Below are 61,698 nucleotides of genomic sequence, written 5' to 3' on the forward strand. Positions count from 1 at the left end.
TGGTCACATGCTTAAATCCCATGACCTCATAGGAAGGTCATGTGCAAAAACTCATAAACTAATCATAATGCAATAAACAAGTCATATAATTCCAAGTGGTCACATGCGTAAAATCTATGATCTCATAATGAGGTCATGTATAAAACATAAATCATACTTGCAAGGCATACTTACTAGGCATACTTGCTAGGCATACTCCCCAGGTGCATGTTCTATGACTCATAATCAAGTCATATGTGAAATATAACAAATCATAACATAATAAGTCATATGACCTAAATCAGTCATATGTGGAAAACAATAACATACCTATGACTCATAATTATAAGTCACGTGAAAGCCTTTTCCATGCCAAGCTATCTTTGTAATAGGAGCCTACCTTCAGTTTGTCTACTTCTATTACCATACAATTTGGCAATAAGGCCCTGGGGTGAATTGCTTGGGTAGGAGGGGAGGGGCATTGCCAGTAGGATAATAGGGTGGTAAATAAGCGATATCTGATGTCAGTTAATTTTTGCACATAATATTATACTAAGTCATCTACGCACATCCAGCTTGAGGTCTTTGGTATACCTATATCTACATTTTCTACACACTTTATTGAAGTATCTTTTAATTTATAGCAATGTCATCAGAAGATACCAGTATCCATCCGATTCGTCCAGGAAGAAAACCAGCTACAGTTCAAGACCAACCACGATTACAGATCAATACAGCTAGCATGTTCCAAGCCAGAGCAGTATTGGAGGAAGGAGGCAGAGGTGGCGTTGGGAGAGAGGTGGGAGAGAGTGAGAAGGAGGGTGAGGTAGGGAGTACCAAGGAAGGTAGTAGTACAACTATGGGAATAAGTGAAGATGGAAGGAGGATCAGGGGAGGAAGCTATGCTTTAGATATTAGTGAAGCTAAACAATATATGGAATGGAAACGGCAGCAGGTTAGTAGACAATAGTTGATTGTATTCTATAAATATTATTAATAGAAATTTCATATCTAGGTAATTGCAGCTCAGCGAAATCGAGATTTTGAAGGACTCGGTAGTAATGTGAATTTGGACAATAAAAGTACAGGGAAACTGACACAAAACAAGCATAAACGATCATATATATGCGAGTTTTAGTTGCAGGTAGTGTCAGCAGTAAAGAGTGGGATTCCCAAAAGACAAAGTGATAGGCAAGAAAAGTTAGTACTGATATCAGTACACCAGGCAGCAAAACAGTTTAAAATTGATCGAAAGCGAGTTCGAGAGTGGTGCGCAGAGGAGAAAAAAATTCTGGATTCCAGGAAAGGCCAACGTCATAATGGTCCTGGAGGAAGGCCATATTATCCATCAATGGAGGAGAGATTGTATGGTTTGTTTCTGGAACGAAGAAGTCAGGGTTTAGAGGTTGATCGTCAACGGTTTGAATGTCATGCCCATAATATCTTCGAGGAGGAATATCCAGAATTGCTCAGTACCCATGATGCTGGAGCAAGGCAATCTCCATTTCAGTAAGTAAAGTTAGGTGTTAAAGTAGAATAATATTAATAAGTTTATAGGTTTTCAAGTGGGTAGTTCTACGGGTTCAAAAAGCGATACCGTATCTCTTGGAGAGCAAAAACAAGCATAGCTCAAAAAATGCCCAAAAATCATCGGCAGGAAATCCTTGTCTTTCTTCAGTTCATACGCCGTAATTCAGTACCCCGAACACAAGAGCCATTACGGGAGATTGGAAGATACCAAAGAAGTCATATTTTCAACATCGATTAGATGCCTCTACTATTTGAACTACATTGGAACCACACATGCACCCCAAAACTCAAATTCAGTTCGTATTAAGACTGTACAGAAGGGGTGGAGTACTCGGCAAGCTACCTTAATGCTTTGCATCTCAGCAGATGGAAATATCTGCTGTCTTCCATTAATCATTTTTATGGGAAATGGCGAGTCAAGACTTATAAGAGCAGAAGCAAAGAAGTACCATCCTGGTATTATGGTCATGTGGAATCAAACAGCATGGGCTAATACCAACATAATGTGACGGTGGATTGAGGTTGCCTTTCAATTTGCTACTCCAACACCTGATCATGATCCCAGACTCGTTATATTGGATACATTTAAAGGCCAATGTAATTTGGAAGTTATTTGGGCTCTGAGTAACTTGAACTCTGTTGTCACATTTATTCCTGAGGATTGTACAGGACTAATTCAACCCTTAGATGTTGCTATCAATGCATCTCTCAAAAACGACCTACATACGATGAGTGATATTGAAGTAGAGAGGTATTTAGCGCACTGGTATAATACAACAGAGTTTAAAAAAGGTACCATTACAAGTGAGCGGAGAATATTACTCACTCACAGTGTTGCGAAGGTATAATCTCTAATGAATACTAATTGAATTTACTAACACTAGTTCTACTACCTTAAGCTTGTGAGAAATTTCGTTTGGAAAAGAGTCAACTCATTATACGTGCATTTGAGCGGACTGGATTGGCACTACCTCCAGATGGCTCACGAGATCATGTGATCAAGATTGAGGACTTGGATGGAATTGCCGAAGAAATTGGAGAATTAAAGAAAGGTAGATTGAATTGTAATTTAAGCCAGGGATGGAAAACGGGACCCAGAATACTGGAGGAGAATAACTAGTCCCTACTGCTTCGGAAGCTTGATCATGCCCATTACCTTGCAACACCAGAGCCTGATCAACAAGTTATGACAGAAAAGGATTCCGGGGTGGTAGCCGGCAGTTATGGGTCATCATATATGGCAAAGGGGGAAACTTGAGGTTGGTTAGGAAGTTTATTTACATGTACTGTAAAACCATTCAATCTATTAGGCCCAGACCTCGCTTAACCATCTTCAGTTCGGCTCTGGGTGAAGAGGCGCTATTGTCTAGGGGGGCGCTATTTGGGGGGGGGGGCGCTATTTAGAGGGGAGGCGCTATTTGAGGGGGGCGTTATTGCAAAATTGTATGGTACACTTACTGCCCTCCCTTTCTGTCTTGTTTGTTGGGGGGTGCCTCTTACCTGATGTTTGGTATCTGCCTCTTGCAGACCCGGCAGACTGTCATCGGATAGTCCTACCTCACTCTTTCCCAGCTTGATTGGACTTTCAGTTCAGGTAGGTGGAATAGTATAGCTAGTCCCAGTACCTTCCAGTATTGGTACTGCCTCCTTTGTGACTCCCAGCTATGCCTGGTAGGCACCCTTAATGAGAGTGCTATCAGGAGTTAGGACTCTGTTGGTGTGGTCAAGACCAGTAGGTACCAGATACGGTTAGATACAGGCTGTCCTGTGGCTTTCAGATGGTTGACCTGTCTGAGGGGCTGAGGGGGCTGAATGGACTCCGTGGTGTTGGATGTGTTGGGCTTGGGTGGCTGACAGGAGAGGGAGAGGTACCTGCAAGTACCAGTTAGGCTTGCATCAAGTTGGGCAGGGTCTAATTAAGCGTTTCTGGCCTGCCTGGACTGTTAACATTAAGCTGCTGAGTGCAGTACACCTTCCTAACAGACTAGCAGATTGATGACTACCTGTGCAAATAGTGTGTTGTAACCAACTGGTTGGACTTATTTGGGTCTCGTGTGCTAGATTTTGTGAGGTTTGTATAATTTCTTTGGTTCAGTTACAGGTACGGTAGGAGGGGGCAGGATACCAGGGGTATGAGATAGGTTTTACTATCCATTAAGGTCTGTCACCACTCCTATTACTTTTTTTTATTTGTGGTGTTTATTTGAGATATAGGTAGCAGGTACAAATCCTCCTCACTGGTACACTCTACAGAGGCAACTGGAAAAGTAGGTTCATATAGTCAATAGCCTAGCATGCAGGTGCAAGTGGTAGACATGTTGGGAGCCTCCTCCCTGCCATTGCGTCACCTATAGTGATTAGATTGTTTTGCATTTTCTTTTGTAGTGGGTATGGGTTGTAGGACGGTATTTAAATAGAGCGGTAGTATTTCATATTTTATGGACGAGGAACTTAGTCATGTAGATCTTTTGTTCGGCTTTGGCTAAGCTTAATGCTGGTTGACCTCATACCAGAGAGGCTATAAACTCAGATAGGAGAGGACACTGGGTTGTTTGATGGTTTTGTAATTAGTTTCCCGTGGGCATGACTCGGGTACAGTAGGTACGGGACTATTAACTTAGTTAACTTGCAATTAGTGGTATATTGATTAGCAGTATCTCTATGCTGGTAGGGGCTTATCATATGCCAGGGTTAGTAGTATGAGTTTAAATAAAATTAGATTTACTTCTAAGTAATTTCCTTACTTATTACTTTATATGAATAAAATATCTTTATACTCTTTATCCTCTACATTTTCATGAGCCTTAGGCTGATATCTCTATAGTTATAATGATAGGTGTTACCCAAGTGAGTATTAGTAAAGTAGGTCAAAAAGGCTAGGAATCATGAGAGGAAAAAGAAGAAGATTTATACAAATAAGAAATGTATCACTACCTGTCACTGTATGTTAATAACAGCTTAGGAATGTTACAGGTAGACCATATTCTATCGCACACAGTGCATATGGCAATTGGGGATATATCAGGTGTAATCGGTACAGGTACTCAATTAAGAATTTTGCTTTTTTGTTTTGTTTCAAGTATCACTTTGATACTTGGTTTGTTTGAAGTATTGTTTAATACTTGATTGTTTTATGTTTTGTTTTAAGTATCATTTAATTCTTAGTGTTGTTTTATATTTTGTTTTAAGTATTATTTGATACTTAAGTTGTTTTACCAAAGAGTATTGCTTGATACCTTTGATTAGATTCATTCATGCCAGATATGAACAGATTTGTGTATTTAAGACCACCTGATTTCATGATGGAAAAGGCAGACTTTAATAAACTGTATTTCAATATACTTAGTTGAATGGATATTTCTTTAAGTTTTTCCAGTACACCTATGAAGCCTTCTTTAGTTTGCAGCTCTCGCCTCCTCTCTGGAACAGCAGACCACCTGTCAACTATCATACCCAATCTCAAAAATGACTAATACATAGCAAACACATTATATCTGAAGTAAAGGGACTTCATATGAGAGCTAGTTGGATTAAGACTATACAAATCTTATAGCATATTATGGGCAACCAAGGTACTAATTCTTTACTGGAGATAGAAGAAATTTTCATGTCGTAGAAACAAATGTGAGCCAACTGCCTACTCAAAATTCAGGATTTAATTCTGAAAAGTGTCTGTAATGCCATATAGAACAAGCTAAAATAGATTTACAGAGTGCAAGAAGACAGTTGTGAAAAATATGACAACAATTGGCAGGCCATAAAGGTAGAGCTTGTGAGTCAGGTATATAATTGGACATCAGAACAGCCTGTCCTACATTTCTTGAATCGGATCCTGTAGGCCCAAGTCATTCATGTAAGCTGACTCCAGATATTAGGAATACAAGAATCCGATACCTAAAAACCACTCTAAGTAGGATAACCCCTCTCAGAATCAGAATTCATAGTTTCCAACACCCCCCTCCAGCCCCCTTATGGGGCCCACATATCATCATACATATCAACCTCAGTTGCATCCTGTGACTATAATGATACAGAATTAAAGAAGTAAGAATAACACTGTCTATATCGCTACTATCTGTTCAACCAGATCTCATTCGTGCGGTATATGAGAGGGGACCTTCCAATACGTCTGGGAAGTAGAATCGAGTAAATCAGCCAACTACATAGGAGGTTACTAGGCTTTAAGAATGTGACATCATCAGGATAACCTGTAGGTAACGGGTCGTTTTCGCATGAAGAGATGGTATTGAATGATAAAGGATCTCAATGAGAAACCAATACATTCACACCCACTCTACAATAACTAGAACAATCTAGAGCTCTGAGGAACACTACTGTGGAAGCCAATGGACTTCATGGAGTATTACAACTAGGTTTTAGAACACATTGTAGCTGCAAGAATGACTCCCAATACTAGAATGACAATTGAAACCCTATTACCAAGAGCAACCAAGTATTGCTGAACAAGGGATTATCTATCAATCCAGTGGAATAGCCTCCCACGAATTAGTAGAAAGTTCTCTGAAAGATTTCTGTTGATTGGATAGGGAGTTATGAAGGTTGGAAGTCAGGTGACCTAGAAAGATTACAATTAGAACTACCTTCACAGATACAACCTACAGAAGAAATTGATCATTTCATCAATATTGGAGACAATTGGGGCCAACTTAGTTCAACTTGACAACTAGGCCATAAGTCTAAAGACTCTGATGATTGGATAATTACTATTGGGAATAGTATGATTTCCAGTTAGTTATATCGTTATTACCAAACAGGATGTGGTAATTTTCAGAGTTTCCAGGTGTTCACAACTTAGAAAAATACCCAAAGTTGCAAGTTAAAATCAGAGAGGTACAGTGCCTCGTCAGAAGTGTTCGTGATCTGAGACATGTTTAATTGCGGTTGCGCCATGAGACCGTCGGGTAGGGTTGTCAACAGCACTTGTACAACGCGAGTGTACGATCAACCCTCAACTACCACCTCTCAATGATCAATAGTTAATGATCAATTATCTGCTATATATATTTTAGAGTAAAATAATAATAAATAAGGCTAGCCAATACTTTGTATAACTTCCTCTTGCTTCCAATACTGCAGCTACTCTACCAGGCATTGATTTCCACAAATTTTCAAAAAACTCCTGAGAAATTGTCTCCCAAACCAAAGGTAATACTTGTGCAAGCCTCTTCTTAACAACTTCTTTTCCTCCTGGGATATCTCCAATTCTTGGATATTGCTGGTGTAATCGCATTTTAAGCTCAACCCATACATGCTCAATAGGATTCAAATCAGGAAAATATGGGGGGTGCTCCTCAACCTGAATACAATTTCTCTCAAGCTAATCCATGACACTATATACCTTATGAACAGGAGCATTATCCTGCTGAAAAAGAATATCTTCAAGTTACATACCAAAGGAAATTATTTGATGAATTACAGGAAAAAGATATCTTCTTAAGAGTTTAACATACCTGGTCTTGTTAATATTTTGGATAATAGGAACCAAAGGACCTTTTCTCTTATCCTAAAAGCACCCCCATACCATAAGCGAAATACCGTTATTCTTTTCCTTTGGGTAAATACAGTCTGCAAGCCACTGCTCCCCAGGTTCTCTGAAAACCCATTGCTGCCTTGGATCCCTGGATTTCTCCACACTGCACTCATCACTCCAGATGACTCTCTCAAAATCCTCAGCTGTCCAATTCCTATGAGCAGTAGCCCATCTTAGTCTCTTAGCTATATGGACAGCTTTGAGGTTGGATCTTGACTTGACTAGCCATTTCTTAATATTGGCATTTCTGAGTACTCTATCTACTATAAATTTGTTAGAGAATCATGTTCTATCACTCAGGCTCAGATGGGTACCAACCAGTAGAAAGAGAAACACCCGGCGCATATTTATCCCTGAAATCTGATCTGGTTATTTTCCGGTTGGATTTGGCAGCCCGGATGATTGCGCAATGCTGTCGCTAGCTGAGAACAGGTGTGCAATCAGGAAGAGGAATATTATCCAAGAACAAACACTCATATGCACGAGTGAGAAAGCTTTTAATAGTTGACTATGGCTGGCCAATAATTTGAGCAACCAGAGCAATATTCCAGAGGCAGTGGAAAAATCTGATGATTATGCCTTTTTCCACATTGGTCATTTCAGTTCGAGTGGTCTTTGAATTTCGCTTTTTTGGCTTTGATTTATATCTGGATCGGTTAACCATTAGAAATTCGGAGGAAATTAAAATTAAAGAATTATTCGAATAGAGGATCACTGTATCGTAGTGTGTAATATTGTATGGGGCAGGTATCATACGGTCGCGTGATCAGCAAGCTGGCATTTGGCGAGGTGGCATTTAGCAAGGTGGCATTTTTAATGAGGTTGCTTAGTAAGATGATCACGAACACTTTTGACAAGGCACTGTACATAGTTGTATAATAGATGGATGTAATCTGCTAACACTCAGACACAGAATATAAATATTGAAGTACCTCCCAGTCTTTTAAACATCATCAAGCAATGGAGAAGAGACCTTAACAATGTAATATTATTTTCACAACTCTATTCTACTTTACCTACTTTACTTTACTCTTAGCTATTATAAATAAAATGAGTGTGATCCAAGTTTTCCTAGACAATCTCCATCTACAGGAACAAATCTTGGTTGGCTTAAATAACTCTACAGTCTATCAGTTTGTCTCTGCCTAACATCAGACCTGATGACTAACTACCTCTTGAGTACTTCTTTATCTAATTACCTCTCACTCAGCCTTGAGGAGTCTCAGGAAGCCCATGTGGTATAGATGCAATCCTGTAATTGTCAACTAGATGGACTTTATAGGGTAGAAGCCACATAGGAGTGGAGGCACTGGGAAGGGATTGGAGTCATGTAAAGATAAACAATAATAGAATCAATTTTTCAAACTGTGACATGATGCGACAACTATTTGCATAAAGAAAAACTGTAGGAAATGTCAGGCATGAAAACAATAGAAGGTAGCATTGTCATAAAAACTACAAGCTGTAAATACTATCAGGAATTATTTATCACACCTGTAAGGATATCCTCAATACATCAAGACATGAGATACCAGCATCTGAATAACATAAGAAGATTGGAGCCAAAACAGGATATATCATGCAAATATCCCAGTAGAGAGAGTAGTGAGTAGGAGTAATCTGGATGAAGGAGGTGGACACCATAGGACAACTGGCTGACTGGGTAAGAGTTGTGCTATCCCAAGTGAATAGGATAGGATATGGCATTAATAGAATATGAGGAAAAAAGCCACTAGAAGTTAGGAAGTGGAAGGAAAAGGGGAGTAGCATAATGGAGGTAGGGCCTGGGATCAGATATCATGAAAAGACAGTGGTGAAGGATAGGACAGTATTAGGGTATGAGGCTGTAAGATCAGACATGGTGAAAACACATATGACATTGTAGCAGGCATCTATGATGGCATCACAATGTAGGAATCCAAATAACCTAAATCAGGATATTATGTACATGCAATGTCACATCCTGGTTAACAGTTAGCCTTTTAAGCATCCTGTGCATCAGACGGACAGAATGCACAAGATACAGGTAATAACTTTTACTGATGCTTATATACTACTTTAGACTTCAATATTGTATTACTCTATTAGCTTTAGTCCATTTTGCATAAATCCACCTAGAGGTTATTCTTCAAGTTTTCTTCTACTCCCTCATATATGTTGTAGACAGCTTCTAGTTGACTGGATAGTATGAGTGTATATAGTATTATAAGAAAGTCTCCACTTATAGACTTTAGCTAGACTTATAGCAACTCTCCAAGTTGTAGCCTATAATACTATTAGGAATACAGAGATCCGATATCTCAGAACCACACTAAGTAGGATAACCCCTCTCAGAATCGGGATCCATGGTCTCCAACACCCCTCTCCATGTCCCATCAGGGGCCTGTATATTACCATACATATTGATCTCGGTTACGTCCTGTGAATTTGATGCTACAGAAAAAAAGGTATAGGAATAATACTATATACGTCACCACTATCCATCCGTCTAGATCCTGTTCACAGAGTATGTGAGAGGGGACCTTCAGCTAGGTCTGAGAAGTAGAATGGAGTAAATCCATCAACTACTTAGGAAGTTACTAGGCTTCAATGATGTGATATTATTGGCATATGCTATAGGTAATGGGATGTTTTTGCATAAAGAAATGGTATCAAATAATAAAGGATCTCAACGGGAAACCAATACATTCGCACCCACCCTACAATGACTAGAAGAGTCTAGAACTCTGCGGAACTCTAATGCAAGAACCAATAGACTTCACAGAGTATTACAACTAGGTTTCAGAACACATTGTATCTGCAGGAATAAACTCTAATACTAGTACAATGATCGAAACCCTGCTACCTAGAGCAACCAAAAGTTGCCAACCATGGGATTATCTGTCAGTCTAGTAGAATAGCTCCCTGTAAATTAGCAGGAAGTCCTCCAGAAGATATCTGTCTGTTGAGTAGGGAGTTATGAAGGTTTGAAGTCAGGCGACCTAGAAAGGTGTAATGATAACTATCTTCGCAGATACAACCCGCAGATGAAACTGATCATTTTATCAATGATAGAGACAATTGGTGCCAACTCAGTTCAACTTGAGAACTTAGACCATAAGTCTAAAGGCACTAATAATCGGGTAATTACTATTGGGAACAGCATAGTTCCTAGATAGTTGTATCATAATTACCAAAGAGAGTGTGCTGAATTTCAGGATCTCCAGGTATTCACACCTTTGAAGAATACCCGAAGTTGCGAATTACAATCAGAGATGTATGTAGTTGTATAATAGATAGATGTAGTCCACGAATACTCAAACACAGAATATAAATATCGAAGTACCTCCCAAGCTTTTAGACATCATCAAGTAATGGAGAAGAAACCTTAACAATATAATATTGTTTTTATGATTCTATTTTACTTTACCTATTTTACTTCACTCTTAATAGTCATAAACGAAACAAGTGAATTCGTACCTTTCTAGACAATCTCTATCTACCAAAACGAATCTTGGTTGGCCTAGACAACTCTGATGTCTATCAGGTTGTCTCCATCTAACAAATACTAGAGACTTAAAACCATGTTAGAGGAGAGTGTTAGCCATTATACCTCCAAGTTACAACTTGTTTGGAGTTCAAGTCATGCAGGAATCATCTTCATAACCTGCAATTCAGGTAATCTACACAGTTTCACAGAACAAACAATCTAGTAACTTCATCTGAAGTCTCCATAAAAAGGTACTTCTAAGGTAGGGTAACTTGACTTCATAGTAGGGTAACCTGTAGCATAAGGTAGGGTAACTGTAATCTAAAGATAGGGTAATACTACCCCAATATATTACTAAATAATTCAGAGTAATCTCTAAATTGACTACTTAGATTACCCTATCTAGTAAGGTACTCATCCTTCCTTACCAGTACCTAAGTACCTTCTGGCAGGATGTAACATGTCCAACTAAGATACTCGACTAACAGTACCTCTGTTTTGTAAACTCTTGGCTTCTACTATTCCTATTGCCATTGTCTCTTAATACCAGTTTGGGTACTATAGGTTTAGCTGTCTGTAATAGTACTCTTTAGAGCATCATTATATTTTAATACCAGGTTCCTTCCTGAATACTTCAATATACAGGCTAACACTTTCTGACTTTGACCTACTTGATACCAGCTTTCCAATGGTGTAAATAATATCTTCCCAATACTATTATCTGTAGATTTACAGCTAGCTTTAAAAGTGGTCTTTCCTGTCACAATTTTGACTATTTGCCTGCCATGTTACTCAATTTTTGTATTATAGCTTGCAATGAGATAAATAAATTCTAAGATGCTTTTAAACTAAAAACTCGTCATCTTAAGCTATAACCTAAGTATAAGTTATGTTTTATATTAGTTGTGTCCTGTGAATTCTGTATTTTAATAGATATATTCTGATATCCATTACTATATCTGGCTAGATGCTGTGAATTCCATATTGTAGTAGATATATTCTGACTTTGATTATCATATCTGGTTGTATTCTGTTAATTCTGTATTTTAGTAGATGTATTCTGATATTAGTTACTATGTATAGTTGTATCCTGAGTTTAGCTGGTATGTTCTGTTATGTACTAAGCATGGCAAGTGCATCCTGTTGCATCTTGTTGCATCCTGAGTTTACCCCTTACATCCTGTTATATCCTGAGATTGGTTGTCACATCAATTTGCATACTGGTTAACAATTTGTATTTGAAACATCCAATGTGTTTAATGTACAGAACGCATAGGACATAACCATTAATTTTTGCTGATGTTCAAATATTAAGTACAATACTATACTTTTTCATATATGTTAATCCAATAATACTGATTTTCTCATCATCATAATATTATATAAATTGCCTGAAATCCCTTCCAAAAATTATCAATATACTTTGACTCCTGCTTCATACTAGTGTTTACAGCAGCACAAGAAATTACCAATAATACTTTCAACAAGAAAGTTCACCATTCCACTTATCCAATATCAGAAAGGGATAGATAGCTGTGTGCCTGTCACTCAATAATCCAGTAAAACAGAATCACTTATTTCTCTAGTCAGGTCGATGGTGATTGATAGTATCCAATATGCAATGCATCATGGACCCTCTCCTCCTGTATACCAGCTCTGGAGGATTCTGCGAGAAATGTGGTATTCCTCAACTACTTTTTACTTCTATACCACGATTCTTTTTTTCAATAGCATCTAATTTTAAACTAATCGTCCGCTTACGCATATTCATGCCATTGTGATGATGTGACCGACCGCGGGTAGGGAGTTCCGTTGTCATGGTGGTTTTCATGGTGACCGAAAATTCTGGGTGGCCGAAAACCCCGTTACTCGGACTTACCCATAGCATCGCAAGTCTGAAATCGACTGTCGTCGTGACCAAATCCAACACCGAACAGGCCGCAACAACAGCAACAGGATTTGGGTGTGTGGGGGGGGGGGCTGTATAGAACTACTTGAAATTGGTTCCTCTTTAACTCTATGAGCTCCATTTCTTGGTAAAATGAGCATTGGTTGAGAACGGTAAGAGGGGCATGCCGAAAAGAAAGAAAAAAAGTCAACGAACATACAAATTTAAGCCAAGGGGCTTCATTTTGTATGTATTGCTAGGCGAAGAAAGGAAAGTGAAGAAGAGTCCGGCGCTATACTCCAAAAAAGAACAATTAATTGAGACAGCACGAGTGATGCAACATGATCTATGATTTCTCCCATCCGGTCTGGAAAAAAGAATCAAAAAATTCTTCATCCACCTCTACACTGTCCACAGGCCTTTCCCTGCCACTAGTGGTCTCTCCTCTAAGAATCTCTACTTCGATGGTTTGTCTATCAGCACACTCGTAGAATACCAACTTCTCCAGCGCCGGTAAATCCGAAAAGGCCTTTGCTAAGTCATCAATTGCATCCCTGCGGACGACATAGGGCTCCCCCAAATTCGGCAGGAATGGTGTCTTAATTGCAAGTCGCCTCAGGAAGGGATGGCCGGCAAAGGAACGAGCCCAATCTACCTTGAGTTCAGTGTCAGCAACCCTGAAGGGAGTCTTAAAATGGGTAGGGTGAAATACAGCTTTGAGATCACCGTATCTCCCAATTTGACTAATTCCGAAGACTTCCACACAGGGCAAATATTCTTTGAATGCCCGGCCAAAATGTTCTAATGCAGTTCTGGCCATTTCCAGCTTGCTATCTGTAAGGGTCCGCCCGCTGATATGAGAGGGCATCGGAAGGGCGAGATTCTTAATACCCGGTCCGTCACGCTGGAGGTGCTTTACCAATTCAAGGAGCTCATCCTGTAACATCCCACAGACTACAACATCGCGCTGCAATTTGAAGGTATCCAGCCCTTCAAACTGATCCAGAAAGGAATAGTAATCGGCCGGGATCTCATCAATACATGAGATCAACTGGCGGATGCCAGAACGAGATTCGGAAGATATAGAGAGAACAGCGCCCGTTCCAGCAGGGAGGTTACGAAGTGCGAGACGGGATATGCTAGGATTTCTATCGATAAAGGATGACAAACCTGCTACTGTCAAGTCTATCACCCGGTAGATACTTTGGAGAGGCCCGATCTCCAAAGTATCTAAAGAGGGAAGTGCAACATCGGTAAGAATGGCGTGGAGTTCTTTGGTGCCACTAATTCGAAGAGCCCGCAGTGATGGGGAACTGGAAAGGAAATTATTGAAACGGGAGTGCATGATCTCGTCGGCAGAGTTATATTCTGCCCTAGTGGCCTGCCAAGCATCCCCAAAAGGGGTTGGCCCCGGAATCCGAAACAACTCCGAGAGGAATTGCACGTGTAGCTCTTTGATGTTTGAGTGCAGGCTTCCATCAAATGGAAGATAGCGAACAAACGACGATGCTATATGGAGAACCTCTATCTGTGGGAGAAGACCTTTCAACAAGATCTCTGCAAACTCGACATCTGGATTGAATAGACGCAATTGGGTAACCCTAGAAAATCCGTTGCGGTCGATTATCTCTTGTAACTGAACTCTCATAGTTATGAGAGCCATCTCCCAGAGCTGCCGTTGGAGAGAGTAGACATGGGCATCTGTAATATAGAACTGATGTCCAATTGAGCACACAAAAGAGCAGATAAATGGGTTACTACCACACAAGGAATTAGCAAGTGGGCAATATTGCTTGACAATGACATGTCAAGAAGATCGTATCTTACCCATGGAGCGCAGAAACCATACTACTCATTTGCGGTAAGCCCGCACGTTTCTGGACCCCACTTGTTGGTATTGTTCGAGTATCGTTGTGGTCGAGAAAGTCTTCAATCTCGATATCGCGGTATAAAATCGGCATCGCAGACCTGTGACAAGACCGACTGACCAGAGCCGCAGCAGCTAGGTCCTTTTTCTCGACAAGATTTGCCATTATCTGGTCCACAATCTCAACCGGGAGCCTCATGTTGGGTGCGGTACCGCCAAGAACCCGATTTTCGCTCCTAGATATTCAAAGGGAAAAAACTGGACAAGGAGCAGATCCGACCGCTATGAAGAACTACGAGTAAGTAGGATGTGCAAGGTTTATTATATATGGCAGCAGTTTAGTAACGACGCAGTCTCAGCCTTAACTATGCCTCACGGGGTCCGGGGCCCCCCCGGTGCCAGGTGCGTAGGCAAAATGGAATGGATACTGAAGTTTGCTCCGACGAAGAAGAAAAAACAACCTCCATGCCCAACTTTGTGATGCTAGGTGTTGTTTGCTGGTGTTTGCTAGGATTGCTTCTGGAGGTGCTAGACGTCCGTGCTCTCCTATCGACGAATGGGCAAATCCGTGCCATGATACCTGCGCCAGGTGAAGAGAGCGGGGGTGGGCTGGACAGCCGAAAGTAGGGTGTGATAGTGGCACAGCAGTGCAAGTGGTTAGGCTTCTGTTCCGCCCCGTAATATCTGTAATTAGAGTCAAATACTCCATACACTACCAATAAATCAGAGTCAATGAGCATGAAAAATAAGATTGAAAGAATAGATGGGGTATACGTATATTTCACCCCTCACTCCGCCCCGACACCATACGATTCCTACCACCATCATCAGCAGAATCAGCATCATCATTATCATCATCATCACTATCATCATCGTTCTTGTCACAATTGTCAGCAGGGTTAGCATTATCCTCGCGATAGAAACAACGATACTCGCGTTAACTCATCGAATCTAGATATAATATACCACAACTTAACCTGAAACCTCTCCACGTAACCTCTCCTTCTGTGCTTGTAGCTGACAGTATCAAAATGCAAACCAAGTACCCGCACTCAATTGGGTTACACTGATCTATCGCACCGGTAGCAGCTACAAGTACCTAAGCGCCCAATAATTTTTTCTCCCTTCGCTTTTTCCTTTTTCCCTCTGTTTGCTTCGTTGCTGCCGATTCCCCCTGTGGCCAAGGCTCGCTTAAAGGATTTCGAAAACGCCACACTTTGTCGGTGAGTTGATATCCCCGTCACTGGCTCCCCAGCACCACAAAAACGACCACTAAAACCATGTTCACCGCCTCACACAATCATTGTCGCTCACTCGCGGCGACTCTTGAGCCCTTTCGTATGCAGCCATGCGCCCACGCGAGCACCCTTCTCTCCCATGTGCAGTGCAGGATCACCAAACTTGCATCGACGTGTTCGGTGGGTGCCAGTGTCGGTGAAGAAATCACCTGACTCTGAGGGAAATATCTCTCCGCCAAAATTCCCGCAAAATTATTGGTCCCAATCTCCCGATGTCTGAATACGTGTTTATATAAAAACGCATACTCTTGATCTTCAAACTATTCGACAAAAGCGCGCCAATAAAGCACCTGCATAGCTTTGTTTCTCCCCCTCCTCTCCCCGTCGAACCCCCTGAGCAAGTAATTGCACCCACAACGAGGCGTTTCAACAGATGCGCTGAGTAGACCTTGTTACACCTACAACTTTCCCCACGCACCCGGCGACTACCGGTCTCGTGTGTATCAGAGCCCACCACCGATCACGCATACTCGCTAAAAAGAAAAAAAAAATCTTTCTCGGCACCATCAATTCATCCTGAGTCCAACGAAATGGATTACCGGGGTTTTGTATCAAATGTTGGTTGGATTACCCTCTGCGATAACTTAGCTTTAGAAATCCTCTCCCGGGAAGTTGGAAGCTTTTCCCGATAGCCATCCCCCAGATTTGGTGAGATTTCTCTCAGTTTCTCCCCAAAATTTGTTTGGGATCTCCCTCAAGACATGGCCACCACAGCCGACCGGCCGGCAGTTGGCCCTATATCAGATTGATCTCGCTCAGGCAATTGAGACTTTCGATGCCAACCTGACACATCAGTACCCGTTGTAATACAGGCGCTGAGGCCCTAGCCCGGAACGGGCGTTCTGAATGGAACAGTCTGAGTCTAGGATAAACAGGGCGCGGGGAAATCGACAGCTTTTGATACTCTCCTTGTGCCCAACACCACCAACGGAGAGTTCGTCTAAATCAGTAAGGCCATGCGAGCACCCGACGGGCAATTACTCGTACAGTGCGGTATTGTGGGTTTCTAAAACTGCCTCCGTTGTGGTGCAAAGACCTTAATAAGTATTGTTTGCGTGAGATCTTGTAAAGCGGTCATAGCAGAAGGGAGACCATAAGTATTAGTATTCCAGAATATTGATGGCACCACCAGATACCAGTATCATACCACGCAGTCGTGGATTACCGTAGACGGTCCTCCAACGACGGGATTGTGCTAGGGCTATGTTGGGGTTCTATGTATATATTAAGAAGTAAATTCCTACCGGAAATCGTTTCTGTCGACCGCCCCAGCAAATTTAGGTACCCCAGCCCTGTTTAGAACAAGGCTGGATAAACAAGAGGATGAGTTTCCGAGGTGACACGATGAGCCTCCGGTTGTTAACCCTACTATACAAATTTCCTCCATGTAATCTGCACAACAGTGGTGTGCTCGAGCATCGCTGCGGTAGAAAGCATAAATCGTTATGCTTCTTAGAAGGGGTGTAGTCCATAAGCAAAACGAGCGAAGGGAGCTCCCGGGAGCTCCACCGAACACGCGGCTCTCCGTGATACTAGAAATAGGGGATCTTAAAGGTTGTACAGACAAGTGTGCATTAAATTTATGAAATAACTGAGAGGCCCCTCAACCCCCTGAGGAGAAACCCTTGTGCCCCGATCCCTCAGCCAACCTCTCCTACCCACCCCACGGAGAACTTAATCATAGGCACTCACTCGACAACCGACGAAAAAGCAAAGAAGCACTCCAGAACAACACGGACACAGCAGAGGTCCACCACCAGGGTGAGATCTTGACCGTGTGCTGGGTGCCACTAGCCGGGGATGTGAACCCCATACGTGACACAAGGCACCGGGTTACCGATCCAGCGATCCAAACAAAATTGAAAGGCTTGGTTTCAATGGGCCCTATCACCCCCGGTCGCACAGCTCGCCAGGCCCGCAAAGCCAGATTGACGTTATATGATAGGTTATGAGCTGGCGGCCATAAGTGCAGGTACCACTAGGTAGACTCCCAAAGTCATATCATAATAGGGGGGGTTTGACTGGGCGGCGGTGACGATAATGGGGATGCAAGCGAACAACAGTGCATTGTTCCTTTAGATCCGTAGAACCCCTAAATTTAGGGCTCCCAAGGCGAGACTCGAGTCTCTCATCTGAATGCAAGCCCTCTTCTGGCGCGGATATTCTTCTCGTTTTGGCGATGAAATGATTTACCAAGGGAAGATGAATATGCCGTTAGCATGAGAGCAGAGATCAAAGGCTCGGAAGGTGTGGTATTGACGCGTGGCCACTACACTTCATCCCAACTATGATACATCAGGCGGGAAACCATTTGTGCAACCTGTTGGGTAGAGCCAACTCCCACTCCTGTGGACCGAATGTCTGCTCCGGTGTGTATGATACCCCATCTCCCTTCCCGAGTTCTGCTTCCCCCACTTTTATTGTTATCCTTCCCCTTACCCTATCCTTCGCATCAGCAACAAAAACACAACATGCACCTAATTTTACCAGCGAGGTGCGTGAGCAAAACACCACTCTGGGAGCATCCATACCCCTGAATTTCCCAGCGAGAGAACCTCTTCCCCGGAGCGCGCTACCCGAACCTACAAGTAGGGTGGCAGGCACGGAGCACACGAAAACAGGGATCAAAATTTGTACGGCAAATTATCTGTACAGAATACGGCGCCCTGTACAAAATTCGGACTCAAATGTATCATACAGATGCTTTATACTGGATACCTATACTGTAAGGGAACTCTGCGTACCACATTGTAAGTGAGCACCCTCCAGCGGTATCACAACATCCATGAAATGGAAGATATGATAATTATTATGATACCCGAAATCTATAGTAATCTTTAAGGGTTAGGTTTCGATTCCCAGGGCGTAACGTAGAAACATCGGCAAACTTCGAAGAGTCATCCGTTTTCGGTGCCCAGGCTGTTTGCGCTTTGGGCCAAGTACGGTACGGTAGCCGGCCAAAATCAATGATTGGATCACACCCAGATTGCCCTGGAGCCACCAGTATCTGAGCCTGAAATCCACAGAAGTGCTGTCCAAGAAACCACCTACGGGTATTAATAATATTTCCCAGTTTTGATTCGTACGAGACAAAACAGGATGCCCTGCTGTGGAGAGTTGCGCCAGCCGGAAGCAGTTATCAATATGACCTATCACTTTACCGGTACTCGAGTAGTCGGGTCCTATAGGATCAAATAAAACAAGAATGTAAGTGCACCTTAGCGCGGCTTCATCAATTAGCACTCGGTTAAAGGTCCGGCGAATTTATTGAACAAGGAGCAATTCCCCACTTTAACAATTCATCGCTCGAGCTACCCTCATACCTCCACGGTGCTTACTCTAGTTGTCGTTTTGTGTGATTTTTCTTTGGTTCTCTGGTCCGGCCCCGTATTCCCGTCCTTCATTCTTCTCGTACTCCCGGGAGCCATATCATCCCCGAGGAGTTAACTCAGCGGTGCCCAGGTTAGGCCATACCATGTTCGGATCTGCTTTCCTGCATTTGTCGTGGATTTTGGTGCACAATGGGGGCATTGAAGGCCACGGAGGTAAGGTACAAGTATGGAGATGAAGTGCGAGGCAGCTAGGGATCCTTGAACCGGAACACGGGATAACAAAAAAATTGTACTCCCGAAACAACACTACCTCCGGGCGCAAGTAAAATTAGGCTCCCTTGGGTAGATACTAGCACAAACCGTAAGGGGAGTGATATGTGAACATCATCTTACGCTATTAGGAAACTATCCCTGAGGAGAAAAACGACACAAGAGCATATTATCCACTCCGATCCCCACTGGTGATATCATACAATTAAGGGACCTTCTCGGCTCCCAATCACCTACTCAATGCATAACCCATGCTCCGAACCAGAAACGCAAGCAAAACAAAACTCAGTCAAGTTAGAAAACATACCCAACCGAGCGGTCCGTGAATCAGCTCAGTTGGGAACTTCAAAGTCCGCAACATCATACAGCCAGTTAAAGAGCACCAGCAGCGTTTTGCACGGTAAACCCAGTAACCTCCTAAAGTAGGGCCGTGGCACACAATTCCTCCTCTCACCGACACACATCGTGAGTTGGATCTACAGGCAGACACGTCAATCGATTATCACGCAACCCAGCGATAAGATATCGTAAGTCGTTCGTGGGGTACGGTTACAGAGATTCACTGCGCATGGCCCCTAAATATAGAGATAGAAGATGCATCGCATATCATATGAGGAACCAATAGGGAAAAGCGTTACGAAAGTGTCAGTCCCTTGGGGAGCCCTTTCTACCGGAGAGATGTGACCGCAGAGTTTAAACGCCGTATAATGGCAAGCAGAGATTCACAACCGAAACCCCCCCCCTCCCCTCCCCTCCCGACCAGGTGTAAAGCAAGCAATGCTTATGATACCACAATGCATGGGCAAGGGCTCCGAAGTACTGTATTATGTGATATCATACCCACTCTATGTTTTTTTTATATCATACAGGGTACGAAGATTCGGATTAGGCGGGATGGTAAGATAGATAAGATAAGTAGGATCCCCTCATTTGCGACCCCACCCCGCGCGGAGGGGGTGGTTGCTTTTCTTTTTTTTTTTTTTCGAGGGCTTAATTCACCTCACTTTCGCTTCCGCGATACCGAGCTTACGCTCCTGGCAGTTGTCGGAAGCGGGATCTTTCTTACTGGACTGTGCTGACAAAAGGCCGTGTGATAATAGCCCCCACTCTCCCTAGGTGTCATAGAGCGCGCCTGGTTCAAGCTGTGGTGGATAGCGCGGATCTGAAACGGTACCGGGGTACGACTCCGGCTGGATATCCAGCAAAGCAAGCAAGCAGTGGGGAGAGTGTATATATATACTCCGGGTGCTCCACTACCAGACTGTGATACAAGCTACCTTGGGAAGCAGGTACCTTATGATACCGTGCTGTACTGTACAAGGTGGCCTTCCGCATTCTTGAACTGCAGATATTCGAGTGTACGGCAAGTTACGTACTGAACAGCGCGTCATCATCCCCGGAGGTATAGATACGCCCCAAACGCCCGGTGCGTTTCACCCAGATATCACACCGAGCACTCGGCCTCACACGCCCTCCACCGGTAAACGTTCGCCAAGCGCCTAAGCAAGAAGCGTAGAATACCACAAAAGAGACCACCAACCACCAACCACCACCCCCATGCGACACACATAATTCATCAACATGAATCACCCACGCATATATCCCTCCCTTTTAAATAGTGACAAAAGCACCGTACAAGAAATTAAAAATCCAGTATTTAAAACCTCACATCCGAATATCATACTTAGGAACTCGGACTCCGCAGAAGCAACGATATATATCAAAAGCAAAAACAATCAATTATCATACCCACACCCCCATCCAGATCCAAGTTTCGTCAGTCATCCCTGAGAAATATTTCCGAGTATGACATATGGGTGAATAAAAAAAAAGAGTTCGGTGATAATAACAGATATTTTTTTGTAATTATTATTATTATTTCTTACCCCCTCTCTTCTCGGAATATAGCCATCACAGCCTAATCCACTGACGAGTAACCCCCCCCCATCCACCTCTTTTGCTACTCTCCTCCCAGAAATACTACTAGATCATGGAAGGGACGTTAAACGGCAGGCCACAGAGAAAGGGATCTTATCGGACAAGAAGTGAGAAAATGGATAAAAAGTCATTATCATACCCCCCTCTCGAGTGACGAAGGTGAATTGTGGTGGTCAACAAGCGATTATGAGGGAAGGCGGCCCCGAGCCTTTTCGCCATTGCCCCGTCAAGGGATTATCGAGATATCATGTACAGAGTGGTCGGTTGGTCGGCCAACTTAAGCCACCATCCATTCTCCCTCTCTCCCTCTCCTTCCCCCGTCCTATCCTCCCTCCCCAAAAACCTATTTCCCATTCTCCTCAGATTAAAAGGCACTTCTGCGGAAAGTCTGATTCTGGTCGAGTTCAATTTCAAAGGCTCGTCGGAGTGGGGTGAGAGAGAGAGAGGGGGGGGGGGTGACCGTGGGCCCCGAGGATTATTGCCGTTTCTATTATAATGACACTGGCTAGAAAGGTTGTCTGTTGTATAGTTATGGAGCCTAGGGAAATGGGAAATGTGGACTAGTAAATGGATGGATTGGTGGTAGTGGCTATTGGTAGATCAGGGCCGGATATCTAACGGACCTGTGGATGTGGTTGCGAGCGCGGTATGATATGATACTGCTTAACCGTGTGAATGGGATCAAAGATGGGGCTAAAGTTGACCGGTAGAGGCTGTCTCAAGAGATTCGTTTACATCTTCTGCGCATTTGTTTCAACTTTTTAGACCATCCTTTGCTTAAATTATACAGCGCCAGTCGAGCCAGCTAGTATGATATCATAATATGTAATGTAGAAATATTGAGACAATACAGCACCCCTACCAACCCCACCGCAGCCCCATAACCCCTGCCAACCAAGAATAAATCCCGGACCCCTCGAACGTAACTAGGACCCCCAAGCGCACCCTAATTTACACGTCCAACCACCACAAGCCGGGGTTCTGGCCAACACCCCCGTACAAGCCAAAAAGTATAAGAGACTATCCCGTCAGAAGCACGGTTTGTAATGAGTGACAAGCCTTATAAATTCCGGTGCACCAAGTACCTTTCCCTACCTACCACACCGCACGAACGTAAAAAGCAAAAGCACGCACGAGTGAGAACCTATGAATAAAAAAGATAAAAAGACAAAAACCGGATCGTAGTCATTACACAAGGATGGTGGGTATCATGGTAGACAGAAAAAACAAAAACAAAAAGATAATAACTGGCAAAAAGGAGGGGGGCAAATGGAGTAACTCCGAACACATGCTGAACCATTCCCTCGAAGAAGAATGAAAGGGATAGACACTATAAGTAGGAGGCTTGAGGAAAAATACGAAACGGAAACGGAAACTGAAAGGAAATTGAAAACTAAAAATTAAGAGCGATCACATACTACACTACACGAACGCGAGAAAGTGAGAAAGCGGCCGAAATCATGCAAGGAAAGGAAAACGGAAAACGGAAAACGAGTAGCGGGAGGAAGGGGAAGTAAATCGATCACTCCGGGTGTATGGATACACAAAACGACCAGCTCTTCACAGACAAAGCAAGTCATAGAAGGACAAAAAAAGCGAAGCAAAGCACAGCCACAGCACCTATCACCTACAACCCACTAGCCCTCCTCGAAAGCCTTGGCACAGGCGGTACACTCCCAACGTCAGGAACCGGGGGCGGCGGAGAATGGCGAGCGCCCTTAACGCCACCTACTCCACGACCAGCTGTCGCCGCCGAAGCACTATTACCACGACCACCACTCAAATTCCCCAACACGGGCGTAGAGGCCCTCTTCGGCAGCGTGCGCAATCCTGACCCAAGTGAATACGGCCGACGAGCATTCCTGGGGGTAGAAGTGTGATTGGCTTCGCCGAGACTCTCGATAATCGTCATCCCGGCCATGGCGGTGGCATTGAAGCTTCCGCCGAAACTAGTGTTCATGACTGGTGAGAGTGGGACCACTGAGAATCCCTCATCCACCTCGTTATCGTCCACTTCCGTTTCTTCGCCTTCAGCGATGTCGGACCGGTTTGTTGCTTCGTCGTTGCTTCGTCGGGGGTTTTGCTGTTGGGGTGTCTCGGGGTCGGTGGTGGCGACGGTCCTGACAGTGGAGTTTGTGATGCGTGCTGGTATTTGCGGGACAGGTGGGACATTGGCTCCCCGGGTGGCGATTTCGAGTTCTTGTCTGGCCCTTTCCAGTTGCTCCTCCAGGTTGCTGACTCTGTTCCTTAGTCGTTCTTGCTTTTTGAGTTCGCGCTTTGTTGGACCGCGTTCCCCCTTCGTTGCGCTGTCATCCTTCTTGTCGTCTTTTCCGATAATGGAGTTGACGAAGACTTTGCTCTTCTTCTTGACTAATGTCCCCACTCCGTTCAACTTGTTGGCGGCGCCCTCAGCAAGAGGGGGGGGAGAGAGCATTCTCGAGGACGTTCGGGAATGACGGGCATTCCGTCCACTGGTGCTACCGCTTCGGCGATCGGAAGCTCTAGGAAAAGTCAACGATGCGCGAGAATGATCCGACAGTGATGACCTCATAGAGTGATCCCCTCGAACCCCAGATTCACTCCGCTCACTGCCACTGTTGCGCTGCTCGACGGAAATAGCCATTCCACTTCTAACGGAATTAGTCACTCCTGATATCCCCTTCTCCTCACTAGCGCCAGCTGCATCATCTCCAACAGAAACCTCATCGCCTGAGTCCGTGCCCAGAGCCATCCCGATATCCTCATGATTGCCGTCCATTCCTGCCATCACATAATCTTCGTACCTAAACCTGATCTGATTCGCACCAGCAACAGCAGCAGCATTCCCAGTAAATCCCTGGGCTGCACCAAGTCTCTTCATTTCTTCATAGGCCTTCTCGCTCCTCTTTCTCCGATCGGCCAACATCCTCTTCTTCCGCTCATGAGCAATGTATTCAGCCTTCTGTTTTTCCCATATGTCCTTGATACGATGAGCGAATTTGAACGGATTCAGAGCACCTGCTGCAGTACCTATCGAACCAAGTAGACTTGGGCTTGCAGAATTCATAGCAGCACTGCCAGTGCTGTCGGTGCTCTGTCTCTGTGCCGGTTCATATGCGATCTCGCCCTCATGTCTGTTCGGGGAAGAGCTAGGGAGCAGCCCAATGATATCTTTAGGAGGAATTGCACTTGCACGATCTCTCATGCTTCCTTCAATAAACTTGCTAACAACCGTAGATCCCGTATCGGCAGAGTCGGAGGCCCGCATTCGCTGCTTCTTGGGGGGTGTTGGAAAGTGCTCATTTGCTCTTGCCTCCCCCGTAACCGTAGAAGCCAACCTCCGATTGGACATTTTCCTCTTAGCCCTCTTGGGAGTCCCTGTTTCCTCGTCATCAGATTCGCTGTCAGAAGACACAGGACGATAGGCGTGGTCGGCATCGGACTTTCTCTTCTTCCTATATGGTCTAGGAGTTAGGCGATCAGTTGACTTCTCGCTCCCTGCAACGCATTCGAGTCTACCGAGGACTGCATCCCCATTTTGTGTCTGTGCCTGGCTCGTGCTACCCAATTTTGCCGATGCCTCCTTTCTCCTAGCATAACTCTCTCGTCCCCTAATCCTCCTAATCTCTCTCTTCTCCTCCGTAAGAATACTCATCTGTCTACCCCGCTGCTCCTCCTCCGGATCGTCAGGTTCTGTAGCATTGTCTTCGTCATCATCGGGTTCAATATCCTCGTAAATATCTTTTCCCTCAGACACCTTATTCAGATCAAACGTAGAGGTGCTCATCCTAGCTCTCAAAGTTTCCCTCAACACCTAAACAGACTGGTCAGAAACACTAAAAATGAAATGAAAAGAAAGGCGAGAAACGCCAAACTCGGATGGGAAATTGGTTACCTTCTGAGGTGTCGAGAGCATGTTGTCACCCATCTATAGATGAATTGGTTTAATCGCGTAAAAGCGCAGCGCAGCCTCCCTTCGCGCACTCGAAGAATTTAGGAGAAAAGAGAAAAGAAAAAAAGGCGTGTTGTATCGTCAATGTGCAGCGATAGTGAGGTGAACACCCGGCGGCGGTGGCAGCGGATACCCACCTATTGGTGGACAGGGCTATGGAGAGGGGGGATGGTATCGCTGTGGAGGGGAAAGGAGAAGAAAAAGAAAGAGGGATGAAAGAAATAAAAATAAAAAAACGGGTTTGCGCCTGCGAGCGAGGACAAATTTCACACGTGATTTCGCTATTTTCCTCTGTTTAGGAAAACTACCGTTTCGAGACATAAGTTACGGAGAAAAAACAAAACACTGCAGCAGCCGCACATCACAAAAGCACGAAAGATGGAGGATGGAATCAACCTTAAGTATTCTCATTGATTTTTCTCTCTTTTAAACTTGAATACAGGATGAGGCAAAACAAAGGCAAAAATAAACCTAAAACAGGTACAAAAAGGTGGGTGCTTACTTGACAAGGCAAAATTACAAGAAAGTTCAGACAAGTAGAGTTGATAATACTAACGAAAAAATAACTAAATAATGAAACCTAAACCTCCTACAAATTTTCTAACATGGTTTCCCTCCAATGGAATCGAATAGCCGTTATTACAGACGAACCCATGAGACAATAATATCAAATCAAACAAAAGAAACAAAATGCCTTCATGGTATAGATTACGGGTCATGATTATCGAAACAGAGCCCTAAAAAGCAGATTCATAAAAGCAAAACTCCCCCCGCTCCCAAAACTTGAAAAGATCACGCAAACGAAACGGCGAGAAGAGATTTGGTAATGACAAGTTTAAAATGTTACTTGCTGCCCCATCCAATTTTCCTTTCCTTCCTCCCCAAGTAAACCCAGCTTAAAAAAGGCACAGAAATAAAAAGCAGATGGAAAAGAAAAATTCGAGGGAATTTTGTTCGCAAGGAAAAAAGTAGGTTAATAAGACAAATAGAGACTATAAGCATACCGTAGTCGTAATACGAACAATCTCCGAAAGAAGGAAATGATATATGAACTTGGAAAAAAAAAAAACCCCAGCCTCCTATGGACAGACGAAGAAAAAAGAAACAAGGTTCGCAAAGAAATATAGAGCGTAAGAATGATTGTAGTGTAGCTGACGATTTCGTAAAGGAGAATGTCAGATCCTGACTGAAGTTGTCCATAAGCCGAAATGAGATTCCCCCCATGATTCCAATGTACAGTTCCAGACTCAAACAGAGCAAATGGATACCAAGAAAAAGAAAAGGAAAAAAAGTCGAAGTCGCCAACCAGACAAATCAGGATATCATAAAAACACACATGCAAAAACAAGAATCTCCAGATCAGGCCAAAGCAATTCAGACCGGAACAAACACCAAATCCATTATAACGGGCTTAGATATCACTCGCTACTGTTTAATCTTCTCCCGGCAGCCTGTGAACAATCTCGACACCATCGGCACGGCGATAGCTCATCTTCAGCTTGCCAAAATCGTAGGCATCATCATCAACTTCAGGCTGTTGAGCATATGGTGGGGGGTCGCTTCCATAAGCAGCAGAGTTCGAAGAAGGTCTAGAACGGTTCTGCATTGGACCCTCAACATGGGCATTGTTGAACACTCGCCCCCAAGGCCTCTTAGTGCCTCTACCTTCTGACTCCTTCGCAGGCGCACTGCCGTTGGAGGATCCCCAAGAATCGTTGGATGGAGCCGGCGGTGTAGTATATTTTGGCTCGGGATAATAGGCAGGGAACTGGTTGGGATTTGGCGGTGGTGGAGGTTGAGACATCTGGGGCGGAGGGGGCCTTTGAGACGGCATAGGCGCATTTGTGTGAGGTGGATAAGCACCAGGCGAAGGTAGAGCAGCAGGAGGATTTGTAGAGTTGGGGGTAGTAGGTTGGCTGTTCCAAATTTTCGGCTCCAGCGCTGGCAAGCCCAATGCCGGCAACCGAATAGGAGGAAGCGAGTTGCCTGTAGATTGAGGTGGAGGCGGTGCGTGCTGTTGTGGCTGTTGTTGAGGCTGTTGATGGTGATACTGTTGCGGTGCAGGGGGACCAGGTTGGTAAGGCTGGTGTTGCTGCTGCTGCTGGTGGCCATAACCATTCTCCATCTGACCATAAGGAGACGCTACAGGCGTTCCAGGTCTATAATGTTGAGGAGGTTGTTGGCGGTAAGCCGGATCAGAATCCCTTCTTGCGCGGAATTCGCCAGAGTCACGTCTGACATGATGAGGTTCATGTCTGGGCTGTTGCTGAACCTGTTGGTTGGGCAACGAAATCGAGTTCTCACGCGAGTGGTATTGGGGTGCACCGTATGGGTGCTGCTGCGTGCGTGTAGACGAGGGCATATGAGGGGACGGATGGTGCACATTATTCTGTGCATGGGATGGCGGCGGAGGATAGCGAGATTGCATATCCTGTCCATAGAGTTCTTGTGGTGGGTGAACATGTGGTGCGGGTGGTGCGGGCGGTGCGGGGGCATGACCATTGCTTCCAAAGGATAGATGTTGATGCGCACTCTGGGATGGTGGCCCTGCGGGAGGTCCATATGGAGGATAGTTCTGGTTAGGAGTCGAATATCCATTTTCGTGTCTCGGAGCCTGTGGCATATCTCCCATGGCGGATATCATAGAGGCATCAGATCCACTTCTCTTCCTATTAATGGAATTAGAACGCTGCATTGGGTGAGGCGTAGACTGATGATATTGCGGCGTATGTTGCGCCCTAATTGAGTTCTCAATTTCATATTGGTCTGGTGTAGCTGCCCTCCTCGATGCCCTCAACATAGCAGTCTCATCCATATGACGGTCCTCACTATCCCTGCTAGGCCTATCGCTCCTCCTTCTCATCCTAACATCCCTCCTAATTCTCACACGGCAACCTTGTTCAGCCACGATCCTAGATAGAGCGGTATTCTCTGCCAATCCAGGAAACTTCTTGGCGGAAAAGACAGTGAACGCCCTAGACTTAACATCCAACCTGTGGGTACAATATTCCCTTGGCTCCAATGGGTCCTGTGGGGCGGGATATCCCTCCTCTTCCTTGGTCTCCTCGTAAAGGGCAAACCTAAGTCTGTATTTTCCCTCATGGCGAACAGAAAGATCTGGGAAGATGAAATACCCAGCCGGATTGGGGCGATCCAAGTATGCCATACCAGAAACCGGAACACCTGTCAAAACTGGCGCCGGAGCCGGAGCTGGCATTCCTCTTCCTTGAGCAATAGGACGTGCCTGTTCAAGTGTAGCGAAAAGGAAAAAGTTGGAGTTATGAGAAAAGGTTCTACCATCGCCATTAGCCAAGCTTGCACAAAAAAGTCATATATCCAACATACACGTCAGTCTTCTCATGTCCCTCGAATAATCTCAACTCCACAACCGGCGGAGGATCAACTGGTCTACGATCCGCATGTGCTATATCCAGTAAACTAATCAGTAAATTGTTCTTCGCTGCTAAATATAGAGGTACTAACACTTTGCACCTTGCCCACAGGCTCTCGCCCTTTCAGGTTGTTGGAGAACCTGCATACGATACTCAAGCTTGGTGCCATTTTGGAGGGTACGACTAACTGTCGCTACCGTCTCTGAAACATCGTGAATACTAATAGTCTTCGGGCCACTCATTTTGGCCAAATGTTCCCCAGTAGATTGCGAGAATCTACTGAACTTCTCCAATCCCACTAGTCAGCAACAAGTAAAATATTGCTCAAACCAAATCGAAAAAAGTTACTTTAAATTTTGATTTGGTGAATCGAAATAGCCAGATCCGTATGCAGGTTCGAGATACTCAGTATCGAATAAAAGGCACGAAAAATACTTGAACGAGAGTTGTATTTTTCTGTGAAGAGGCAGTTTATGTCAGCGGTCAAGTATTTAACCAAAGCCCCTTCGAGTTCAAATGTCAGGAAGACGGGAACAAAACACTAAATTGAGACGAGGGAGGAACAGATCTCAAAGCCGTCCATCCCCAGGAACTGCGCAAGACCCACGCCGAAGAAATAAGTTCACTCACTTTCGCCTTGATGTAAAGAAAAATTATAAAAATTCTGATCCAAGAAGCTTTCTTCTTATCTCCCTCCCTGGATCTTGATTTTTAAAATGTAAAAATCTGCAGAGACGCTTTTCGAAACTTCTCGTCTCTCAAAAAAACCGCCTTTCTCCTTTGGCGCCGGATTTATTTTTTCCGCGCGTCGCCGCACACCTTCACAATCCCTTTCTATCCCAGAGCCTGGCGATCAGTCACCCGGTATTCCTCGTGGCTTCGCAGCCGAAATTCTGAATTGAGTTCCGACGTGGAAATACTGATGGCTACTGCGAAGAATGATTGTGGATAGCCAGAGTTGAATAGCAGATGGGAGACAAAACAAAGATGTCTTTTAACACTGCCAGCTAGTTAATAATAACAAGTGAGCCACCGACACTTTCTCTCCACTGAACAGCGTTGGTCCAGGAGAAGAGCTGTGCGGCAGGAGGTGGTGATTATCCGAATTCGCGACTTACTCGACCCGTCGCATACCTCGGTGGTGGTGGGATGGAGAAGATAGGGAGGATCAAGAACAGAGGGTGGGAGAGGAAGGGAGTGAGTGAGGGCTCAGAAGAAGGGAAGGTGGTTGGAGTCGGGAGAGGACTGATGCAGACGGCAGCGGACGGACAGTACAGTAGGAGAGAAAAGAAGGGGGGTGTGTGGCAGTAAGAGGTGGGAGAGATGGGAGGCGAGGACCACTGAGAGACCTGGGAGTGTGGGAGTGTGGGTGAGTGAAGAGGCTTCATACTCATGTACCCTTTACCGTACCAAATCAAGTGTTAACTGCGGCTAACCCCTAGACCGTCCAGTCCAAATGTGCACTGGGCAGACTTGGTACGGTAATTATTCTTACATATTTTCTACACGGAAACAACAAGGGCGGATATTGCTCCACTCCTAACTGCCTTGATTCTGTTTTTGTCTCATTGCTTTCTTTGCTCCACAACAGTTGGCCACAGACGTGTGGAGTGTATGTATCTCGCCCCCCATCCCTCCCCTTCCTGCTCTGCCCGCTGCTGCTTATGATTCTGCTTCTGCTTCCCATGCCCGCAATGAAAAAATGAAAAAATGGAGAAAAAAATGAAAAAAATGAAAATTGGGGACAGAAGGTACAACAAGTACGTACGACGTACAAGCATGACAATTCCAGGTCCAGCTGCTCGAGTACGAGTACCGTAGCTACCGGCGCAAAGAACTAGGATTGAACCAGTTAACTGCTCATATCTCACACACCAAGTCTCGCTCCTCGCAAAACCACAGGCTCACTCTTCTTCCCTCTATCTACTGTACAAGTACTGTAACTTCCTCCCTTCCACCTCAACCGCCCCCAGACCGCACAACGGAGCTCGAAGAAGGATGAGAGATATTAAACAACTAGCGAGGTGCATGAGAAACCGGCAAGAACAAGACTCCTACAGATCCCAGTCCCAGAGCGTGGGATGGGGACCAGCATACCCCCCTGATTGGAGCTTGGCGCTTTCAAGTGCATCTTGGGTGTGTGTGTGGGACCTTGGTGTGTGGTTCGTGGTGGGGGTTGGCCTTCTCTTTCCGTCAAGCGATTCCCTGTTAAAGGTCTGACCCGTTTTCCCAGAGCCCTTTGTGTGGTAACCGTGGTCACTGGTCACCAGCGGTTGAGGACTCGCTCTGGGGTGTCCAGGCTCCATTTCTGGCTGGCTGCGCTGATTTCCCTTTCTTTTTTTTCTCTCCATTAATTTTTTCCTTTTCCTCCCTATCGACTACCTGTCCCAGGCGATTTAAATTTACCGATTGGGCTTCTGGCACACCATTTTACTCGTAGTTCTGGCTCCCTCCCTTCATTTCTTTGGGATTTCTTCGGCTTATACCTGCCTCAAGGCCACGGCAATCGCACGTTTTTCTTGAGCCATCCATCCTTCCCGACTTTCCCCATGTCATACAAGTACGCTTGCTCTCTTCGAGCTGAATTGAAATAAAAAAAACTATTGGTCTCCCATCTACCGTATGTCACAAAACAACTGACCGAGCACCACTCCCCGGTTCGCTTTGGCCATTTGGTACAGTACTGTACTCGTACTTGTGCCCCGGAAAGCTTCATCATAGGGTACCGCAAGCGCAACACGAACGAGTGCGGCAATGGAACATGAACATTAGGGAAAGGGCAAAATATTAACCTATCATAGGCATCAATAGTCTATCGTTACCCCCTCAAACGGGGAGAAAATGGAAGATATTGTATCCAGAAGAAGAAGGGGGAACTCAAAGATCAGGAAAAATCCCAACGCCCAAAGTTCTGTCTCTCGCACCATGTCCCTGGTTCATGAAATGGGAAAGGCCAACCAACCACGGCGTTTCTTATACACCTAATTCGGTAACCCAAATTGCCGATTACCTACAATACAGTACTAGTGCGAGTACAAGTTACAGTAATACCTGTAATCCTTACCGTACCAGCATGATAAAGGTTTCTTTTTCCCAACCGGTTCTTGTTGAAAGCGAAGATGGGAAAAAGAAAGTGAAGAAAACAAAACAAAAAAGAAAGAAAATAAAAATAAATGAAAAAGAAGAAAAGAAAAGTTCGTCTCTCATGCTGGCTGCTGACTCGAACGCTGTGGACACAATACGGTATTCATTCACTTCCACAAGGGCACTGTTTGGTACGAGTAAATCCGGCAAAATAGTTCCAAGCGCTGTCACAGTATGATAAGTATGATACTGTATGATAATTACTTGTATCATATTATTCAATACTGTAATTAAATTTCAACAATAATTCTCGCGCTTGGCACAAATTCCCATACCAGACCATGGTACTGTACTGTGGCGCGCCCACCCACGGCGGAGCAGAGGACCGTACGGTATTAACCTGTAACCAAAGTCCATCCACTACCCCAGGCAATACACTGTACGAGTAGAGTGCCTGCTGCTAGGTCTGTGTCTGGAAGTAGAAGCCATTCACTTTTCCACTCTGCCTTCCCAGGCACCGACACCACCACCACCACCAGCCGAACATTAAACGACCTCTTCATTTTACCGGTAACCTCTTTTTACCCATCCTCCTCCTCCTTGCCCTTCCAGGGATTAACCTCACCTGCCCTGCAACCCATCTCCTGGTGTGTGTGTGGAGTTTGAACATTATTGGCTAGGGGGGGGGAGGGCTGGATCCACTTTATCTGTGTTAGCCAAGCTTTTCGGCCATAACTCGAGTGAACCATTTTTGTTCTGGTCGCTGAGTGAACGGGTGGATGGACGGGGGGGGGGGGAGGTCGGCCACGCTGCAAGGCAAATAAGGCAATGCCTTATGATACTTACCTCTTCTTATTTACAGTCAGGGTGTTCGAAATGCTAAGAAATGCTCGCGTTGCTCGCACAACGGTCCTTGCTTGCGTTTCAGAATTTGGGTTTTCCGAGCATTGATATTGTGCGTTGACAAAATTAACCGCGATTCAACAATTGGTGGCAACCCACCCCACTACATCACCCCACACTCTCAACAGTACCTAAAAAAATTGCTCTAAGTCAACCAAGAAGAAACCATTCTGCTCAATTCTTTTTTTCAATAAACTATGCCTCCTATTCTTCGCAGTCATGCTAAAAAACCTATTTCCTCCACAAATCTCTGAGTTTACTGGGAGGAGGATTCTTGGGTTACACGAGCCTCAGATGAGATATCAGTAAATTTCCCACCACCTTAAAATCCCCTACACTACTGTCAGAGACACAATTGCAAAGAGACATCAAGAGGGCGAGGAGAATAAGTATAGATGAAGACATCCTAAAACTACCAAGTTACAGGATGATGCTATGGTGGAGGAAGCTGTTAAAAATCACCATAATACCTATTGTGAAATTGCTGAGCAAGTTGCTTCTAATGTCTCTAGTAGGACAGTAAGGAGAAGATTTGAAAAAAAGCATCTGAAAAAGTGGATAGCACAAGAGAGAGTTTACTTGGATGAGGATCTAGCTTAAGAGAGATAGGAATGGGCATTAGCTCATATGTATTGGACAAAGGAGATGTGGAGAAGGAAGACAACATGGGGGGATGGGGTGGCTTTGAAAAGGAGAGGAGGAAAGGAGAAAATGGGTTTTCAGATAACCATATGAGAAATAGAATAAGGATTGTGTTGAACCTAAGACTAGGAGAACGGAGAGAGGAATTAGCCACATGATGACTGGTTGTTTTTATAGTCAAACTCATGGTCTTTTTTGACTCTTTTTCCTAATTCTTCTTCTGCTAGGAGTAGAGTTACTAGGAAGTCAATTATTGATGTTTATGATCATTATGACTTTCTACGAATATGAGAGAATACCAGAGGAGAGAGGCTGGAGAAGAAGAGGTATTTTTTATCATGACAATGTTAAGACTCACTTGCCTTTTAGGAGATGTCTCAGAGGGCAGGAAATTATCCTGATGGAAATTCCTGCCTATTCACCAGATCTAAATCCAATTGAAAATATTTGGTCTCTGGTGAAAGGTAGGCTTCACAAGCACTACCCTGGGCTATATCTTATGAAGGGTAATGTCAATGTGGTCAAGAAGGCAATAGTAGAGGCCATTACTCATTGTTGGGAACTTCTTGACCCAAAGGTTTTTGATACTTTAGCTGGATCAATGGTGGATAGAATAGAGGCAATTATTAAGGCTGATGGATGGTATACCAAATATTAATTTCTACTATGTATTTACATCTTTTAATTTTTTTTTTTGGTTTTCATGATAGTGGATTGGTGGGTGAGTGTGGTTGTCATCGCCGAAGATTTTCCTCTGTTGAATAACAGTTGATTTTGTCCATGCACAATACTCGAGTAGTTAGATGATAGCTTGTTTACTCGAGCACCTACCATACCGGTACGAGTATTTATTTATTTATTATTACCTTGGCTTGCTCGTTGTTTCCGAGCTAATTGGCAAACCCGTTTGCCCTTTCCAAAGTATCATACGGGTCCGACGCTTCCAAAAGGGTGCCAAACCTTCGTGCGGAGGCACGAGCACAGAATTGTCGATGTGTTACTCGTAGCTCTCTCTCTAGTCTAGCTGCTGTCTTAGAGCACACAGCAAGGCAGGATAAACGGGAAACAGAAATAAATAATGCCCCCACCACCACCCAATTTATGACGGATTCAACAAGACAAACAAATAAAAGGCTCTATTATTATTTCCAACCTGCTGTTGGATTCGGGAGTTATCATACTTGAAAATAGACTGTGGTGGAGATCTTGCGTGGTGAAGATCGTGGAGAATTTGCCCCTCACTTTTTTTTCTTTCTTTTTCCCCTTTCCAACGCACAAAACTGTCTCGAGCCAGAGATTGAGAGACAGCTGGATGAGACCACGAGGTCAATTGTGGCAACTGTTGGTATTTTGAGCGAGAGCGGAGGAAGAAGAGGTCGGCTGTGGTGGGGCGGAGCGTAGCAGGATGACTCTCAAGAGCTTTGGCTTTGGCATCTTGCCGCGGGGAATACTCGAATGGTGGAATGAGACCGGTAATTTACCTCAACCACATGTCTCCTGGATTACAGTATTGTGGGTAATGAATATCTGGCTCATTCACCACGAGTGCCGGTAGAGCAGCTTGACCATACCATCATAGGAAAGGGAGCGATCAAAATCCAAGCGCTAGCGCAAGTTCAAAATTAAAAAAAAAAAAATACCAACAACCGCCAAAAAAAAAAAAGAAAAAAAAACCCTGCAACCACACTCATTGCTATGATAGTCATCCACCCAACGGCCCTGTTGTGATAGCCCACCATCTCCAACCCAAGAAAAACAGTTGCATCCAGCGGACCCTTCGGCTCAACCCTTTCCAAACCCTTAATCCATCCATCCATCCACCCACCCATCAGTCCCTCACACACACCAACCCACTAACCGCGCACGGTCTCATTTGTGGCTCGCGATCAGACCAAGTCCGTCTATCCCACCCACTCACTTTTTTTCGTCCCTTCGCTTCGCTTGGCTCCGCCACCTACAAGTACCTACCTAGCTAGGTAGTCCGATGGGGCAGTCATGCTCTTCCTTCCTTCCTTCTTTTCTTCCTTCCCTGCGAGACATTCCATTCGATATGATAACAGCTCGCCTTCCCCCTCCCCCTCTCATTCCCCTCCCATCCCCGCGCCCGCGCCCGATCAGACGTCGACTCGACTCGCGGAACGGAAGGGAGGGAGGGAGGGAGGGGTCGAGTGGAGTTGAAACGTCTGGACATGCTTGCATTTTTGGCGAGAGAAAGAGAGAAAAAAAGGAACGGAAAAGCCCTAATTCACCCTCTCGTCTGGTGTGATACCGTAACCACTCTGGAGATAGAGACCGTTGCCAAGAGGATTGCGTATATGATCACCATCAAACTATACCTCATATAGTATAGGAAGAAAAAAAACCAAGACATATCAAAACTCTAAAAACTATTTGTCTATGAGAGTAAATTCAACAGCTTCATCCTGGGCTGTGGAGCTGGGAGCCATAAATTCCAGATTCTCGTTGTCTGAAGTTCCTAAACCAATCATATCGACTGGCTCAGAACTTGTCCAATCGCCTACTATAAGCTCACCGGGTGCAAAGCCTTTAATGCTAAGTTCAGAATCTGAGGATCCATCAACCGGTAAGGCAATCCCAGTACTCCGAAAGCTTTGAATGATAATCTTTCGCCATGAATGACTCTGGTGCCACTCCTCCCATGCTCTTCTAACTGGCTCCGTAGTTACTACCCGGTGTTGACTAACGGTCCACTTTTCAATATCCTCCAGCTCTTCTTTTTTCTCACGAATTTCCTGTGTAAATTCCTTAATCAGGCCCTTAAAGGGCTTATTCAGTGAGATATCAAGGGGTTGAGTCATTGGTGTTGTACCAGCCGGGATCAGAGAGGGTGTAATGTTCTTATCGCGGCAGGTTTGAAGAACTTGGGATGTAAGATGTGCACGATATCGATCAAAAATAAATAATGCCCGCTGGCTTCCAAAAAGCGGAACTAAAATCTGTAGAATAAATTAGGTGAACAAAGTTTCATTCATCCAACCGGTAGGAGAAAACTCCACATGAACTCGTTTGTCTGTAACAATCCCCTTTCAGATAGTTAGTTCTTGGCGACGGGGAACGATACTTACCTTTTCTTTCCCTTTCTTTCCTTGTCTTACGATAGCTCTAGGCCTCTGCCTATGTTACCGATAGTACAAGACCTTTGTCTTCTATCGGAAACACCTATCGTAAGTTTTCTCTAACTCATCTTCGTAACGAGTGCTTCTTGGCGTAATGATAAGATTGCAATAAGGATAAAGATCGTAAAGGTGTTTTATATTCGTTTAAAGTAATATGTAGGAAAAGTACTTTGAACAAAGCATGAAGAACCTATCTTCCTCGGCCGCATCGGCCTCCTTATATAGTGTTCTTCCCGCCTTTAATCATGTGACCTAAAGTGGTCACATGTGCAAAACCAAATCAAAACAAACTAGTCATGTGACCAAAGTGATCACATGCTCAAAACCCATGACCTTATAGCGAGGTCATGTGCAAAACTCCTAAACCAATCATAACGCAATAAACAAGTCATATGACTCGACTGAGTCATATGCACGAAACCCATGACATCATAATGAGGTCATGTGCGAAACATAAATCATATGCGCAAGGCTTGCCCGTAAGGCATACTCGTAAGGAATACTCGTCAGGTGCATGTCCCATGACTCATACTTGAGCCATGTGCGAAAGCATCACAAATCCCACACATAACTAATCATACAACCCGAATAGGTTATATGCATGAAACAATAACATACCTGTGACTCATAACCATGTATCACGTGAAAACCCTTTCCTCACTAAGCCACGTTCGTGACATTGTCCCAGAGATGTGATTCACGTTGCCGTATTCTTGATCCACTGGATGCAGGAAAAATTAGAATAGAAGGAACTCAAGCTACTCCATCCGCAAAAATACAAAGAAACAGGGTACATTGGCGCTTTTCAGAGCCAGATTCAGCACTCTTTAACCAAACAGTTTTTGCACCCTGCAGCTCGTATGTCCTTCCAATCAGATACTCCCAGGGGAGTGGTGTTTCATCCACATTACAAATGCGATGCTTGGGAATTCCACCTTGATCATCGTTACAGATATAATCTAGGGAAAGTGGATTTGGTGGCTGATCGAAAGTGGTTTACGATAGGGGGGTGAGTATCCTATTCCGTCGATTGAAGCTTAACCAATCCAGAATTTGTTCCTTATATTTGGCTGGTAGTGACTGAGCTGTATTGGTCACAAATCGTAAAACAACTCGGTGCCGTGATAAGAATCCCAAAAACCATCCTACCGAAAACACAAACAGTTCTGAGGGAAGATCTGGGTAAGAGCTTTCCCATAGCTCTTTTGCTTTTCTCTGAAACCATCCATCTCTTACAGGCCTCCCCTTGCCTCTTTGCTCTAGAAAAGCATCAAATAGTTTTTTCTCCATCTCGGGCCATTGGCAATTGAAAACCTTTGACGCGTCACGATATGAGCGATCACTACCAACTTGCTCAATAATCTTCTGCATATTTTCAGGGTTTCTCCATCGCGCAATCGTGCTTCTTGGTATCTGAAAAAAGGATGACTGTAACGATTCCTCTCTGGATAGTTAGTGCTTGGCGACGGGGAACGATACTTCTCTTCCTGTCTTCTTCTTCCTTTGTCTTACGATAGCTCTAGGCCTCTGCCTACGTTACTGATAGTACAAGACCCTTGTCTTCTACCAGGAACGCCTATCGTAAGCTTTCTCTAACTCTTCTTTGTAAAGTGCCTTTCTTGGCGTAACAATAACGTTGCAATAAAGATAAAGATCGTAAAGGTGTTTTATATTCGTTAAAGTAATAAGTAGGAAAAGTACTTAGAACAAAGCGTGAAGAACCTATCTTCCGCGGCTGCATCGGCCTCCTTATATAGTGTTCTTCCCACCTTTAGTCAAGTGACCTAAAGTAGTCACATGTGCAAAACTAAATCATAACAAACTAGTCATATGACTGAAGTGGTCACATGCTCAAAACCCATGACCTCATGGCGAGGTCATGTGCAAAACTCATAAACTAATCATAACGCAATAAACTAGTCATATGACTCGACTGAGTCATATGCACGAAACCCATGACATCATAATGAGGTCATGTGCGAAACATAAATCATATGCGCAAGGCTTACCCGTAAGGCACACTCGTAAGGCATACTCGTCAGGCGCATATCCCTTGACTCATACTTGAGCCATGTGCGAAAGCATCACAAATCCCACACATAACAAATCATATAACCCGAATAGGTCATATGTGCAAAACAATAACATACCTGTGACTCATAACCATGTGTCACGTGAAAACCCTTTCCTCACTAAGCCACGTTCGTGACAATGACGCTTTATCAAGTGTTGGAGGCCTGATCCTTATTGCTGTATTTGGCATGGAGTTGGGTACACGATAGTACTTAATCCAACTCAGTACCTCAATCTTTCTCCGTCATGTATAACTTCGTTCTACTCGCTGACAAGGTTTAATCTGCATCTCGATGCTTTAGTATTGTGCTCAATACGCTGTGGAACATACTCCTTACCTGTGGCGTTACATCACGCGCCTCAAGAGATTTCAGCTTTGGACCCCTGTGTCGTGCCCTTCGTTCGCTTAGGTCATTTTCTTTCGGCCTTCCCAAGGGCCTTCGAACAGCTGGCATTGTGGATAAAGATCCTTTGGTGGATTGTTTTTAGTTTGAACTTTCAGTTTGGTAAGTGATTTTGCATGTTTACTGGTACTCCCGTGATTGAGCTGATGTTGTTTTTGGGTCCTCTGCCAAGCTCCTAAACTGGATAGTCCTGCCAGCGTCATCCTTGGCAACTGTCTCTATCTCCTGAGTAGTTACGGTACACCAAATTCCTTTCCTTGGTTACGGTTGGTACGGCACGGCGGTGGAGTGGAGCGTGTTCCACCACCTTATCCAACAATGGGGTAACGAATTGCCTCTGGACGACTCGAGTAAGCTTTGAAGAGCCGTTTGTGCATGTGGAAGGTGGCTGGGTGATGTGTGGTAACGTATCATATCATTTCATTTTGTCTCTCTTTCGCTTGGCTCGACTTCTGCACTTTCAATGATAAATTAATCGATGGATGGATGGATGGGATTGTTCATCAGGGTGCCGGCCATTGGATCGAAGACCCTGCAGTTTTGATTCTTTGATTTTCTATTTCTTCGGTTGGAGATCAGGATAGGATAGGATGATAGCAGCCGAGCCCTACAAGCATAGTATACGGTAATATTACTGCCGGAATGATAAATAATGCTCCGGGATTCCTCATTATGATGCCCGAGTAGCGATGAGGAGGGAGATGGTCTCTGGGAATCTCTGTCCTCGGTACTAGTGTTGGCACACCGGCAGTTTTCTAATGATACCATAAGAACTGCGGATGGCGCGAACAGGTCAATCTACTCGTAAGGGTTGGCCATCCCAAGATTTTTGCGCAATATCAGTTTTAGCTCGTTCTAATAAGTTTATGTATGCTACTGTACCGGTATTATTTTCTCATCATTTCACGTTATTTTCTTGCAATTAGAGGTGCGATATATTGTATAATTTGCGCTAACTTTCAGAATTCTATTCACACTTGCTGAAAAAAAAAAAAAACTCTAATCTTCTCCTACTTTTCCTTAATTGACATTTATAATTTCTTGATCTCATGAATTTAGTTAGCAGATACCCAGTTAGTATGAAAGTTAAATATATACTACAAATACTTAAATATAGCATATAAATATTGAAATCCATTTTGAATTCAAGTCATTTTGTCTCAACTCAGGATTGAGTTTGTGGTGTTTTCCTCTTACTTAGCTGAGAAGGTAAATTCTAATATTTTCGTACATTTTTCTTCAACTGAACAACATAAACAGTTAAAAGTTAAGTTTAGTGAGAAACGTGAGAATAGTGCGAGATAGCCTCCTTTCGCATGCAAGCCCAAAATAAGAGAAAATAGAGGAGAAAAGGAAAGGAAAAGAGTTGAAGTTTTAATGGTATGATAGTATTATAACAGAAGAAAAAAATATATTATCAACATAATAAGTTTTGTCTTTTAAAATATTTATTGAAATCTTTATTCTTGAAATATCTTTGTACTTTTAGCAATTTACCAGACAAAAATTTCTGGAGAAAGTTTTGTTTCTGATTTCTGGTATTTGAGCTCCTTGACCTCTTTTTCTACTCTTTTTCTCTCTCTCTATTTCCCTCTTGGTTTTGGTTATTGATTTTGCCACTCAGTCCATATTCATAACATCATAAGCTGAGCTCGAGAAACTTGGGTCCCGCTAGACCACTTGCGTTAAGTCTTGAGTCACTCTTATTCGCTAAACTTCCGGTCTTTCCATGCGCCTCACCCCAAACTGACATCTTGGCACCATTCTCAATTACTGTATTCCAGTCCTTGCAGTAGATTACTTGAGCGCAGTTCCGGTCAGCATCCTTAGGAAAGTGGTTTTATCGGACGCGTGGAATCGCGGGGGAAAATTGCAAGCACTCGAGTGCAGGTACCAATATTGTAGTACTCGTGTGGCCTACTACAGATACCACCGCCAATCGCCTTGACAACTTTCATGACCATAATATGCCGGATTGAGCGCGATGCAGTTTTTTTTTTTTTTTTTTGTTAAATCGTAGAATCTATTTGCTTAAAGGTGCAAACCTCCACTATAAGAGCACAGTCCGGCTAAAGCATGGATCCTAGATACAAGGGCACCTGTGCAATAACCGCCCCACACCCCTGATTTAGTCCTTAGACATGCTGGTTAAAAACTTCCTCCACAGGCCTAGGGGAAAACAAGCCAGCCCAAGTCCCTCTGGTATGGGACCAACCACACATCCTCCCTCCTGAAAGCTCCTTTTGCACAACACAAAAAAAGCACAAAACAGTACTGGCAGGAGCCAACAAGAAAACCCACGGCGTATTCTCTTGATAAAGGAAACAAAAGAAACTCAACAAAGGAAACCACCTTGATAAACTACGTTCTCCATGTTTCAACTGGTCCAGCCTTGGCTAGCAGCGAGGAATATAGGGGAGAACTATGACGTATTCACTTCGTGTGATGAAGGTAACTGACCTGGATGTGCTGGCCCCTAGTGGAGTGATCGTTTATGTTTGGTCAGACGGGGGCATGACCGGAGGCTGTACAATACCAACCATGCGTTACTGAGTAACCCAGACATTGGTAAAGTAGTAAACCCGACTGAGTAAAAGAACCCAGAAGTGCAGAGAAGTAGTTGCAGGCTCATAGAGCTTAACCGAGGTGGCCACCATGGAGGGAGGGGGAGGACAGGAACCACCATCTGGCAGAGGGACCCAAAGTCCAATACCAGAGGGGTTGAAAATTTCATTTAGCCTCATGATGAGGTTTGGTGTCCAGGCTTATGAAGCTTTCAAAGTTCAGCACTGGAGAGGGGATTGTGAGGTGGTAGAGCATGGTATTGAGGACTGCAACTACTTTCCCAAACAGGAAGGTGAAAAGTGGGGTCAGGAAAATAGCAGAAGAGAAGCTTGATGGAGCGCGATGCAGCCAGTACTTGTACTTGGACAAGTACCATACCATACTGTAAAAATAGGAATGATTGAGAATCACGCTAGGACATGGGATAAAGTTTGTCGTATCTTTCTTTCTATCACACCCGCTTCAACTGGGAGATATCCTACCTCTCAACCAACCCGGCTTGAGCTAGCTGAGGGAGAATCTTTTCACCACCTTTTCTCCCCCCCTCAATCCAAAGTGGACATTCACAATTCTTCCAGTTCTCACCGCATTATAATTAATTTTAACAATTACCTAGGAATAAACACACACTCTCCTCAGCACCTTACCAGAAGTGGTCTCCAACAACATCGTACTAGAGTATCCAGCCATGATATCTACTCTGTACTGTACGAGTGACAAGCCAACTATATGTGCATAGACCCTTTCCTGTACAAGTACACTCACACCCCGTTATCCCGGATGGCTAGATTTCTGAAATTTCATCTAGAACAATAGGGTATCCGGAACAATAGAGAGAGAGTTCATATTCATTGATAGTAAAAGGTGAGAGTTTATCTCAATTCTTACAGGAGCTTTATCTTAACAAGTTTTCATAGGCAGTATTAACACTTCTCGTTTTCCATCTTGTAGGTATACAAGTTGCATGTTCTTCTTCCTCCTCTAAAGTACTATTAGTATCAGGATACCACACCTTCAAGTCTATATCCCAGTTCAATATCGGCCCAGTAAGACCTATTCTGATTTCTTTTCTCTTTCCCTTTTCTGCAAGCTTTGTCTGCTCACATCTCATACCTATTTCATCCTCCTTATAACCTTTATCCTTTGCAGGTAGTTGGACTAGTAGTATTAGGTGGATACAATGTAATAGACTTCAGAATTGTCAGGGCTAACCAAGATTCATTTCTGTAGACAGAGATTGTCTAGAAAGGCTCAAATTCACTCGATTTATTTATGACTACTAAGAGCAAAGTAAATTTGGTAATGTAAGATAGAATTGTAGAAACAATATTATATTATTAAGGTTGCTTCTCTGTTGCTTGATGATGTCTAAAGCTTGAGAGACACTTCAATATTTATATTCTGCATCTGAGTGTTCGCAGACTACATCTATTTATTATACAACTATGTACTTGTCTTATTATAACTCACAACATCGGGTATTCTTAAAAGATGTGAACACCTGGAGACCCTGAAAATCACTACCCTCTCTTCAATAATTATGATATAACTAACTCAGAACCATACTGTTTTCCATAGTAGTTATCTGATTATTAGAGTCTTCAGACTTATAGCCTAGTTCTTTAAGTTGAACAGAGTTGGTCCTAATTGTTTCTGTCATTGATGAAATGATCAGTTTCACCTGTGGGTTGCATCTGTGAAGGTAGTCGTAATCGCAACCTTTTCAGGTCGCCTGACTTTAAATCTTCATAACTTTTTACCCAACCAATAGATGTCTTCTGGAGGACTTTCTACTAATTTGCAGAAAGCTATTCCAACAGATTGACAAATATTTCCTCCGTCAGCAACTCTTTGTTGCTCTAGGTAACTGGATTTCAATTACTGTTGTTGTATTGAAAGTTATCCCTGTAACTACAATATATTCGAAAACCTAGTTGCAACACTCTGTGAATTACATTAGCTTCTATAGTAGTTTCCCTCGGAGTTCTAGACTCTTCTAGATATTGTAGAGTGGATGTGAATGTATTAGTCTCTTGTTGAGATCCTTTACCATTTGATACTATCTCTTCGTGCGAAAACATCCCATTACCTATAGCCTATGCCAATGATATTACATCTTTGAAGCCTAGTAGTCCTCTGAGTAGTTGACGAATTTACTCTGTTCCACTTCTCAGACCTAGCCGAAGGTCCCCTCTCAGACATTCTGTGAACAGGATCCGGTCGGAAAGACAGTGGCGACATATATGGTGTTATTATGACATCTTCAATCTTGTATTATTTTAGGCACAGGACGCAACTGAGATTGATATGTATGATGATGTGTAGGTCCTGTAAGAGGACCGGAGGGGGGTGCTGGAGACCAGAAATTCCAATTCCAGGTGAGGTTACCCTACTTAGGGTGACTTCTAGGTATTGGATTACGGTATTCCTAACAGGTAGGTGTCACGAATGTGGCTTGGCATGAAAGAGGTTTTCACGTGACACATGGTTATGAGTCACAGGTATTTTATTGTTTTACACATATGACTCATTCAGGTTATATGATTTATTCTGTATGGGATTTGTGATACTTGCGCACATGGCTCAAATATGAGTCATGGGATGTGCGCCTGGTGAGTATGCCTTGCAAGTGTGCCTTGCGGGTAAGCCTTGCGCATATGATTTATGTTTTTCTCATGACCTCGTTATGATGTCATGGGATTCGCGCATATGACTCAGTCGAGTCATATGACTTGTTTATTATATTATGATTGGTTTATGAGTTTTGTACATGATCTCGCTATGAGGTCATGGGTTTTGAGCATGTGATCACTTTGGTCACATGACTAGGTTTTTATGATTTCATTTCGCACATGATTTGATTTCACACATGTGACCACTTTAGGTCACATGACTATGGGTGGAAAGAATACTATATAAGGAGGCCGATGTGGCCAAGGAGGATAGGTTCTTTACACTTTGTTCTAAGTACTTTTCCTCGTCCTTGCCGTCGCTTCGCCTCGAGCATTTCTTTCGCTATTATGATGGACCTTGATACCTTGAATTCTGGAGGAGATATCTGAGTCTACGCAGTAGTTCCTGGGTCTTTGGTGTTGAGGTCTGTTAGGTGTTGCATAGCAGACTACGTGTTTGCTTCTCGTTTCGTCGCTTAATAGTTTCTCACGATACTCTTACTTCGAGCTCTTCATCACGGTCGCATACGAGCCCCTTTCGGTAAAACGTCTACGGCTTCTTGTCTATCATCTACTCGTAGGTTTCGCGTTCGATTGGGGGGATTGAACATTGTGTTTGGGGGGATCACCCATATCGTTCTTTGGGCTAGCACATCTCTTTTGTTGGGTTTTAATGGAGTCCTTAGTTCTCGCGATACAAAACGCCCTTGGGTTAGACTGATGACCTTTCCAAGTATCAACTCGTCATACTAGCCGCATCATTCCTCAGGTGGCAGGACGGTACCCGCCCAGCCCCTCTTCGTTACATTGTTGTTTCTACGGTCGGAATCCTACAATGTTGTTTGTCGCTATTCCCTTCGAGTTTTTGTCCTTGCGGCATTTACGGTAATTAAGTCAGGCATCTCCTCCTCGTATCTGTGGGGATGGCTTTGACCCTGAAAACTCTTACCCCCTGGTGTGGTTATTGTTGCTGCCTGGGGTAGTGTGGGATGATTGGCTGCCAGGCACTCGCATTGTCTGTGCGTCTGGGTGGTTCGGTTGTGGTCTATTGTTGGCGGCTTCATCCATTGCAAGTGGGGCCTACCTTCTGTTTATCTGCTTCTGTTTGTTCGCCCTCCCCCTTCTTGTCGCGTCAGTTGGGGATGCCTCTTACCCATCGTTCGGTCCGTGCCTGTTGCCGGACTTGTAGGGCTGGCTTTGGCTGGCTCTACTTACTCTTCCCTGACTCGGTTGGACTTTGGTTCGGCTGGGTCGGATGGTTTGGCTAGTGCCAATACCTTCGGGTATTGGTGCTGCCTCCTGTGTAGCTCCCGGTTGTGGCTGGTGGGCCCTCCTCGGCTATACGGTGCTCAGGGTTGGGGCTCTGTTCATGTGGCCAAGTCTAATAGCTGCCTGGCGGGACTGGGTATACGCTGTCCTATAGCTATCGGATGGTTGATCTGTCTGAGGGGCTGAGGGGGCTGGATGGGCTCTGTAGCGCCTGGTGTGCAGGGCTTGGAGGGGGCTGATTGGGAGGGGAGAGGCACCTGCGAGCACCGGTCAGGCATGCGTCAGGTTGGGCGATATTTAATTAAGTATTTCCAGCCTGATGGGGCCGTTGGGTGAAGCTGCTAAGTGCTGCAAAGCACCTCGATGACCTGGATGGTCGATCGCCACCTGTGCGAATAGTGGGTTGCGACCACCTAGTTAGACTTGTTTAGGTCTTGCGTGCTGGGTTTTGTGGGATTTGTTTGGTTTGTTTGGTTTGACAATGGGCATGGCTGGCGGGGGCAAGGCACCACGGGTGGGAGATTGGCCCCACTGACCATTTAAGTCTGTCACCACCTCTATGTATTACTTTTGTTTATGTTTTTGTTTTGGGGGACAGGCAGCAGGTACAGGTCCTCGACACCATTACGCTCTTCGGAGGCACTTGGCAAAGTAGGTTCATAGAGTCGATGGCCGGGCATGCAGTTGCAAGAGGTAGACATGTTAGTCATATCCTCTCTGCCATTGTGTCGCCAGTAGTTTATGTTTTGGTGTTTGTTGGTTTTCTACTGTGGTTGTAACCGGTACGGGTACTTGGTTATTGGTTTTGTTTTATGTTTTGTTTTAAGTATCGCTTTGATACTTGGTTTGTTTTAAGTATCGTTTGATACTTGATTTTGTTTTATGTTTTGTTTTAAGTATCGCTTTGATACTTGGTTTGTTTTAAGTATCGTTTGATACTTGGTTTTGTTTTATGTTTTGTTTTAAGTATCGCTTTGATACTTGGTTTGTTTTAAGTATCGTTTGATACTTGGTTTTGTTTTATGTTTTGTTTTAAGTATCGCTTTGATACTTAAAGAGTTTTACCAAAGTGTATCGATTGATACCTTTGATTAGTTTCGTTCATGCTAGACATGAACAGATTTGTGTATTTAAAGACCGCCTGTTTCTACGATGGAGAAGGCAGACTTCGACAGACAGTATTTCAATATACTTGGTTGAACAGTTACTTCTTTGTTCCTCAGTACGCCCTCGAAGCCTCCTTTAGTTCTCAGCTCTCGCCTCCTCTCTAGAAGAGCAGGCCACCTGCCAACTATCGTATCTATTATCGATAACGTGATTAGCACCTTGCGAACACGTTACATTTTTTTAACCTCAGCAAGTGGTTAAGAACCTGTCCCCGGATTTAGGCCTGATCAACTTATCGATATCCACCTCAGAACGCTAGCGGAGAGAAGCGGCAGAATCACAGCACATTCGGCTTCATCTCAAACCCAAGATAGAGTCTTTAACGACCAGGAGTGGGAAGCAAATCCCACGGCAAGATCTTACAAGAAAGAAACAACCCCGGAGCTCTGCCAAAGAGCCGGGCGATCCTGCAAACACGGAAGACACACAACCCCCAGGAGAATTCCCTTCTACTCCAGCAAAGAAGCCTTCCTTTGAACCTCCAAACGACCCAGAATCTAGTAGCGAATCAGATATGGCTAGCACAGGAGGAGGGCCTTCTGGAGGAGGGAAATCTCGGGCAAGGCCTGAAGAAGAGGAGGTACCCGCAGCATTTGAACCCCCTAAGTTTAAACTTCACCTCCCAGCGAAGTTCACAGGCGAAGGGAAAGACCTCAAACCTGAAGCCTTTGAACGATGGGCCACAGAACTCTCACACTTCCTACTCTTACAAGGAAAAGATGTGGAAGATCCTACAACCGGACTTATCATTGGATCATTGTGTGAAGGAAAGGCAACCGACGCATACCACCAATGCTATAAGGACTTCGGCGGGAATGTAAGATTAAGAGGATCTACAGTTCTCGATTACCTGAAAGGACGATTCCAATCCTCTATAACCAACGACCTCCTATACAACAAATTCAACTAGCTCCAGCAAGTTAACGGAACGCATGTCAAGCGAATCACCGATGTGGCTACGGACTTGATAATGTATAAGGACCGAATGGAGAGAGGAAGCATCTCCAAATACATCCTGAAGCGACGATTCTACGACACCAGGCACCCTACCCTCCGGCGAGAAGTAGAACCACTCGAGGAAGATGGCGATGATATTGCAGTAATTATTGCAAGAGCAGAACGAAAGGACGCCATTCTCCATGAGACCAAGGCCTACAAAACACAGACTTCCTCTAGTAGAAACAGCCAGCCAAGACACAAAGCCTCCAGCAACTCTGGAGATGACACCCCACGGGTTTTCAAGAAGAAAACAAAATCCTCCAAAGAATCGAGACGGGAAAAAGGAGAATGTTTTGAATGTGGAAAAACAGGACACATGGCAAAGAACTGCCCTTCGAAGAGAGGAAAAGGAAAGGCAATTAAGCAAGAGGCATCGGCCAACAATGTTGAAAGCGATAACGTCCAATCTAGTGAATATGAAGAAATCCATATCGGATATATCGATGTGGAATGCAACAGTGTTCGACCTCCGGCTACATTGAAGGCACACACCGCTCTGGAAGGAACAATCCTAATCAATGGTAAAAGGGCTCGAGTCCTATTCGACACTGGCGCAATCGGAAGAGATATGATCAGTAATGCCTTTGTCTCTGTCCATGGACTCCCCACTCGAGACCTTAACCAACCCATACCAGTCAATATGGCTGTAAAAGGATCACGATCCACAAGCCATAAAACCTGTAGTACAACCATTCGACTTGGTTCTGCAGTCCTACCCCCCCAGGAAATGCTGATTGGAAACTTAGCCAAATACGATGCCCTAATAGGCATGCCATTCCTGAACCGCCACAAAGCTATAATCAGGTGTGGGGAATCAACCATCGATTTCCCAGATCAGAAGGTCAGAGTCTCATGCAAGCCAACAAGCGGAGAGTACCGAGCCGCAGTCTGTGAAGCAACTACCCAAAAACTATTGGATGAATACTCTGATGTTTTCCCTGATCAAATACGCGAAGAACTGCCACCTATGAGAGAGGTAAACCACCACATCCGCCTCCGAGACCCCTCCAATCTCAAGAACCAACCGACCTACTCTATTCCTGACGCATACAAAAGCTCACTTTGCGATTGGATCAACCAACAACAAAGAAGAGGAGTCATCTACCGGGCAGAAGCCCCAGGTGCCGCTCCTATGTTTGTCCAACCCAAAGCAGATGGCAAGAGGATCCGTCCCTTGGTTGATCTCAAACTACGGAATGAAAACACGGTTATGGACAGCTCCGCTATCCCAAATCAAACCCAGATCCTAAATGCAGGTGGACGGGCTAGATTCCGAAGTAAGATTAACCTAAGCGATGCCTACTTCCAAACTAGGTTAGACCCAGAAAGCGAACGCTACAACAGTTTCAAAACACCCTTCGGAAGTTTCATTAGCCTAGTTATGTTACAAGCTGATATGAATGCGCCCGCCACCTTTATGCGAATTATGGAAAACCTCCTAAGCGAATACCTACACCCTTTTGTTTGGGTCTACATTGATGATATTCTCATCTTCTGGAACACCGCAACAGAACACGCCTACCATATAGGTTTGGTTTGTACCAAACTTAGGGAAGCTAAATTCTACGCTAGCAGAAACAAATCAATCCTGTTTGCCGACAAACTCGATATTCTAGGACATGTTATTGATGATGAAGGAATACATGCAGCACTAGGAAAAATAGCCTGTTTAACGGAATGGTCAACACCCCAGAATCAAAAGGAACTCATGCGATTCCTAGGACTAGTCAACTATATTTCCCACTTCCTTCCACACCATACCACTGTAACAGCGCCGCTCACGGACCTTACCGGTAATGCAGAATTTGTCTGGACCCACACTCATGACCAAGCCTTTACCAACATCAAGGAATTGATTAAAAACGCCAATGTTATCCAACCGATCGACTATAGTAAACCAGAACCGATATGGTTGATTACTGACGCATCGGATGTTGGAGTTGGAGCATGGGTTGGGCAAGGGGCCTCCCATGAAATGGCAAGGCCGGCGGCATTACACAGCAAGAAGTTCACTAACTCACAGATGAACTATGGAACAACAGACAAGGAAGCCCTTGCTGTGATTGATGCTCTCGCCGCTTTCAACCACATCCTGATGGGCAATACCTTCACCATTGTTACCGACCACCAACCTCTCACTAATCTTAAAACAGAAAGGATACCAGGAAGAAGAAAAACAAGATGGATAGGCGAAATCAGCAAATACGATGCAAAAATTATCTACACCCCTGGAAGAACGAACTATTTAGCTGATGCTCTTTCCCGCCTATATGAGAATCAAGACCTCGCAAACCCTCCCCTTGTTCACGACCACACAAGACAAAGCGAGGACAGCCCTGACGACACCTCCTATGAACAAGAAACATCGATGGTTGCGGCCAGCTCTACTACTCCCTCCAATCCTTTCTCTTAGACCATGTACAGTGCTGTCAGAACAGAACGAGGAAAGGACGTTGATGAAGAATGGAAAGACAATTGCACGCTGCGCAGCACACCTCCTCACGAACTTGAACAAAGTAGACTCCACTGGTCCCATTGCTATCACGACACCTGCCCTTTTCACCAGACTGAGATCAAGTTCGGCAACAGATACCAATGACCGTACTATATGCCTGCTGATGATTCCAAAAACACCAGTTTCGACACCGTTGAAGGAGCAGAAGAAGTGATCAATGAAGATGAATCAACCCAACATCCTTATACCCTTAATCCTGTTCCAACACGATACCAAGGTCTTAAAGAACTCGAACAAGCAGTAGCCTACGTGGATGCAATATCCTATTTACACCCCCCACAGTCAGCCCCGCCATCCTCTCCTCCCATAATCGATTCACGACCACTATATAGTGGACCCTTACGAGTATACAACAACGAAACCATTGTCTCGGTCATACCCCCTACTATTCCCGAGCATCGGCGTCAACTCTACGAAACCTTTGAGGAAGAGGAAGCCCCTATCGAACCAACAAGAGGATCCCTAATCGAGGATGAACGAGATGTTAGATCGACCACAGAAGAATTAACCTCCTCATTCCGAAGCCAAATGATAGCAGGATATCGCCATGACCCGATTTACTTCAAAGCCATGAATAGCTCCAGGCATGGAGACCTCGCCCCCTACAACATATCTAATGGAATGGTCTTTACCAGCACCCGTTATGGTGAACACTGCCTATACATACCAAAAGGTCATATGTTTAATGGAATGACTATGAGAGAATATGTCATATCCGAGATTCACAACAAAGGACACCATAGTGCCGACCGCAACCTTCAATATGCCTCAGAATATGTTTACTGGCCTGAAATGCGAAAGGACTTCCGCGATTTCGTCAAACAATGTGAACTCTGCAAGGCAAATAAGGAGAGAACACAACTACCTGAAGGGAAAGCACAGACACTCCAACTACCATGTGAAATATTCGAATCGTATGCCATCGATTTGCAGGACCATTCAACAAATCCGCTGGATTTGACACCATCTTGGTAGCTGTGGACCGATTTTCTGGATATACCTGGCTCCTTCCAATGAAAGTTACCGATTCCTCCAAAGACACCTGGAATAACCTCCAACGATACCTGTTTACCCCCCATGGGTACCCCTTATCTATTGTCAGTGACGCTGATCCCCATTTTACTGCCAGATTCTGGAAGCAAACCTTAACCTCCGTCGGAATAAACCACATTATGGCTGCCCCAGGACACCATGAGACTAACGGCCAGGCAGAACGAAAAATCCGCGTAGTTAATACCGGAATTAGGAACATGATCAATGAACGACAAACCAACTGGGAACCAGCCCTAGTTGAACTAGCCGCATATATCAATGCCGGATTTTCAGATACCCTGGGAATGTCACCATATAAGGCAGTCTTTGGCCGCCAATACCCTCTCCTACCTACAACACTATTCAAGAACTCCTCAGTCCCTGCCTCCGATGACCATCTAAACCGCCACCAAGCAATTCGGAACGATGCATTCCAAGCTGTTAAGGCTGCCCGATTCCGAAGCACCACTACTGCCCAGAAACGACGTCGCAAACATGTTCCCATCTCACCAGGAGACATGCTCAAGGTACACGGTAACATGTTTATTACCAATGTCGGACGCAGCAAGAAACTACAACCCCGATGGCGAGGACCCTTCAAAGTCATATCCTTTGACGAGCATACAGAGAATTACACTGTCCAGATGGATGGACGCATGTACCGCCGCAATACTGCAGTCTTCCACGCCTCAGCTGTCAAACGATTCCATCCCAATGACGACTCCAAGTTTCCTGGAAGGACCCACTCTCGGCCTGTACCTATCATCATTGAGAAGAAGGATGAATGGGAAGTTGAAGAAATCAGAGACCACCGCCTTTGGCATGGAAATGATCAATTCCTAGTCAAATGGAAAGGATATCCGACGAGCGAAAACAGTTGGGAACCACTGGAAGGACTTGAGCACACTATGGATATGGTAAACGGATGGTGGAAAGACAACATGCCAAACGAATCCCTCCCCCCAACAATCAATTATATCACCATGTGCTGGACACCTACAATGCCAGAAACTGAGCGATGGCACACAGAACTCGAAACTAGAGATGGATTTTGGGCACCACACTTTGAGTCAGAGTTCGAAAGTAGCGATGAGGAGAATCAAGCTATGGAGCAGGCTCTCGACAACTTTATCTAGTCACCAATCACCATCCGAATACCATAACGATGTCAAACTATGTGGAGCTCAATGTGAGGCAGCGACAACAGGTTGTTGGACTGTTGTTGAACCGCGATGTTATCCAACTTGAAAACTACTTCGAAATCCTCTGGATTGACTACTGTCCGGATTGTGATCATGCTTGGGTTGATGTACAGCACGAATCTGGTATTCGTGACTACTGTGATTTAGATTTCTTTGAGTCTAAGTGTTTCCTTAGAGTTTCCTCTTGTCCTTGGTGTGATACCTATGATGAAGAGTTTTTGGCGGAAACTGAAGCCATGAGTTTCTCGGAATCCGCCTTTGATGATTATTAGGTTTTGTTTGTTTAAAACAGTTGTTTTGTTTTGGGGAATGTAACCGGTACGGGTACTTGGTTATTGGTTTTGTTTTATGTTTTGTTTTAAGTATCGCTTTGATACTTGGTTTGTTTTAAGTTTCGTTTGATACTTGGTTTTGTTTTATGTTTTGTTTTAAGTATCGCTTTGATACTTGGTTTGTTTTAAGTATCATTTGATACTTGGTTTTGTTTTATGTTTTGTTTTAAGTATCGCTTTGATACTTAAAGAGTTTTACCAAAGTGTATCGATTGATACCTTTGATTAGTTTCGTTCATGCTAGACATGAACAGATTTGTGTATTTAAAGACCGCCTGTTTCTACGATGGAGAAGGCAGACTTCGACAGACAGTATTTCAATATACTTGGTTGAACAGTTACTTCTTTGTTCCTCAGTACGCCCTCGAAGCCTCCTTTAGTTCTCAGCTCTCGCCTCCTCTCTAGAAGAGCAGGCCACCTGCCAACTATCGTATCTATTATCGATAACGTGATTAGCATCTTGCGAACACGTTACAGTGGTAGAGGCTTTTTGCGGGACGGTGTTAAGACTGGGCAGTAGTAATTTTGTTTGTTGGACGAGGAACCTGGTTGGGTTGGTCTTTGGCTCAGCTTCGGCTACGCTTAGTGCTGGTTGGCTTCATACCAGAGGGGCTACAGACTGGAACCAGGGTGGGCGCTGGGTTGTTTGATGGTCTTGTAATTAGTTCTCGTACGGGCATGACTCGGGGATGGCAGGTGCGGGGCCGTTGACTTAGTTAGCTTAGGATTAGTGGTATACCGGTTAGTGGTATCCCTGTACCAGCAGCGCTCGTCGTATACCAGTGTTGGCGGTACGAGTTTAAATAAAATTAGATTGACTTCTAAGTACTTTTCCTACTTATTACTTTAACGAATATAAAACACCGTTATGATTTTTATCTTTATTGCAATGTTATCGTTACGCCAAGGAAAGCCATTTACGAACGAGAGTTAGAGAAAGCTTACGATAGGCGTTCCTGATAGAAGACAAAGGTCTTGTACTATCAGTAACGTAGGCAGAGGCCTAAAGCTATCGAAAGACGAAGGAAAAGGAAGACAGAAACGAGAAGTATCGTTCCCCGTCGCCACGAACTAACTATCCAAGGAGGAATCGTTACAGTAGGTCTGCTCGAACAGCTATCATGGATTGGGGTTTGAAAAACTGGGAAACGGTAGTTGGTTTAGTTTTGCAAGTATTGCAATAACTGTAAATAATTAGCTATGTAAAGAATATATAAAAGAAGAGAGTAAAGAGGGGTACCAGAGAAGGGCTGAGTGAAGCTTGTGAGAAAAACAAATTGATTCCTCAACTGAAAGACTAGAATTTATGGACAATGGTATATTGGTGGTTGGAAGTGCTATGAGATATCGTCCAAGCTCATAGGTATAGTACGCAGCAGTTCCAACACCACTCCAGAGAACTGGGAAAGAATTTTTCTCCTCATTCACAGACTCAATATGATTGAGAGTCTTTTGGTCAGAGTAGAATGCCAACGGTAACATCTCCTTGAATACTGGCGACAACATCAGGAAGGATATATTGGGGTAAAAAGAGGTTTTTGTTATCATCCTCCTTGTCAATGCCTGGGCCATGTAACCGGTATGGGTACTCGGTTATTGGTTTTGTTTTATGTTTTGTTTTAAGTATCACTTTGATACTTAGTTTGTTTTAAGTATCGTTTGATACTTGGTTTTGTTTTAAGTATCGCTTTGATACTTGGTTTGTTTTAAGTATCGTTTGATACTTGGTTTTGTTTTAAGTATCGCTTTGATACTTGGTTTGTTTTAAGTATCATTTGATACTTGGTTTTGTTTTAAGTATCGCTTTGATACTTGGTTTGTTTTAAGTATCGTTTGATACTTAGCTTTGTTTTAAGTATCGCTTTGATACTTGGTTTGTTTTGAGTATCGTTTGATACTTGGTTTTGTTTTATGTTTTGTTTTAAGTATCGCTTTGATACTTAAGGAGTTTTACCAAAGTGTATCGATTGATACCTTTGATTAGTTTCATTCATACTAGACATGAACAGATTTGTGTATTTAAAGACCGCCTGTTTCTACGATAGAAAAGGCAGACTTCGACAGACAGTATTTCAATATACTTGATTGAATAGTTACTTCTTTGTTCCCCAGTACACCCTCGAAGCCTCCTTTAGTTCTCAGCTCTTGCCTCCTCTCTGGTAGAGCAGGCCACCTGCCAACTATCGTATCTATTACCGATAACGTGATTAGCACCCTGCGAACATGTTACAGGCCAGGAAAGTAGGAATCAAAGCATTCTTCAACATTTTAAAAGTCTACTAGGCTAGTATCCCTGAAATCAGAGAACATTTGATGGCATTCTCTCTCCTTAATGCTGATAAACTGCTCAACTGGGCTTACTATCTCATCTTCCTTCCCTGGATCTACTATTTGACTCTCACTAATGGTAGTGTTAGGCGGTGTCATGAACGTGGCTTGGCATGGAAAAGGTTTTCACGTGACACATGGTTATGAGTCACAGGTATGTTATTGTTTTGCGCATGTGACCCATTCAGGTTATATGATTTGTTATGTATGGAATTTGTGATGCTTTCACACATGGCTCAAGTATGAGTCATGGGAAGTGCGCCTGGCGAGTATGCCTTGCGAGTGTGCCTTGCGGGTAAGCCTTGTGCATATGATTTATGTTTTGCACATGACCTCGTTATGAGGTCATGGGTTTCGCGCATATGACTCAGTCGAGTTATATGACTTGTTTATTGCATTATCATTGGTTTATAAGTTTTTGCACATGACCTCACTATGAGGTCATAGGTTTTGAGCATGTAATCACTTTGGTCACATGACTAGCTTGTTATGAGTTGGTTTCGCACATGTGACCACTTTAGGTCACATGACTATGGGCGAGAAGAATACTATATAAGGAGGCCGATGCGGCCGAGGAAGATAGGTTCTTCATGCTTTGTTCTAAGTACTCTTCCTACTTATTACTTTAACTAATATAAAACACCTTTACGATCTTTATCTTTATTGCAACGTTATCGTTACGCCAAGGAAAGTTCTTCATGAAGGCGAGTTAGAGAAAGCTTATGATAGGCGTTCCCGATAGAAGACAAAGGTCTTGTACTATCGGTAACGTAGGCAGAGGCTTAGAGCTATCGTAAGACAAAGAAAGAAGAAGACAGAAAAGAGAAGTATCGTTCCCTGTCGCCAAGAACTAACTATCCAAAGAGGGATCGTTACAGGCGAGACAACTTGATAGACTTCAAGATTGTTTAGACTAATCAAGATTCGTTTTTATAGACAGAGATTGTCTAGAAAGGCTCGGACTTGGCTCATTTCGTTTTATAACTACTAGGAGCGAAGTAAAGTAGGTAAAGTAGGGTAGAATCGTAAAAACAATATTATATTGTTAAGGTCTCTTCTCCATTGCTTGATGATGTCTAAAGCTTGAGAGACACTTTGATATTTATATTCCGCATCTGAGTGTTTGCGGACTACATCTATTTATCATACAACTATGTACTTCTTCAATCGTAATTCACAACGTTGAGTTTTCTTCCAAGGTGTGAACACCTGTGGACCCTGACAACCATCACACCCTCTTCAGTAATTACGATATTTCTTCTTAGGAAACATACTGTCCCCAATAGTAATATCCCGATTAGCAGAGTCTTTAGACTTATAGCCCAGTTCTTAAGTCGAACTGAGTTGGCTCCAATTGTCTTCACTATTGATTAAATGATCAGTCTTATTCACGGCTATATCTGCAAAGGTGATCGTTATTACAACTATCGTAGGTCATTTGATTCAGACTCTTTGTAACTCCATACTCAACTGATAGATTTTCTTTGGATGACTTCCTATCCACTTGTAGGAAGCCACTCCACTAGACTGGTAATTAATCCCTCGGTCGGCAACCCTTGGTTGCTCTCTGGGTAGTAGGTTTCAGTAACCATTGTTGTATTTGAGAATCACCCCATGACTACAACGTGTTCCGAAACCCAGTTGCAACACTCCGTGAAGTTCGTTGGCTTCTTTGGTAGTGTCTTTTGGAGTTCCAGACTCTTCTGGTCTATGTAATTATATTGGTCTCTAGTAGAGATTCTTTACTATTTGATACCATCTCATTGTACGAAATCGTCCCGTTACTTACGGCCCATACCAAAGTTGTCATGTCTTTGAAGCCTAGTAACTCTCTGAGTAGTTGACGGAATTACTCCATTCCACTTCCCAGGCCTAGCCAAAGCTCCCGTCTCATATAACCTGTAGACAGGATCTGGTCGGACAGACGGCGGCAGCGTATACAGTATTATTCTAACACCTTCAATTCTGTGGTAATATAGTCACAGGAAGCAACTGAGATTGATATTTATGATGATGCGCGGGCCCCGTAAGGGAGCCGGAGGGGAGTGTTGGAGACCAGAGGTTCTGATTCCAAGTAGTATTACCCTACTTAGGGTGGTTCCTAGGTATCGAGTTCTGGTATTCCTAACAGGTAGAGTCTTGAATGCTGGCATTCTTTGTAATTCCAGCTCTGTTCCAGCAATGAATAATAGTTGATTGAATAGCAGGCTTCCAGGAGTCAGCGATTAGATAGTTAGCCTGTAGTATATTGAATTTGGATCGAGCTTTACTGTGTTGATTAAAGTGTTGAATCATAAATTGAACATAGCATCTTCGATAGGCTGCCTTGAAAGAGACAATTATTCCTGCATTGAGAGGTTGGAGAAATAAGGTAGTACAAGGAGGCTGATAAACAAGAGTGATGTTTGTTAGAGTAGGAGGTTTAAGGCCTTAATAGTCAATAGGTGGAGAGGTAGGAGGAGGAGGATTAGGGCAGTTGTCCATAATAAGAGCAATAAAGCATTGTACGATTCACATTTCATCATTTAATCCACATGTTAGTAAGGGGTACTGGGGTTACCTTACGGACATTAAGGTTGGAGAGCACAGTGGGCGTCACAGCTTGGCATTTATGTATTTACTTAAGTAGCAACGTTCGTAGCTAGGAAATACATTAAGTTCCCATCCTCTCTCTCCAATGCACGCACACCAGTGCTTACACTACAGAGCAATTCATACCACAGCCCAGTTAGCAACCAGGCCTTCTTATTATAATGATATATGACTGGCTGGTTTGCTGGGTTGACTTTCTTCTGGCGAAAGGTATGACTTCTCAGCATGTCCAATAACCCAAATCTTCTGCTTGTCTGTTCCTGCGTTATTCACTATATGAAATGTTGTAATCCAAATCTTATCATCCTTTCCACCTCTTAATTGCTTCCTTTTTTCTAGCTAAATATTGGATAACTGAGGTTGTTTATTGAATACTAAACTACTTTCATCACAATTATAAAGATCCTGAGGAGAAAATACTGCTGACTATTTCGATAAATGTCTGCACTAGGCTGGTAAATGTCACAAATGTGGCTTGGCATGGAAAAGGTTTTCACATGACGCATAATTATGAGTCATAAGTATGTTATTGTTTTACGCATATGATACATTTAGGTCATATAATGTTATAGTTTGATAGGTTCCATGTATGACTCGAATATGAGTTACGGGATGTATGCCTGGCGAGTATGCCTTGCGCATATGATTTATATTTCGCACATGACTTCATTGTAAGGTCATGGGTTTTGCGCATGTGACTCATTCGAGTCATATGACTTGTTTATTGTGTTATGATTGGTTTATGAGTTTTCGCACATGACCTTGCTACGAGGTCATGGGTTTTAAGCATGTGACCACTTTGTTCTAAGTACTTTTCCTACTTATTACTTTAACGAATATAAAATATCTTTATGATCTTTATCATCATCATAACCTTTACTGTTACGCCAAGAAAAGCTCTTCACAAGAAGAATTAGAGAAAGCTTACAATAGGCATTCCCGATAGAAGACAAAAGTCTTTTACTATTGGTAATGTAGGCAGAGGCCTAGTACTATCATAAGACTAAGGAAAGAAGAAGGAGAAGAAGAGAAGTATCGTTCCCCGTCGTCAAGAACTAACTATCCAAGGAGGGATTATTACAGTAAAGCTGTCTGGTCAACATTGCCAAATTGGCCCTGGGCCCAGAGTCTACCAATATTATGCTGATTTTTAAACTGCTTCAACCATCTATTTGGCATCTCGAACCCATTGTATGGCTCATCTATCCCTACTTTCTCCAATTCTCTCTGAATAATTATTGCTTGAGCACAAATAACATCATTAGTAACGGGAACTTTGGCATATTCTGCAACATCTATCCAAAGCTCTAGAAAATGCTCTAAGAATGGATATGTACTAGGCATTTCTTTCTGTTTATTTCCACTTGTTTCTATAGTTTATCTCTTAGTATTATACATGATACAAATATCATAGTTAAACTTTAGCCACAGGTGGATCCTCTTTGACCTGTTCTCTCCACCCCTTCAAATGATTAAAAAGACTTGAAACTGCCAATAGTTTTCCAACTAAATACCGAGAGCACTCCGCAGGAAGGGCAAAATCGGCCAACTTCATTTGAGGATTTTGGGCACAAAGGCAGTAAAGTTCATATTTCTGAAAGGCAGTTAATGCCACCTTCTTGGTTGAGTTCGTTGACTGCATTGCTCGATATTCACAGGATAGTATTCATATCTGGATCTGGGTTCTCTGTAGTTAATCTATTTACTCGTTCACCCATTAATTACACCTAACCCTGCCATTTTCCCTCTTTCATCCTAGCTTTACTAAGACTACCCCCAGTATCCAGTTCAGCAGACCAAAATTCTCTAGGAACATGGGTTGAGATTTTCCAAAGTTTCATACGAATCCGAACACCCTTTCTTCTGGTTCAACAGGTCAAATTTGGTGAGAAAAGGTAGCTACCAGCAATTGTTTCCGGTTCAGCGGGGTATCCGGTTCAATGCGATCCGGGATAACAGGGTGTGAGTGTACCTTCACTTCTATTGGCGGAACTGCAGTCGAGACCACGTTCCACCTAAAATGGGTAATAACACCTCCTATTCAGGCAAATACTCCACGGATCCTCTGGGTCAGAAACGTGCATTGTATTGGCCGGGTCACCCATCGGAATTCTTCAGCCATACCCCCTTCGAGCCAAGTGTTCCTCCAGTTTTCGAGCTAAAATCCTGTGAAACTCGGCGATACGAACGAAGGGTTAAAGCATACCGGTAGACTACCGTACTGGCTATCGATATTATCACCTTGAAAAATGTTTGGTATAGAGTGCCGGTACCCGTGCGGCACTGTCCGTATCAGAACAGAAGTACCGTACACGAGGTACGAGTATTTCCACGATTCAAGGCTCACTAGGGCGCTAGCAGTATCTCTTGGGAAACACTTTTGTTACAGCAGTTACTAGAGCTTCGCAATTGTGCATACCGGCACTGTACTTCCGGACCGGCTCGTTACGAAAGGTACGCCAAGACCTATGAGAACTACAGCGGTCACCCAAAGCACCCTTGGGTTTGGGCGATGACAGGGGTGGCATGAACTTTTTCCAGAGTTTCAGCAGTCCAGGAGATAGGGCTATGGTTCCACATTTCCCGTTCCACTTGCCAGTATTCTCTATTAACCGATCTACAACCATCACCCCGACAGCGACATTTATTAGGCCATCGCCCCGCACGACAAACTCTTTCCGCACCACAGCGCTATATCAAACCAATACACCACTCCCGTACAATTACCGTACCGAATCCCCGCTTCCCGCCCATCTCCAAAACAACGTTGACACCGCCCCGGAATCAACAACGATGTCCTGGCCCGGCTACACACGGTACCTGCAAATCACTATTTTCCATACAGTTTTCTTCCAGAATGGGGTGGTACAAGGTCCCTCAACCAGTGGCTGTCATCCCCCCCTCTCTCCCTTCCGTCCTTTAAAACACTTGGCCTATCAGTGCACCTTTTTGCTACCACGCATTTTGGTGGAAACCCTTTGGATACTGCTGGTCGGGAGTGCACTGTACTAGTACCACCGAAAAAAAAAGAAATTTATTTGTGAGCGACCCTTTGTTTTTTTAAGACTATCCGCGGCCTGGAGTCTCCATCGATATGTACTCGAGTACGGTATTTTCTCGCTTAACGGTATCATATTTTGGGTGTTTGGTACGCCGCGGACCTAGAGAATCGTTTCAAACATCACCTCGAGAACTGGTGTTTTGGGCGCTGCGGAATAGCATTCACGGGACACTGAATTCAGTGGCTTGCCAAGCGCTAACTAAACGGAGAGCTTCTGAATAAAAAAATAATAAAAAAATAGAAAAAAGGATTCACAGCCCTCCGCGACAGTGAACATGCGTGGGGGTTTGGTTGTTCGCTGCTGCGGTACCGGTATGCGAAACGTTCGGACGGTACTTGCATGCCTGTCCCTCAGCCAAGGATGGTGCTGGTATTCAAATCTTTTGTACTGTACTGTACCTACACTCGAGTACTAACTAAATTTTATGGTATTGAGAAGGTTTTCCCTCAACTTATCCCTTCTCCCCTGGCCCTGGCCAAAGCTATCCCTTGGGTTGCCTTGTCTGAGACAATCAAATTCGCCGTCAGGCCGGCTTGGCCCGTCCTGGAGCAATTTGAACTTTGTGATTTGCTGAGGAAATTTAAACTCGCCAAGAGTGCTGAGTCATTTAGGCACCGAAAATCCGACCTCCCGACCAAGTTTACATTGTCGAACCCAGCCTCAGCGCGCCTGGGGACAACGAATTTGATTGTTTCGGGCCGCCCAGGGGATAGCACAAGTACCATGGTAGCCTTGTCAACCTCCTTCCCTTCCACACTCATTCATATCACATTGATCGAAAGTCAATCTCATTTACAAGTACCATAAAAGTACGGTACTCCATGAACGGTATACGGAGGTAGAGCGGGTGGGTTTACCCCCACCCCCTTATTCTCTCTCTCCCCTCTTCTTTACAAGTACGAGTACATCTCTTTGAAAAGTGCTGTGTGCTGCTGGGGCTGAATAACTTCCCTTCTCCATTTTGTACAAGTACCGGTCCTCGTATCCGGCATAGAGTACCGTACCGTACGATATCTGAAAATGAAAGGGCTTTTTCTTCGCTCGTTGGGTGGCTGTGTAATGGTGGCCGTGTGTATGATGGCGCTGTAGCCAGACCCGCATTGAGGACCGTGAGCGGTGGATACGCTATGACAGTACTCGTCCGGTACCGGTATAGTTGCTTGTGTGAGTACGGAGTTCATGTACGAGCTCTGTTCTGTTTGAACGGCGTTTTACGTGGAACCCTTGATTTATCTTCCTGAGTGAATCAAACACGTGTGTGAAAGAGATGAGGTT

At 44.0% G+C, this 61,698-nt stretch overlaps 5 protein-coding genes; 1 reads left to right on the forward strand and 4 right to left on the reverse strand.

Annotated features, from left to right (window-relative positions):
- Positions 1 to 12,763: 12,763 nt before the first annotated feature.
- On the reverse strand, positions 12,764 to 14,991 carry GSTUM_00007372001 (uncharacterized protein; the record flags this gene model as incomplete). XM_002839368.2 has 2 exons in its annotated part: positions 14,245 to 14,991; positions 12,764 to 14,174 (listed from the first exon to the last, which is right to left on the reverse strand). Exons 1-2 carry the CDS (start codon positions 14,481 to 14,483, stop codon positions 12,764 to 12,766), a joined length of 1,650 nt encoding a protein of 549 aa, XP_002839414.1. The 5' UTR covers positions 14,484 to 14,991.
- An 806-nt stretch (positions 14,992 to 15,797) lies between these two features.
- Positions 15,798 to 17,823, reverse strand: GSTUM_00007373001 (uncharacterized protein). XM_052355786.1 has 1 exon: positions 15,798 to 17,823. Exon 1 carries the CDS (start codon positions 17,052 to 17,054, stop codon positions 16,860 to 16,862), a length of 195 nt encoding a protein of 64 aa, XP_052211752.1. The 5' UTR covers positions 17,055 to 17,823; the 3' UTR covers positions 15,798 to 16,859.
- A 4,926-nt stretch (positions 17,824 to 22,749) lies between these two features.
- GSTUM_00007374001 (uncharacterized protein) lies at positions 22,750 to 25,017 on the reverse strand (the record flags this gene model as incomplete). The annotated part of the gene is made up of 2 exons (XM_002839370.1): positions 22,750 to 24,915; positions 24,997 to 25,017. The coding sequence occupies 2 exons, from the start codon at positions 25,015 to 25,017 to the stop codon at positions 22,750 to 22,752; spliced, it is 2,187 nt and encodes a 728-aa protein (XP_002839416.1).
- Positions 25,018 to 25,877: 860 nt separating this feature from the next.
- GSTUM_00007375001 (uncharacterized protein) lies at positions 25,878 to 29,626 on the reverse strand. XM_002839371.2 has 5 exons: positions 29,076 to 29,626; positions 28,794 to 28,901; positions 28,537 to 28,732; positions 28,399 to 28,477; positions 25,878 to 28,346 (listed from the first exon to the last, which is right to left on the reverse strand). The coding sequence occupies exons 3-5, from the start codon at positions 28,685 to 28,687 to the stop codon at positions 26,486 to 26,488; spliced, it is 2,091 nt and encodes a 696-aa protein (XP_002839417.1). The 5' UTR covers positions 28,688 to 28,732; positions 28,794 to 28,901; positions 29,076 to 29,626; the 3' UTR covers positions 25,878 to 26,485.
- A 31,157-nt stretch (positions 29,627 to 60,783) lies between these two features.
- GSTUM_00007376001 (uncharacterized protein) overlaps positions 60,784 to 61,698 on the forward strand; it is a gene marked incomplete at its 5' end in the record, with an annotated part of 1,556 nt that continues 641 nt past the window's right edge. Inside the window, one exon of the mRNA XM_002839372.2 lies at positions 60,784 to 61,698. This exon is cut by the window's right edge and continues 641 nt beyond it. Coding sequence (XP_002839418.1) covers positions 60,784 to 61,230 — 447 coding nt within the window. The 3' untranslated portion in view covers positions 61,231 to 61,698.

Source organism: Tuber melanosporum (genome assembly GCF_000151645.1).
Source record: "Tuber melanosporum whole genome shotgun sequence assembly, scaffold_35, strain Mel28".
NCBI lineage: Eukaryota > Fungi > Ascomycota > Pezizomycetes > Pezizales > Tuberaceae > Tuber > Tuber melanosporum.

Bases quoted from the DNA above. Each gene is read 5' to 3' on its own strand.
- GSTUM_00007373001 (XM_052355786.1), bottom strand. From the start codon at position 17,054: ATGGACTACACCCCTTCTAAGAAGCATAACGATTTATGCTTTCTACCG.
- GSTUM_00007375001 (XM_002839371.2), bottom strand. From the start codon at position 28,687: ATGAGTGGCCCGAAGACTATTAGTATTCACGATGTTTCAGAGACGGTA. The intron at 28,478-28,536 runs GTTAGTACCTCT...TACTGGATATAG, and splicing joins CTGTGGGCAAGGTGCAAAGT to CACATGCGGATCGTAGACCA. The intron at 28,347-28,398 runs GTATGTTGGATA...TGGCGATGGTAG, and splicing joins GGACATGAGAAGACTGACGT to AACCTTTTCTCATAACTCCA.